The following is a 72,089-nucleotide window of genomic DNA, read 5'->3' on the forward strand; positions in this document are numbered from 1 at the left end:
TTTGTTTTTGTTTTTTTTTTTTCTGCTGAGTGAAGAAGAGAAGAGATTACCTGTACCTAGAGGCTACAAAGGCATTTTGTAAACAAGAAAGGCATAATGACATTTCAAACTACCCTTCTAGATTTGTGTGGGGGTCACACAAATAGAGGTTATTCTTAATTTGTGTGAGTACCTAGGTAAAGTCAGCCTAATTGATTCAGTCTGAAAAAAATATCTGAGGTTGTGTTAGCAGGCTCAGATATTTCTGCTTACAGCTCACACTGGGGAAATTTCATCACTGAGCATGAGGCAGGAAACCTTGTACTCTCTCTCCCTCTGTGCTCAGTATCCGTGCTCTTTAGTTTATGGTAATGGTGTATACTGAAATTCCTGTCATAAGTTGCCAAACAACAATTTATTCTCTGCCCTCCCACAAGGGGATTGCTAAAAATAACCAGAATCACACAGCAGATAATGGGTCAAGGGTGTCAGGATGCTCTCAGTCTGTGCCACTTCTCCATGGAGGGCCCAGCAGTACTGCTGCTTCTACCACTTCATTTGCAAATCCTCTGCTTTTCATTTGCATTGCTGAGATGGCAAAGCCAGTCTTTCTTAGAATTTTGTCATTCTGCAAAATCTGTCCTTTTCTTCTGACAAGAAAAGCTCCTACACTCACTCCAGCAAGAGACTTGAATAATAACGAGGCACAGTAAAGTCCTTCTCCACCTTGTTTTCTACTTGTAAAACTTAAAGCCTTTACACCAACTGTGTCAAGTGCCCTTGTAAAAGCTTAAAAGGGAAGAAGTCATACTCTATAAGAAACAACTAATTTTAACTGTCTAACTAGACATGACTAGGCAATGGGGAGGGCTATTGTTATGCTTGCCTATTCTGTGGTACAAAGGGATTTGCTTAATTCGTCAAGGCTGTGCCAGAAATCTGTGGAAGAGGTGGAAACTCAGCTTGGCTCATTTGAGATCTGTACTGTAATTATAAGGTCATGCTTCCAGGAGGATGAATACCAAAAATTTCCTCTGGTGCTATTTCCTCTCAAGTCTTTTCTCCAGGCAACTTTGCTCATTTCTTCTCACCCAAAACTCTCTTATTACAAAGTTTATTGGTCTTTTATTGGTTCTGGGTCCACTCTTCAGCTTAGGAAAGTTTGGTGGTTTTTTTTGGGTTTTTTTTGATACACAGGATTGCTTATTTTTAGATTACAGAATTACTTAGAGTTCACTGTCATTTTGTGTCACTGACTGAAGAGTTTGTAGCATACACCATATGGAATACATCAGATAAATATAAAAATCTAGTAGAATATTTGCTAGACAATATGGAAACAATTTTTCCTACTTTCTCCAAGAGAAGGATGAAAGCTAAATAACTTGCCCTAATTAATGTATAATTTACAGCATATATAATAACTAATTTACAGTTCCTGTGTTTCCAAACACCAGAAATGGTATTTAATTTATCTTCTTTGGAGGCCTCACTGGTATGTTAAAGGATTTGCACACGTGTGAGCATATTTGGATCTTTCCAGTAATAGATCCCTTGGCTTTATATGTAGAAACACTCTTTCCATCAGTGATGTTTGCCATGGTGATGTTCAGATGTGTCAAATCTGGAAGATTCTTTGCTTTCCAGAATAACTCATTCCTTTAGTGAAACAGTCCTAAAAAATTTCTAGTAGCTCCAGTGTGCTGGGTTCGTGCGGACAGGTTTTGGTTGTGGGGATGTTAGAGGAGTGGTTTCTCTGAGAAGCTATGAGAAGCTTCTTCCCTGTCCAGCAGTAACAAGTCCAGCTGGCTTCAGGATGGATGTGCCACTGTCCAAGGCTGAACACATCAGAAATGTTGTGATGCCTCTGGGGTAAAAGACTTAAGAAGGAAAAAAAGTCACTGCACAGTTGTAATTGGGATCAGAGAAGAGCAGGATGCGAATATGTGGGAGGAACAGCCCTATAGACACCAAGGTCAGTGCAGAAGGAGAGGCAGGAGGTGCTCCAAGTGCTCAAGTTTAGTTTCCCCTGCAGTGTGGGTTGCAGACCATGTCAGGCTGTGCCCCTGCAGCCCATGGAGTTCCACAGGGATGCAGGGATCCACCTGTAGCCCACGGAGGAGACCCACACTGGAGCAGGTGGATGCCTGAGAGGAGGCTGTGACCCCATGGGAGGCCTGTGCTGGAGCAGGCTCCTGACAGAGAACTGCAGACTCATGGAGAGAGGTGCTCACAGTGGAGCAGCTTTCCTGGCAGGACTTGTGATCCCGTGGGAGACCCACACTGAAGCAGCCTGTCCTGTAAGGACCATGGAAAAAAGTGCTCCATTTTGGACCAGTTTGTGGAGAACCACTGCTTGTGTGATGGACTCAGGTTGGAGCAGTTCATGGAGAACTATCTCCCTAGGAGGGACCACGCTGGAGTGGGAGAAGGACTCCTCTCCCTCGGCAGTGGCAGAAACAATGTGTCATGAACTGACCTTAATACCCATTCCCTGTCTCCCTGTGCTGCTGAGGGAAAAGAAGTAGAGCTGGGAAGGAGGGACAGGTGGGGGGAAAAGTGTTTTTAAGGTTTTTTTTTTTTTTTTACTTCTCATTATCCTGCTCTGTTTTTCTTCGTAATACAATCAATTAATATCTGTAATTCAAGTCTGTTTTGCCTGTGACAGTGAATGGTGAGTGATCTCTCCTGGTGCTTATCTCAACTCCTGAACCTTTAATTATATTTTCTTTTCCCTGTCCACTTGTGGAGGGAAGTGATAGAGCATCTTTAGTGGGTGCCTGGCATTCAGCCAGGGTCAGCCCACCACATCCACTTAGCCTGGTTCTTGCTTATGAAACATAACAGCTGTCTGCTCTGAAAGGAGAACTGTGACAGTAAGAAAGACAATACTGAAAAGGAAGAGCCAATTTTCAAATACCTTCTATATTTTCTCCTTCTACCTCTGAGAATACCCATCAAAAGCTCTCTTGGGGTTTCTCAGAAAGGACAACTGCCAGGGTAAATTGTGAGGGAATTGACTTAACTTACCCTGCTGCTGCTGAAATCCTGTCTGAGGCTGTTAATTTATTCAAAGATAAACAAAATGCTCTTATTGCCTCACATGCAGATTTGACAGATGGCTCTTAGCATTCAGCCCAGGTGTAAAGAGACAGAGATGAATGGATCTGTTCTTTTCAATTCACACACATACTTGTGACTTTCATCTCTACCTGAATAGCTCCTCAGGCTGTCTATCTATTTCTTGTTCCATGCAATAGATAGATCTTCTTCTCTCCCAATACTTACTTGATTGTACCTTTTAACAGAAGTCTTTCCCTCTGGAATATTCAATTTTCTGAGAATGAATCATATATATCATTAATATCTTATTTAAAAGTAAAATAATATTTAATTATGAATGTACATAAGTTCTTGGCTCAGTGGAAAGCTTTAAGAAGAGAAAAAAATACCTATCCTCCACATCACATATGTTAAAAGAGGTTTTCTCATTTCCCATTTCCAAAAATTAGATAAGTAACGTGAATTTGAACAGTGAAAGTAGAGAGCAGGATTGAAATGATGGTGTCTTTTTCAACACAGGACTTCCCCTATCCTATTAAGCATCTTGACTGACTTTCTTGCTAAAGTCTGCAGATAATGTGCAGTACAGAATACAGAACATAGGAGAAGTTTCATGTCAATGCTCATATTCTGCAAATATTTTTAATCTGTGCCATATTGTTGGAAATGGTAGATGACAAAAAGTGAAAAAGGAGGGAGAAGTAGCAGAGATATCTATTACTTTCCTCTTAAAATTATGTCTTAGAGTTTACAGAATCTGAAAGTTCAAAGTATCTGTTGCCATTAAGCAGGGCTGCAGAAATAGAAGAAAAAATAGGGCACACAGGATCTTTGAAATTAAGGTAATAATGAGGCACCTAAAAATACCAAAAAATCAACTCAGCTCCACTGCGGTCAAGGTCTTGTGGTGAATACACTAGTACTCCATACCTGTTAGCTTAAAATGTTATTTAATTTTGTGTTATAAGGCCAACAATAGTAAGTTAATATCAAGATGCCCTTGATCATTATCAGCATCAGAGAACATTTTAGTCAGGAGTTCTGGAGCTGAACTTCCCCAGTTTCCTACCAGAAAACATATTGGCTGAGTAGAAGCTATTTTGCTGCCTGACTGGTTTGAGCTATTTTCTATTATGTAACATTGTTATCTTTGCTGAAGAGATTAAAGTATTTCTTTTCTTCCTCAACTTCTAATACCATGGTTTTGCCAGTGGAAGCTGAAAACCTGTGTGTGTCTCAGACCTAGAGATGGTGGTGTATTTGAGACCAGTCCACTTGTCCCTCTTTACTAATTTAGTTTAAATGTGAATGTGTTGCAGAACTGAACTCAATCACCATCACTAGAGTGATGTGTGATACAATATAATTTCTCTCCTGTGCTTTTAGGAAGCTTGCTAATTCAACACAAATTGGAGGGTTTCATTCAGGATTTTGTACCACTGCCAAATGCACTGGCATGGGATTTGCTGGACTCTCATGCCTGCACAAGCTGCTGCCATTGTAACAACGTGTAGGACAACACAGCCCTTGTCCCAATAAACCACAGTAAGTTTGTTGAGATTATTTGAGGTCAGGTAACCCATGGGATACTAAGTGGAGATGCAGGCTGTGCTGCTTGGGATATTTTCTCCTCTCCCTATTTGCCCAGCATATCTGGCAGAAACCAATATTAATGCTGCTTCCAGTGATGGTGACAAACAAAAGAGTTCACTAGCTCTATCTGCTGCCTTTGGCAAAGGTCTGAGGCAGGAAAGAGGGTGAATTGGTTGTGAGTGAATGAAATCAGTTCATGCAGTAAGAAACCTCTGCATGCTTTTTAACCTCTCTGTCCCCAAATGATGTTTTTTTTAACCTCTCTGTCCCCAAATGATGAATTTACAAGGATTTATGATGACATTTTTAAATAATATATTATCACTAGAATTTGGAATAAGATGGACTTTTTTTTCTTTCAGGATAAAGTATTCAGTGAATATTTCTACTTGTTCTGCCAGAATGCCATCATTTGTTAATAAAAAGCACAGATAACAATTTGAAGTCTTCACACCTAAAGTGGAGTTTGCTTTTTTAGTTTAAGCTTCTCCAGAGTGAGAAGTTCAAAGGAACAGCTCCGGTAGGTGAAAAAAAAACCTTTGAAATAACCACTGATTCTGCTATCTGGAATGCAGAAAAGGTCTTACAGACTCTTGTCCAGATGTGCACCTTCATGTGCACTGCATTTCTCCCTGCAGGAAGATGGGAAGAGTCGGAGGCAAACAGAATCTGACAGAGGAGGATGAAAAAGCCGATCTCAAAAGTTTCTGCTTGGTGCGAGGCTGCTTTAATGCTGCAGTTGGCTTAAGAAATGCCAAGTTCTTTGAAATATAGAAGGCTTGGTGTTAAAGACAAAATACAGTAAGAGGCAGTGTTCTGTTTAAAATTCTGTCTATGGGGTTTTGATTCTCTGCCTTGTATGTTCTGTCTTCTAATCAGCCTATGTATAAGACTAGCGAGTTCATCTCTACTCTGGAGTAAATATAAAACTCAGAAGTGAGTGATCATTCTTTACTTTGATAAAACCTGTGAAAAAGTACTGAAATATTGCATGCTGCAAACAGAGAGAACACTTGAATGTGCTTTCTCAAATTAATATTTGGAAAAAGGCAACATTATCCTTGTAATATCCTGGAATTGCTCTTTTCTGGAAATTTGCAAACCTTTTCTCACAGGTTTTTCTCTCTGTTCCCCATACTTGACTATTGCATGGAGTCAGAGTTCAAGTGTGTATTCCCTGCTTTGAAATATTCTTCTGTGCTGAGATGCAAAGGCAAACAGAATAAGTTTTGATATTCTATGAACTGGTCCAGTTATGGCTGGAGTTATCTGATGCCTTCCTGAGGAGTCTGTATTATTAATGAAGTAGCTGGAAACCTTTCTGTGAAGGGGAGGAGGGTGACAGGAGAGACTCTGATTATGCTTCCACCCTCTCTTTTTCAAGGCATTTCCTGGAGATGACATTTCATAAGGTTCGCACTGCCTCAGAATAATATTTCAGCTAGATGGAGAGTGCAGCGAAACGTTTCCCTTCTCTGTGTTGCATATGTGCCCCAGAGGGACATGTTAGTTCAAACACAGGCCACCTTGCTATGCAAATCTGTCCATGCAATTTTCAGATGAGAGCTGGCTCCTATCCTTCCACCTCAGAGTGTGGGCAGAATAAGTTTTTGTCTGATTCCAAACCACAGTGTAGGCATACTCATTCTTCTGCATTTGCGCTTAGTCTTTGGCATGGGAAGGTGGTTTTTAGCTGTGAAAGGAAGGAGCTGAATATCCTGTAAGTGGCCTTTTCAAAGCTCTTCTACATCTCAATTGACTTCTTAACACTTGTCGTTTCAGCTTCTGGGCTGTGCGGTAGGGGTAGGGTGCCAGCTAGCAAAAATTATAGGATGGATATTGAAAAGGTTAAATCAGTCCTGTGTCTTCCTAACTATCTTTAATAAGTGTTGATAGGCAAAATAATTTTGATTTCTTGTACTGCTGCTGCAGACAGCTGGAAAAAGAAGAATCTTTTAATGGTTATGCACGATTGTAATAAGAACAGAAAATCGTACATATACTTAGAATTTTTTTCTTATAATTTGAAGGCTGTATTCTTGTGATACTCCTGACGTGATATACCTGAGCTGTAAAGCAGAATTTGCATAGCTTTTGATCTTACAAAAGGCTTCTATTTTACGAGTCTGGTATAATTTGATGCTTCAGTGGTTTTGACTTATAAATGGTATTTGCAAATCTTTTTCATTCTTTTGGAGCTGAATTTTATGGAGAAATATTAAGTAGATGACATTTTTGTAAGTGGGAAGAATTGGCCTAGCTCTGCTGGCTAGAGAACATTTTCCTCTGGAGTGGAAGGTAGTCCCTGGTATGTTCTTTCTCTGACCTAAGCTGTCTTGTTTTTTCAAACAGAAATGTAAATACACCTTTAGGCTGAAGAATAAAATATTGTGGCCTATCCAACCCAAAGTCGTTTCCCCCAGAAAAATTGGAATTTTCTTTCTATCATGTCGTAGTGAGTCATCACAGATTTAACCACTCTTGGCAAATATTTGAGGTGATTTAGTTACCTCAAAAGTTTTGATCATCTATAGAGAGAATGGTTTGATACAGGCTAGATTAAATACATAATGGTAATGTCTCCCCTAAGAAAACAACTTTCAGCATCAAAGCTATGCATAACATCACACAGTAGTGCTAGAGATGACAAACTCCTTCCAACACACTGACATTTAAAAAGCAGACATTATACCCAGTATGATTTTCAATTTCTGGGATGCAACAAACACTACAGTCTGGGAAGATTTATTTGCAAAGTGCTCTTAAGCAATTTGAAAGAAGATCTTCACAAGATTTAGTGAAGGTCTGCGGCAGCATAAGACACTCCTGCCCTGGTTACCTAAAGTGAGGGACAGCAGCTACAGTTACAATCACAGATATGCAAAGAGCAAGCAGAGAGGGCAGAAGGCTCACAGCGTGCAAACCAAGACAGCTGAAACAGCAGGGAGATTGAAACAATTACTAAAAATTACTGTTTTACTGTGAATTAATTTTGATAGTTTTGATAAAGATAAATTTAATCCTTCTGATTAAAGACCAAAAGAAGAGCTAAAAGGTGACTCCAGCTAATTTTACTGTTTAAGAGTGAACCTATATGATGTGAAGCTAGTAGGAGCTTTATGAGACCCTAGCTACAGATCTGGGACAAACATCAGATATCTAAGTTTTAAAAGCTGGCCTGTGTATTACAGAAAGGCTTGTCTTGGGTATAATAGAGCATTTGTTACAGCCCAGGTGGAGGCAATGATGAAATTGGCAGATGAAATGATAAACACACCCAAGAATTGAAATACAAACCTGGTTAACCAACATCTGCCAAAACTGGGGATTTCTGTATTGCAGCCCAATTCTAGTTTGAGAGTATGTTGTGGTTTTACCCCAGCCAGCAACCAAACCCCACACAGCTACTCACTCACTGGAGAACTCATGGGTTGAGATAAAGACAGTTTCTTAGCAAAAGCCATGCACACAAGTAAAGAAAAACAAGGAATTAATTCACTGCTTCCTATGGGAGAGCAGGTGTTCAGCCACCTTCAGAAGAGCAGGGCCCCATCAAATCCAATGGTTACTTTGGAGAACATCATCATTCCAAATGCTGCTGCCTTCCTACTTCTTCTCCTCACTTTATATACTGAGTATGATGTCATATGGTCTGGAATATTCCTGTGGTCAGTTTGGGTCATCTCTCCTGGCTGTGTTTCTTCCCAACCTCTCATGTACCTCCAGTTTCTCTTGCCAGTGTGGCAGTACAAAAAGCAGAAAAGGCCTTGGCTCTGTGCAAGCCCTGCTCAACAACAAAAACATCTTTGTGTTATCAATTCTATGTTCAGCACAAATCTAAGCACAGCCCCATACCAGACATGGAAAGAAAATCAACTCTCCATCAGCCAAAACCAGCAGAGAGTGGTTTCAGCAGCAAAACAATATTGATGGCAGAGTGCTTGAGAGCTTACAGTGGTGAGACCACTTTGCTTCTTCCTGTAACTGCAGCATCAGTGCTAACAGGAGGATGGATTTCAAGACATACCTGTCTTGTGTCAGTGACTGGGAAGCTGCAATTCAGCTTCAACTCACTGAAGATTTCTTCTTGCAATCCTATGTTAATGAAAGGGAAGTTGTGTCGGAATTTTCTAAGAATGTCAAAAAGGGTGTCATTAGAGAAGTGTAGAAATCAGGCAAGGGTGATGATTCTGCAGAAGAAAAACTCCATCATGTTTTATTTTATTATTCTGAATGAGTGATACTTGGTCTATAGCACCTGTTAACAATGACCCATTCTGGCTGAAAAGCCTGTGGTACTGCAGTCTGGATTTTGGTGCATGGACCCAGGCATTGAGAAACACAGCATCTTATAAGTTTGAAATATAAATGAAAATAAATACTATGTTTATGACAAAGAAATCAGGAAAAATATTTTCTTACTTTCTAAAGAGGCTGCACCTGGGCTGGGGGATGCTAAGTCCCTGAGGCTGGCTGGAGCTGTGTTTGACTGACTGCTCAAGACAGAGGACTTGCAGCTGATGGAATTTTAATGCAGAGAAAACTTGTGAGAAGCGGGGCTGGAAGAGCAGAAAGTCTTTCTTTCCCCTCTGCCCCTGTTCTAACCAAGAGTTCTTAGGAGCATCTGACAGACTCTGAAGGGTGACTCAGGAATCCTGGCTAAGTTGGTGCTTGCAGCAGAAAGCTATGAAGAGCCAGATAGTTTGAAATGCTACACACAGAGACTCTGGTGGAGTTTAAACTGCTGTTATTGAGCATGGACTAATGGGCAGCTTTTAAGTAACTCAGATAGTTGTAAGGGAGAAGCAGTACATTTAGTTGTGATAAGGGAGCAGGGGAAATGGGATGAAACCTGGTTTAGTTAAACGTTTTGAACTCTGCAGATATGAACAAGGCTTAAATGATATTTCAAAAATCTTTTCTGTGTTGTTGATTGTGTGAGATTCTCAGACCCGTGATAAGTACTGCAAGCGGGTCAATTCAAGTTGAGGATTGTTTGTTTCATTTACTGAAAATAAGAAAACAGCCCTGGCTCAATAACACATCTCATTTTTTTTCCAATTTGAAGCTGTGTATCTGAGCTGGGATTCACATAATATAGAAACAGAAATGGGGCAATGAGGAATAGAATATCCTTAGCCAAGTTTATTTTTCCTCATACCATATCTTGTATGTTTCTCCAATGCATACAGTTTAAATTGCTTATCTTCATGCAGTTGTAAATGGAGGATAAATTGTAAATAACCATTACAGAAGCAATTTCTAAGAGAACCTAGCCAGCCTATATGAGTGTATTTTACTTCTTATTACAAAGAAGATCCTTTTGTCAGAACTGTACTAATACTCACAACATCCAAAGGCCTGTAAATTACTTTCACTCATCAAAATGGGTTACACATGTATATCTAGAAATGGACTGTTCTGGCTCCTAATTATCTGGAAGCACAAAATGGGTATCAAGGTGTCACACACCTCTGCCTAGAGCAGCCATCAGTGTAGCCAGAGCTGTAGAATGGTTAATGTAAAGACCAAATGCATTAAATTGCAAGTGCTTCTTTTCCTAGATGGAATGCAAATGTTTTATGTAACATACAGCAGTGTTTATAAATGAATAGGAATTGAATATATGTGTAGTGTTGAAGAGATCTCTGAGGTTAACAGGGATGAGGGCAGGAATTTTAATCATTTAATGACTCTGTTGGTAGTGGCAGTTGCCTCCTTCATTTTAGATAAATAATTTAAAATGTGATAGTCTGATGCTAAAGCGAGTGCTCATTTTTAATTGCAATGTTGCTTTTAACAGAGATACAGAATATTCTGTGCCTAAAGTCATATTTCGGTTTTTGCTCCAGAAATTCTTCACTTGCACCTGCAACAGCTGCTTTCAGATATACAAAAATTCCATCTCCAAGCTTACTTGACATAAAAAGTTATGTATCTTCTTCTACAATATTCTACAGGTGTTCAAAAACACCAAAATAATATGCAAATGAAAGACACATTGTATCAAATCCCTAATGGATCCAACAGATGTCTCAATACACTAAAAAGATACTTTGAAAGAAATAAACCAAGGGTTGTCTAAAAAATTCACTGAGGTTTGGAAGCAATCTACAGCAGACCAAGAGAAATGCTCCAAAGAGAGTAACAGAACCCCAGATGGCAAAGGCAATCAAGTATAAAGGGAAAAAAAACCCAGCAAATTAAGAATACAGGAGAAATAAGCTGTATATTCTTTGAATCCTCAGGTAGAAGAGTTGGTGTCCAGCATATTGCATGTGCAACTATGGGGAAGAACAGTGGAGGAGCATTGCCTTCCACTTTTCCCCTAAATGTCATTCAGCTTTCAGGTTAAGAGTATTTGTCATGCTGTGATTTGTTTTGGATAGATGATGGACAAATATGTACTGAGCTGTATTGGTGTTCAAGGCTCATCACTCCAACATCCCCCTTTTCCCACAGTGCTGTGTCTTTTATTGCACCTTCCAGCCAGCTCCACTGGACCTACAGCTCTTTGTCATATGGGACTTCAATGGTATCATGGTAGAAGTGACCACCACAAAATTGTGTGTGTTTAGACCTGCCAGCTTGTCCTTGTTTACTGATGACAGGACCTGTTCATTCATCTCTTGTGAGATGTAAGCTGTCTGCTTGAAGGCATGGTTTATGAGTAAAATGTCTCATAGGTCTTTGAGGAGGTGGGAAATGAAGCTGAATTAAAACTTTTTATTGCTCTCTTCCTGCCTTTCTGTTAACTACAAACACTGTGCCCTCTTAAGAGTTAGGACACAGCTCTCTGGCCTTGGGAAGGGCAGCCACTAAGGCTGCCTTTCCAACTCCCTCCTCCCTAAGGAAGGGGGTATGAAAGCTACAGGAGTGCATGGTACAGTGGAAAGCACAGCAGCACTTCACATAATCAATGCTGAAAAATTCCTTAACATCCCAGTGGGCTCAGTGTTCCTTGTGCAGATAAGCCAGTTGTATTGAGATGTCTGAGTGGACCTGGGTGCAGATAAAGACCACAACCTCAATTAGCAAAGAAAGACTGAGACATTTACTGTCAGCAAGAAGATCATCCTGGCAATGTGACAGGGTGTGAACAGCAAATGGCACCCTGAGGTCCAATAAATAGATGTGCAGGTTCCAAATTTTGTTTCATTTGTTGATCAAAACAAGATACAGAGATCACACTAGATTGGATGTTGCCTTTTACCCTCACACTGAAAGTTGTAAACAAGATCCATCCCACTTCTACACTCATGTTATATCTGTGCAGCATCTGATCATCCTCTGCTTAAGAACCTTATCTGCCTTACTGTCATGGTTTGACACTGGCACAATGCCAGTGCCCCCATGAGAATACTCTCTCCCTGGTTTCTGCTGTGAGATGTGACCAGGAATAAGCAAAGCAGGCTCCCACTTAGGAAAAAAAAAATTATTCACTAAACTACAAGGGAAAGGAAAAAAAATAACACACAAGGAAAATGAATACTTCACAAATACATCTCCTCCTTATCCCCACCAAACTCCCAATACATCCCCCAAATCATCGACTCTCGGTCCGGCACCACCCTTCAGAATACTCAATCCTCAGCTCATCAAGAGGAGAAGGAGTCCTTCTTGTGCCAATGGTGACCTCTTCCTTTCATGTCCAGCGCTCTCACCACTGAACACGGACCAGAGCTGCTTCTAGGGTCGACTTTTAAAGATGCTTCGTCCCACTCCAAAAAGGCACAGTCTCAACTTTGGGACATCTGTCCCCCCATATTTTTCACCCCCTGGGGCCAAGGGGTACCCACACCGAACCCTCTTGGTCCTGAGGCATTGCCTCCCCCTAGAATGCAGTCCCTGTATCACAAGGAAACACGGCTCTGTCCATGGCTACACAAAAAGAGTCCAGCATAAGCTACTCCATCATCTCTTACACCTGAGTTCTCTATTTCTCTCGTGGCCCATTTCCTCTTATCTCATCTATATCTCTCTTCTCATTCAGCTCCAGGAGGATTAGCATTCGCAAGGTTTCCATCATCCAAGAAAAGGGTTAAAAATCTGAGGCTCTGTCTGTCCAGAACTCCCATGGCTGCTCAGCCGGGCACCTTCTCACACCCCCCCCTTCTCCTTCTCGGCTGGCCACTATTCAATTTCAAGGTGGCACAAGCACAGGCACCAGCTCTCTCTCTGTCTCTCCTGGGTGGGGGGGTGGCTGCCCGATGTCTCTCAGTGCTCCTCCTCCACCCTTCCATCCTGCAGGGGCCTTCCCCTCCCTTCTGTCCAGGGCCCGGCCTACCTCACCCGGCCGCATGGCTGCCCCTGGGCCTACCTCACCCGGCCCCATGGCTGCCCCTGGGCCTACCTCACCCGGCCGCATGGCTTCCCCTGGGCCTACCTCACCCAGCCCCATGGCTGCCCCTGGGCCTACCTCACCCGGCCCCATGGCTGCCCCTGGGCCTACCTCACCCGGCCCCATGGCTGCCCCTGGGCCTACCTCACCCGGCCCCATGGCTGCCCCTGCCCCACCCAGCCCGCAGCCGGGCAGGGCAGCTCTGAACCTTTCACTGACCAGAACCAAGAGAGCCTCCCAGGGCAGAGCCCTGCTTTAACCCCGTGTTCTCAGAGGCAGATCCAATGTCTCAGTGGCCACATTAGGTGCCAATATTAAAATCTGAGCACCAATTGGCCTGACCACAGCATCCCAGAAAACATATTTCCTGTCAAACCACCGCACTTACTGACCCTTGGACTGGGCTCTAAATATTTCACTATTCTCCTTTTACATTTTTGATTATTGAAGTTGATGGATATTTCATAGTAAATAGCTCCTTTCAGGCTCACATTGTTTAGCATTTCAGCAAAATCTTTACACAAGCTGAGAAACACTTCAGAAAGACTCAAATGAATACTAAATTATTTTTCCTCATGGATGTTGCTTCAATGGATAACATAGTAAATTTGGATAGCATAGTAAATTTTCCTTTATAATACATGCTTCAGTTACCCTTTCCCCTAAGAGACAGTCCAGATGAAATCACTTAATTTACAATAGGAAACAAAAAGGTTATGTTTGGTCCATTAGATGGAATTAATTTCTGTTGATTGAGTAATGTGCATGTAATGTTTAACTTATCTTTTGTGTGTGTTTCAGGTCTTGTTTGATGCCTGGGAAACTTTTTATTCTTCCTTGTCCTTCTGACCCAGCCTAATATCTGCATGGATACACAGCTAAAAATTCAGTGTGGTCACAGAAGATTTTAATACATATTATGCTAATGGCACATTTACAACAAGAGGTGGGTGCTTTCAGCCTTTTAGCAAATGAAACCTCTACAACCACACAGGAAATTATAGGCCAAATTTGCAAGGTGAGTGCATGCTTGTTTTTGAAAAACATTCTTAGCTTTCCTTTTTTTTAACAGGCTGGCACTTGCCATGTGTACAAAAGACTTGAATACTCCAGCCAGGAAGATCAAAACAATCTGTGGGACTGACTGTTTCTTGGCAACAGGATGAAATGTCCTACACATGTGGCATTCTGCTGGGAGGCATTCCACCCTGAGCAGAGTGGCCAGTGTAATTGTGACTGGCTGTGTGTCACAGATGTATTTTATGAAAAATCCTTTTGCTAGGATCTTTTTCTCCTGATAAGCTGAGAAGCTTCAGCTTCCCCATGTTTTGCTGCTTTGGAATGTGATTTAGAGAATTGTTTACCAGCATGTGAAATTGTTTTTACTTGATGACCAATGACAGACACCTGTGTCGAGGTTGTGAGCAGTCACAAGATTTTATTACCATCCCATTCTATTGCTTGCTAGCCTTCTGATGAAATTCTTTCTTCTATTCTTTTAGTATAGTTTTAATATATCATTTTCTTTTAATATAATATATATCATAAAATAATAAATCAGCCTTCTGAAACACGGAGTCAAGATTCTCATCCCTTCCCTCGTCCTGGGACCCCTGCGAACACCACTACAGTTGTGAAAAGACCTCCACAGTCAGGGTGGTGTTATCTTTCCTGCATGTAGTTTAGAGATTGGCCCCAGAGATAGGATCTACTGCAGGGAGGCAAGGCCTAAGCCTTTGATCTGGATTCAGAGGGAGTGATGCTTGAGCTCTAATCTCATACTCCCCAAGAGTTTTATAATGTGAGGTTTTTTGAATTTTCTACTTGAGACATCAAGGATATGATGTCAATCTTTTTGAAGGGAAAAAAAAGTTGTTTTCTTTTTCCCAGTGGCCATTAGTGTTGTATGTTTTTGTTATGGACTTGCCTCCTAGTTCTCTGCAAATATATCTTCCCATCATTGCTTCTTGGCTAGAGGGAACATGCAAGGTGGATCCCACAAGGTAGTCAAACTGACCCCAAATAAAGTTTTTTGCTTTATTTTTGTACTAGTTTTATTTGTGTGTTTTTTGGTTGTTTTGGTTTTTTTTTCTTTTCTCTCCTCTCTTCCCATATAGCCCTGATACATCCATAAATTGGCCCAAACTCTTTCAGCAGGGCTTTTTTCTGACTCTGTGGGTTCCTGTTTCATGCCAATGACACTTGGTGGAGCCTGGCTGCCAGACCAGGTGGTTTGTAGCTGCCCTGCTGCCAGTGCTGCCAGCATTGCTGCCCAAAGGAGTGCACTCCCAGCACAGCCCTCTCCATGCCCTGCTGTGCAAGGCAAATGTGTAGCTCTGCCTTTTGAGTAGCAGAATTAGAAACTGAGTGGACTGAAGTAGGAAATGTTTGCATACAGCTCTGACAATCAATGATTCTATTCAGTCAGTTTTATTGCCCTGACACCCTTATAAATAGAAGCTGAGTTTCCATTCTTCTGTTTCTGCTCTGTTAGCAAGCAACAGTTTGAGAAGGCTAGATCTGTGCTTGTAACATCAACTCAATAGTATTTTCTAGTATATGGGAAGAAATCACAAAAATTTGGTTTAATATACTGAAAATACAGATAAACTAATTGCTATGGTGCTCCTGGAACAGAAATTTAAGTTTTCCTCTATGATTATGAGTGGCTGTGGAAGAGCGTTTTGGCTCGCTGCTTCCATTGTCACGGCCTGGAGCATAGTGCAAAGGGAGCAAAGAACAAACCAATATAAACCTACTAATCTTGTGTCCAAATATCTGTGCCTTGTTCATGTCCCCAAGGGTGTATAGGGAATGTATGATTTAAAAAATGTATTAATATGGCAAGTGGTAAATACCAGTCCCAATGCTTAATTTGTCAGCCTTCTCCACCTGCTTAAACATTCCCTTGATGACAGCATTGGGTGCTCAGCATCTGAAGAGTGTACCAGATTAGAAAAGTCAGACTTCTAGTCTCCAGGAGTCTGAAACAGAAAAGAGTGCAGGATAACTTCTGTATCTACTCTACAGAGGTATTGAAGCTGTTTCGCTGTGTAGCTACATGCAAGATTTATTTTTATTTGCTGCATTCAGCGCTCTTCTTGGTAATATTCAGACACTTGAACTTCCACACACAGATCAGGTTATCCAGCTTCTCTAATGGTATTCATGTACTTGGGCATATACTTAACTTTAAATGAGGCAAAGATAGCAGCAGCAGGCATCACTCATAGTGTCCTGCTCTGACTTCCTTTTCCATCTTCTTACCTTTATCTCTTTCAAAAGCTTGTGAAAATGTCAGAGACAGCCAGGTCCTTCTCACAGCAGGAAACCTCTCAGACTTGGAACAGAATTCTTAACCCAGTTCTTGTTTTTCTAAATATGGCCTATTTCAGAGCTCATTTCACAGCAAGATGTTCTGAAAACAGAGCTCTTCCTTTTTTGTTCATTGGTGACCGCACTTGTTTTCATGTTTCTTCAGACCCTTTTTTGCCATCCTGATTACTCTGTTTTGCTCTCAGAAGTTCTTCTATATTTTTCCCCTCTTTAGTTCCAGGTGTTTTGACAAGATAGGATCAGCTAAGTGGATCATAGGACAAATATTGCAAAAAGAAGAGCTGCTCAGCCTGGGGTTTGACCTTGTGTCCTCTGCTCTGTCAAATGCCCCTCACCCTGCCTGTACCATTTTTAAGCCATGGAAACTGAATGTTTGGGAGTCACAATGAAGAATCTCTGATCTGTACTTACCAAGCTCTTCTGGCTGTTGTAAAGTCCAGCAGTGCTAAAAAGTAGGTGCTGGTTCAGGTGCAGGGAGCCCCTGAAGTTTGGAAATGATTGGCATCTGACTCCATGATTTAGAAGGCTGAACAATTGCTTTATTAAAACTATACTCTATTACATTATTACTATATTATAACTATACCAAAGAGATACTATACTATATTAAAGAATACTAAAGAAGAACCTGTGACTGTCTGAGACAGTCAGGACACAGCTTTGAGTGACTGACCAAGGAAACAAAACAATCCTTAGCAGAATCCAATTGACAAATCTCTTCAGGTAAAAAATCTTCCTAACACATTCCACATGTGCTAAAACAACAGGAGCAGCACGTAGAGATAAGAATTGTTTTCTCTTCTTCTCTCTGTGTTTCTCCAGGAAAAACCCTGGGAGAGAAAATTATGTCTCTCTCTGTTCAGAGAATGTGAATGCCACATTGGTTCTGGGGGCAGAACTCATGAGTTTGATTTGGGAATGAAATAGGAATATGCTCTTATGGAACAAGTAAATCACAGTATTAGGCACTCCAACATGCTGAATTCAGTGATACCTGCACTGAAATATTAAGGGGAGGAACATGTTTGCCACTTTTGCTGCTATGTAGCTTTACAAAAATGGAAGAATGAGTAACTAAAACAACTTCTTACCCTTAGAGTCTCCTATATAGCCCAGGTTCAATGCACTCACAGAAGAAGTAGGAAACTGGGGTTTCTGTGCTTTCCATGGAAAAAAACCCAAAACTATCTCGAGAAAGTCTCCACAGCCAAACTTAATTTTTAAAACATCTGTAATGTGATCTAGCTTCAGGGAGGTTTCTAAAATCATGAGTATCACTAAGTGCCCAGGCCAGACAGCAGGCTCAGAGCAAAAGGTCTTTGATTCTGCTCCCTCACATGCTGCAGCTCCTGTTGTAGGGAGTACCCAGTCCAAGGGTAGTAATTTCCATTTAAATAGTCCTTAACTCTTCTTCTCTACATCTAATTACATTTTGACTCTATTTAGAATTCTGGTCTCCACAGCCTCCTGCAACACATGGTTCTATAACTTAAGTAAACTCAGTTTTACACATGTAGTTATAGAATCACAAAATGGTTTGAGATGAAAAGGACCTCAGAGATCACCTTGTTCAGCCCCCTGCCATATGCAGTTTGATAATTTAATTTGATATCCCTTTGTTCTGACATTATAAGGATCTGACTAATATTTCTTCTTCATCTACTCATTATTTTATAGTATATCTACCATACTCCCACTTGTGATTCTTTTCTTTACCCCCTTAAAAATCCTAATTTAATCTCTCTTCATGCCATATCTTTGATCAAATTTTTAACATTTTTTTTCTATTTATGTTGCATCTCTTTTGAAACAGGAGACCAGAACCCCATATAGGAATCAAGACACAGAGATGTCCTTAATAAACACAGTAACATTTAATACTTAATTTGCCATCTCTTTCTGTCTAGTGATTTCGATAGTTCCATTTATTTTTTGCCATACAAACAGGATATTTTCAGAGAACTATCTTCAGTGGCTGCAAAATCTCTTCCTTAGTAATGACAGGTGATTTCAAGCCTACCATCATATTCAAGTAGTTAAGTCTGTTTACTCCTCATTCAGGTTCCTTTGTTTTCACCCACACTGAATGTGATTTTATCTATACTGTTTCAGATGGAATTTCATCAATGTTGTTAAATATCATGAAATACTCTGAAATCTGCCTTTTCCATAAGTCTGCTTTACTCCTTTGAACTATATGAATATATTTTCTAACTTACTGAATTACTGAAAATGCAAATCCTTTTAAGAGCTTAACTTGCCTTTTAAATTTTTAACCCACAAGAGGCAATGGATGGCTGGTGAGAAGCTAGTCTTGTAATTTCTTCTTTGCCTGTACCTACAGTGAATTGCTGCTCAAAAGCTGGTAAAACACCATCATACTTTCAAACCCATTATTTTAAAATTCTGTCTTTTCAACACATTAGGTGTCTTCTGAGCACATGTAAGGATAAAATCTGTTTGTTACTGTATAAAACCAATATTAATGCTGTTTTCTAAATTTTAAATACCCCTGGGGGTGAAATTGGTGCCCAGCTTGACAAACAGTATGTATCTAATGGTACATCCTTGGCTATCCTGCAAAGTTTTGTCCTGAAACCTGAAACATTTGGATCTTCATCAGGAGTGTAAGCAGCCTTGCTTGAACGGATAAACTACTGAATTTGTCAGAGCAGATATTTTTATTTTGAAAATGACAGTGGAGAAAGGTTGATGTGGCCAATGAGTAAAATGTGCTCTCATAACATCTGGTTTTGTTTTTCCTACCAGATATAGTACTGGATTTAGCCCTAATTTTGAGTTCAGCAGTTACTCTTTTATTTTTTTCACTCTAGAACTGAAAACATGCCACATCCAAAGAAAAATTTTGAAAGTATTTACTTTAATGTAAATGAACAATGAAATGCATTTTCATTGGCTTCCTTTTTTAAAAAAAATTAATTTTAAATTTTAATTTTTTTTAAAGAACATTTCTGTAATTCAGATTCTGTCACTGAATAATTGAGATTGTAAGGAACTTTAATATGAATGAAGGAGGATTGCTATGCCCATTCTCTACTTTCAATGAGTGGGGAAAAAAAAATCACTCATTGGAGGTTAATGCTCCTTGCTATTTGAACATATCCAAATGTAGAAAGACTGAGATAAAAACCAACCTGTGTTCCTTAGAGGGTGTGCCACACTCTGAATGCTGTTTTCCTGGCTACAAGAAGAGGAGACTAAATTTAGGTGCCACATCCACTCAAGAAATTTTGCTGAGTATCTAAAGCCATATTATCCTAGTGAGTTCAGATGGGGAAAGAAGTGTCAGTTTCTTATATGCTACATATCTGCTCCTATACTCCAGAAATTAAAAATTCAAAGGCTTCTTCCTATCCTATTCCTTCCTCCTTTTTGTTTAAGAGACAAGGGAAACACAAAGCTGGTGATCACCCATATTGCACTAACACAACGTGGAATTGCAAATATAATGTATCAATTGATAACTAAAGAATTTGCTGACACTCTATAGGGCATTAATCTTCAAAGAAAAATCTGTGAATCAACATGTTCATAAAAAATATTCCTAATTGTTTATTCAAGGGTTTTAGTTCCCTCACCATGTAAATGGAACTGAAAAGAGGAATCTAGAAATGTAATATGATTTTAGCATAAAGCAGAAGCAGCCTATTTGTCAGCAGGATAGTTAAAGACTGAAATATCTCTTCTGTTTTCAAATATATGAAAAATGTATTGAGAAGTGTCTTTGGAACATTTTGGCTTCTTCAGGAAAATCTTTCTGCATAAAGCTGGATTGATTTTCTTGAGTATTAAGAAAATAATTTTCTACTTTTTTTGTTGTTATGCATCATCTCTAATTACTGCTGCTACATTGTATATTAAAGGCCTTATTCGAAATGTAGTCAATGTGTGACATCTCGCTAAACTTTGAAACTAAACTGTTACGCCAACTCCAGAAAAACATTACGTTTTGTGTAATAATATCTCAAAGAAAATTCTTTTAGGAACAGTACTTGCAAATATACTCCTTCCTCTTACCTTTGTAAATAGCTTTGTCTGCAAGGGAATATTAATTAAAGGGAAAGTAAAGCAAACTTAGAGGGACCCTTCATAATTTCCTGATTTATTACACTGTCTCTCTTTCTTCTTCTCATCTCTTCTCAGTCTGGGATTTTTGGAAGAAAACAAGGCTATGTGCACATCTCCCATTTACAAGCATGACGTTAAGTGAGGATTAAACTTTAAACCTTCTGGCAACCCACTAAAATGACTATCCTTAGATGAAAAATCACCCAGAAGTTCTCATCAAACTATGATCCTAAACAATCTGATACCAGATACTGTTCTCATTAGGAAAAAAAAGCCAGGAGTGTTCCAAGTGGGCAAACATCATTTGCTCACTCCCAGTGCCAGCTGAGCAGTGATGGTCAGGATGTGCAGAGCATGGGGACATGGTTCTGCTGGCTGCTGCCTGGGAAGCTCCTTCATGAGTGCCACAGCAGCTGGATCGAGCAATGGGAGGCACAGCACGGTCACATTTTGAAGGGAATGTCACAGCCTTCTGCTACAAACAGTTCAGCCACATTCATGCCCCAGATACAAAGTTTTTATTTTTTGCAAAAATGATGTCTGGCTGCAGAGCTTGGCTTGGAAAAGAAAGGAACTGAACAGTTTTCAGCTTAACTTCTCTCCTGCATGTAGGGTGTATTCAAGCTCATCTGATTTTGTTATCTGCAGCCTAGAAATTTACCTCAGAGTTGGTGACCCCAGGATCTCTTTAGATACAATGAATGGCTATAGACACTTTTAAGCTGTCATTCATCCAGTCTATTTTAGCCACCACCTTTAGTGACAGATGAATTATGGCCCTGATCTGCCTATTTTTCTGAATTGGCAGTAAGAGAGCCTGGAGTAAAAAGCTCAGCTGTAAATTTCTTATGCATGTATCCCATTCTCTGCAGTGTCCTAATTGAACTCCCTAAGACCTTTTTTCTACAAAGACAACTGGCTAAAATCTTTTGTGACAGTGATGTCCATCTAATTTCAAAAATCAGTTTCTGTTAAAGGAAGTAATTTTTTATTATTTGAGACTGAAAGTGAGCCTCTTGAGGTATTTTTACACACTTAATTGCAGTCTAAAGGATGTGGTTGCATATATAAACAAAGAGCCTTTTCCAAGAAAAACCTTACAGTGAGCTCTCTTGTGCTTTTTTTTTTTTAAACAATTAAGGGAGAGTTTAAACACAGTCATTCAATCAAAATTCAGAGTTGTCACCAAAGTTTTCATGTTTAGCATTTGTATTCTGACTAACTCTGAGAACATATTTTAGGACTTAGTGAAATGTCCTAAAGCCTCTATTGGCTCTATTTTCTTATTTTCTATTTAAAGGTTAACTGGAATTGGAAGAACAATTTAGTCATCCTACAAAAGGAAAAAAAAAGTGACTGTGATTGGAATGGGTCCAGGATGTTTAAGAGATGATTTGATTAGAAGAGACATCTCTCCTGAGTCTTAATTGAGGCTTATAAGTTTCACGGACAAAGCAATAATCAAACATATGTCCAGAAAATACAACTAGCCCCTCTGCATCTGTCAGTGTGAGCTCTGTACAGTTTTGGGGTTTTTCCCATTGGATGTGTTCTAGGAGGAGCTTTGAGAACAGCAGTGTCAAGAGTATGAAGCCTGGAGACTCAGAGAGTACCACATCTGACTGACTCAAGCTTTCATGGATCCTCATGAGCCCATGCAGCCTGGGACCTGAGCAACCCTTCATACTTCCAATAAGAATTAAAATGGAAATCTATGCAAATCATTTTCCATTCAATACTTACCAGAGAAAATAATCCGTCTTCCCAGTTTTGTGAGCGTACTGCAGTACATGACATTTACAATAATGTAAATCTGCAATTTGTGTTACAAATTTTGTTTGCAATACAACAAAAATTATTTCAAGCCCTCAGTTTTAATTAAAGATCCTTGGGGGTGCTTTCCTCTGGCATGCAGGGTGTGAACCACTTCCTAAAACTATGTGGGGATTTCACTCAGCAAATCACCACTACTGGGACTCAGTGCCACTGATCTCAATATTTATACTCACCTCTTCCAGCACAATAGAGTTGAGGATTCTGCTTGTAATTTCTCCTACAGGTTCAGGTTAGTGGAAAGCACGTGTGACACTCAGTTCATTTAGGCTGTGAGATAAAAATATTCTGCAGACCTTTCTGTTTCCCTGTGATTGCTGGAGGTGCAATTTGACAATCCTGTTCACTTCTCCACAAGCTGTACCATTAAATTTGTCTAAGTAGGCAGAGCTGGAAGGAGGTGAACTTGTTCCATCAGGAGTTGCAACAGGATGAGGGGATTAAAGGTACTTTTTCTACCTCTCAGGTAACAACAGAAACAGTGGATCTGGTTTTCTTCAATCTCACCAAATGCTTTCTCTCTATGTCCCTCTGCTCTTCTTTTCCCCTATTCTCTTCTTTGCCTGTACCTACTTTGCCTAAATTGAGGAGTTATCCTTAGCTTAGTGATGATGAGTTGTTAAACAGTCACAACAGCAGCAGCTGGCTAACAGCTGTCACAGCATCCACCACCCATGACCACTTGGTCACCTCCAAATCCATGGTGTTGAGGATGGGCTGACCTTGGGCTCTTCAGACTGTGCTCAACTTTCTCTCAAGAGGCAAGTGGAGACTTTTACGCCATCAGTCTTTGGGAGAAAAATTATTCTTGGCTCCAAATCTGGTATGTAGTTTAGCACTTTGTGCAGGCAAGCCATGTGACTTCTTTAATCATCTGTCTCCACTCATCTTTGTAGCTGAATGCTTCATGCTGACAAATTTTATAGCATATGACTGGGTAGATGGAAAAGCCTGTCATTTGTCTGTTAACTTTTTTTTTTCTTTTTAATTGAATGACATTTGAGCAGGTTGATGAGCCCGAAAGAAAAGACCATGCAGGTATTTTATAACAGATATCTCTCATCTTCATGACAGGCAGATGTTAATTTATACTACTTTTTTGCATATGATATATCAACATTTTTTGTGAATGTCATAATCAATATCCAGTATTTCATTTTCTGCAACAGCTTTTTTGCTTGATATCCTTCAATGAGAGTCACTTAGACACAAGATGTATGGGATGTTCCCCTTCAGAAGTCAAGTCAGGACTGCATCATTTTTTTTTCCAGAAGGTTGAAATAAAATAGGAAAAGTCAAGACGGAAAAAGAAATAAACAGTGGAAAAATTAACAGATTAGAAGTAATTTAGAAGAGTCTGATGAATTTCATAAGTAATATGGTTAACTAAAACTGATTATTAGCTGTATGTTTTGTTCTTTGGTAGGTATAAATGAAAAAAATTATGAAACAATTACATGATTTGTTAAAGTCACTAAAATTATTGGGGGTTTTTTGTTGTTGTTGGTTGGTTGGTTGGTTTGTTGGTTGGTTGGGGCTTTTTTTTGGTAAAGAAGAGTCCACTTTCTCACAGAAGAAAGCTGAGATGCTCAGTGTTCCTGTAATATTATGCATAAATTTCAGATATTTTATTCCAGAAAACAGGGAGAGAGTTGATATTCTGGCCAACAGCTGAAGCTGTATTTCAAAACCTCTGAAACTATATCAGTTTAAAAAAAATTATTCTTTTAAAGAAGGGTGAAATGAAATTTTGTATTTTAAGGGACTTTTGAAGATTTCAAGAGGAATTTTTGATGTTTGGATTTAACTGTATCTGGGTTTAGATACACTTGTATCTTCTTTTGGTAGCTGTTACCTTTCCCTCTACTGATACAATGTGCCAGCATTAAACTTTTAGTTTGAGAGTGGGTTCATTTGTTAATGTCTTGAACAGGTATCTAACTCATGATTTCCACCAGTGAAAATCTCCAGGTTAGTTCTGAAATGAGCCCAGTCCCTTTCACTGTAAGAAATGGAGGCAGCGGCTCCATGTCTCATTGCTCTGTCTCCATGTCTCATGATCTGAGCATTTACAGAGGGGACTTGGAGATGCATTTGTGTCCACATAGATCATGTTGTGCATGTAAGGGAAAGAAGTTAAAGGAAAGAATAGGAGACCCCCTACAATTTAAGAAGAAAGATCCAAGGCTTGGTCCCAACAATCTGTCGTTTTACTACTGATAGCTGTCTTTGGTGAAGAAAGGCAAGGGGATAAAAAATTAAAAAAATAAAAGAGACAGGAAATTGAAAAAGATTATTGAGGTGCTCCCCTGAGACTAGAAATGCAAAGGGCCAAGTGCAGACTGAAACAACTGGCAGAGAGAAAAGTTGTAGCTGAAGCAGTCATTTGCAGTATCTTAAAGTAAAAACAGCAGATGTCAGTGGGAAAGCCTTGACTGCTGTTAATATTGGTAAAAAGGAGAGGAGACCTGGAATGTACCCTTAATGCAGAATCTGTTCCTTTAACAGGTAGCTGTTCTATGGCTCCTCAGGATACTGAACCCCCTTCCAGAAGTTTTTTGATGTGCTAATTCTATAACTGCATGAGTTGGAACCATGGCTAATGATGAGCTAGTGTGATATATCTTTCATTAGGCTCTTCTGAAGTGAGGTGGCTGGAAAGCAAGTACAGAAGATTTAGGGCATTATTTTCTAAAGCAACACTGACTTAGGAGCTAATAGAGATCTTTACTTGATGGCTATTTGGAGCTGGAGCAGCTGGAAGAAAAAATAGCAGTAAAAAGGGATTAAATTTATTTTGTCATTAAATTTTATGTTGTCAGATGATTTTGAAATGCTGAGGTAGACTTTGTGATTATGAAATGTGAATATGTATATTTTAGTCATAAACTAATCAGTAAGGGGTATTTTTTGTAATCTCTTTTCCAGAAATTTTCCTCATGGCTACCTCTAAATTTACCAGAATACATACAAGCAAAGTCCATTGTTCTTTAAGTGTTGAAAAATGCTGGGGTTTTCAGTTAAAATGCAGATTTGAATTTGTATATCTTTGTTAACCTGATATCCAAGTCACTGTTTAATGCAATTTCCAAGAGACTAAGAAACCTACTTTTTAGTAGGTACTTGTTTTGAATGGTTTTTCATATCGCATTTGCTGCTTTTCTTGGACACGTGTGCAACATTTTTATTGGCTCAAGCAGAGAACAGCTGGCTGATCCACAAAAAGTAAAGCCATGAATGAATTATTCTGCTTGTCCTAAACATATGAAATAAACTCATCTACTGCAGCAAACAACCCAGGATTTTTGTTTATTTTGCACATTTTAGAAAAGCTATTTTATAGAGTAAAAATAAAAGACTTTCAGAAAGTTTTATTGGTATTTCCTCTATCTGCTTCTTTCACCTGGCAGAGCCTTTGCTGGCTAAAAGCTATAGTCATTTAGGTGAAGCATATGCAACTATAAGTCTCTTTTACCTGGCTGAGCTTTTGCTCACTAAAAGCTACAGTAATTTAGATAAAGCAAATTTTGATACATTTGAAAAGGAAGCGCAACTTTGCAGCATATTTCCTGCTGTGGATCATGGTCCTGGGGAACATGCTCTCACTAGTCACTGAAAAGCAGGACCCTATCTCTACAACCCTTTTATATAGTAAGTAAGGTGGTTACACCAAAAATCATCTAATAATAATTAATTTTTTTTTTTTCATCAGGCATCACTTACTGCAAACTAACTCTCAGTATTATGTAGTCTATTGCTGTGGACAAAGAAGAAATCTACTTTGTGGATGATTTTTACCTCACAGACTGTGTTGTCCTGACAAATTTCTTTCCAGCGGTATCAAGTGATTTCCATCTCCTCTATAAGGCCATCATAGATTTACTGTAATTAGGCTAAGTTATTCCTTTGTTATTCCTTTCCTCATTCCTGTTAACACTGAGCTGCGATTTTGTTGGCATTCCATCTGCTTGAGAAACTGCTGGCAGAAGGGAATGTGGCCAAATATTTGCTGCTTTTTCTCCTCTTCCTGTCAGAACAGCTGCTGGTGATGACACACCTACCATGTGGCATTTGTTCATGGGAGATTTACCCCTGGGGAGTTCAGGTCTGTCTGGACATAGGGCAGGTGTGAGTTCTGCATGCACATGAGTAATCTCTCTCCTACCTAGCAAATAGTGTATATGCAAGGTAGTCTTTGGAAGAGCTGATGTTGTGCTTCACAGTTCTCGGGGGATTTATAGTCTGTGGAAATTCTAGACATACAAAGGTTAGAGTAAGGGGTCCCTAATGCAAACCTGGGAACCCAGCATTGCACAGCCTTACAAGTTGTTTTGGACTCCCAATGAGAATTGGATAGAAGACACTGGGTAGGCATTGTGATTCTTGATTTGCAAGGAAGGGTTTGTTTAAACTTGGGCATTCTGATACCACAGGCCTACTTTGTACATTTAATGTCCTTGAGGTACTAGCTTAGACAGGAGTTTACATCTTGGTGCTGGCGTGCATTTGGCTTGTTTTCTGCCTCTGTGCAGGAGCCAAAAGCCATCTCACCTAATTGTCACAGACTTTGTCTTGCTACATCCTGCCAAAACACAGTTTAAGGTCCAGCATGGCAAATCAGACGGCAATTGCCTCAGCATAAAATGTAATGAGTAAAGTAATGTGTAAAAATCCCGCAAAGTGAGAATTCAGTTTTGATGATCCACACAAAATTCAGTGCTGCTAAAAAATGGCCTTTTAAAAACTTTTCTGCCAGAATCAGGGCAAGGTCTAAGTGCTGGTTGAACTGAACTGTGCTTCCACAACATGACCACTACATGCTGCTCACTTTCTCCCTGGTAAGGCATAAAGGTATCTGTTCAGCGGGTTTGCTGTTCCTAAAGAGCCTTGTATCTCTGTGGGATAAGAAGATCAATTCCTCATAGCTGTTAGGAAAATCCCCAAGACCCGCCTATTCACCCTGTTCTTTAAATTGCCATAGCACTTTGAAAAGATCAGCTGAGACTGTGGAACTCATCCTTGCTTGCTCCCCTGTTTTCTCTGTCCAGTGTTACTGAGCTCTTCTGTCTTATTCTCCAGCTGCAGTGTGTTTACCCTACAGGAGCTAGTAAAAACAAGATTAAAAAATTCTCTTGGATTTACTGTGTTAATTGCCAAAGACAATAAATAAGCAAGAATTTTGTGTTACACCAGACTAATGAGAGCTTTGACATTTTTTTCCACATTACATGTTCTCAAAATATCTGAACTGTCAACCCTTCCCACAAAGGTGAAGCATTATAAATTTTACTTCTAATTTTGCTTATGTGCATAAGCTGTGGCTGCTGGCATGGGAACTGCTAATTTTTACTGATTTCCTAAAAGTAAATTCCAGTTGCTGTCCTGTTAGTCTGTAAATTGTTTGGATTTAAAATTAGTGTTGTTCAGAAGCTGGTGTGTAAGTTTTAACTGTTCCACCTTTACACAGTCTTTGAAAAGTTTCTCCATTATTATTAGAAGGGATGGTGTTGCAATGCATTGGAAGAGCCCTTGTTGCTGCTGGCGAGTACAACCCCAGGACCAGGACAACCTGACAACCACAGCCAGGAGCTGTGTGGCAAAATAAAAAGGGACAAGAATGACTGGAGTGCCCAGAAATCAAAGTTTAATAAAGGAAAATAAAAGGTATGCTAACAATCAATGCACAACAAAACAAACTGAACACTGTATAGAGCTGCTCCAGACGACCTCAAAATGGGGCAAACACAACCTTATACAGACATTATCTGAGGGCAGGGAACCAATGAACAGAGAGAATCTGAAACAATACCTTATATGGAACACAAGATTAACCAATCCTAGGGCAGGATTCAGACAGTAATCTTATACGGAATAACTTAATCTACATAACTCTTCCCATCATTCCTTTCTTCTCACCCCAACTTAACTAGATGTTTCCCATCTTAGCTTCTTGCCTCCCAGGGCCTAGCATTGTTATTTTCTGTGTGTTTGGTTTACAACGTGTTCTCTCTAGGATGGACCAGCATAGGATGAGACAAACTAAATTATAGTAACAGGAAACTGGGGGAGCACATGACAAATCAGTTTTTTTAATAAGTATTGCTCTATTTTCTGAAGGAGAGCCAAGCTACAATGAGTGTATGTTTAGTCAATTTGTCCTTGCAAGAATCTGAGATCAAGGTAGATTTTCTCCTACAGACAGTCATGTCCAACAGATCATTTTGTCCTTTGGCAGAAAGAAAAAGCACTATATTTTTTGAACATTAGCTTAGTATCTCAGGAAAAATCTCACTACTCTGTAAATTTTCCTGATTTAAGATGACAGCGTAATTTTCTCATCTGCAGTTCAATTTGATTAGTTTGGTTACCTGCTTTGAATATCCATTGTTTGATGACTTGGGCATATTCATCATGTCTTTAACTAACGACCTTGCGTTCTGCTATGGGGAAAAAAAAAAAAAAAGAAAAAAAAAAGACTGCTTCTAGAACTTATGTAGTGGCTTGATTTATGCAATTTTTGTATTTGGTCATCTTTTTAGTAAAATCCTCATTTATTCTAATCTGTTTGATATTACTTGGCAAATTACAAAGGTGCCAGCAATCTCCTGCAAACCGTTTGCATGATGCTTGTCTCTACTTCCTAAAATAGTACCACGCTTTTTGTAGGTTGTCTCAATGACACAGAGGCATCCTTCTAGTTTAATGTTTCAATTGTGTAGCAATCCTTTACCAAATTACAAGGAAACATGGCTTTTCTGATTTCCCTTATTTCCTGGGAAATCTTCTGTGTAAGATTTAGGGCTCCAGTTCTTCAGTATATTTTGCCGTTCAAGGTTGGGCCTACTGCAAGCCTCTCCAGAAGGACATCCTAGGAATATGGAGGATGTTGCCTTAATCTTTGTGTCTGCTCTTTTTTTCTGTAGTATAACAGCTTTAGCCACTTTCCTTTCTGAATCATCATTATTTATTCCATTCAGAGTCAAAGGAGCATTTGCCCTAACCTAGGTTTTCCTCTCCAAAAGGAATTGCTTCCTTCTCCCAACATAAGCTTTTTTTGTCTAAGCAATTTTCATATTCCTCAAATATAATTTTTCCAAACAAAAAAATCAACTGTAAGAAATAAAACAAGCATTTTTTTTGTAAAATGGTGGCATACAGATAGCTGTGGCAACTCATCTTTTGTTTGCAAAAACACTGTTGTAGGGTAGTAAATGATAGCAAAAGTACAACAAAACCTTCCAATGACCTCCACTTTCTTGTTTATTTTATTGTCAGAATTTGCAAGTTCATAAATATACTGCATGCATTTTGTCAGTGGAGAGAGGCATATTAGGCTTTCAGCTCTCTCTTTCCTCCCCCCTCTGAGGACTGTGAAAAGCCTAAAGCTGTCACAGTGAAGTAAACTCTTGTAAAGAAGGATTTAGCTCAGTAGTACTTAAAGGTTAATGAATTTTACCCAGAGACTGAGTAATCTATTGGACTTGCTAGTGTGCTTGGCTCAGTAACTTGTGGAATGGTTAGATTATCAGAATGCCTACATTACAGCTACCTAAATAATCTATTTATTCCTCCCAGCTTTCTCTCTTAAATTTCTATCCAAACAACCTAGTTATATGCAGAAAGTATGTATTAAAATAACCTTTTCCTTTTATATTTTGTTACTAAAGCACACTGAAGTTAATGTGAATCTTTCCATTTACTTCAGAGGACTTTGCATCTAGCACCAGAGATGTTTTTTTTCCAGTTGTCTTGTACCTTGTCATTTGTTCTGCTGAAATGATAGCCTGACTGGGAAATTTTAAGTCAGGAAGCTTTGCCAAAGGAAAAAAACAAATATACCCAAATTCTATCAAGGATCACATTGTCATAATGGGATTCATCAAAATAGTATTTCTACATAGCTCATCTTTTGAGAGCAGGATATTTCATGCAAAAGTCCTGATCCCTCTCGTAAATTTCACACTGTTATTAGAGCTTCCAGAAAACAGAAAATCTCTTCCATGAAAAATGATATCAAAAGAGTCATATAGTTTTCCAGAGTTTTCCAGGTATTTATTCTACAATTAACCAGTTCAGTCTTTCCTTTTCATGGTCATTCCCAGCTAATAAACTCAGTTTTTCTAGCAGAAGTTCTTGCCTTAAGTCCTGAAAGATAGACTTTTATTTTGAGTACTGCATTTTGGTATTTGCAATGCTACAGCCTGGATTCATCATTTCTTCCCATCCAACCAGCAAATCTTTTCCATCAATTGGACCTATTAACTTTCAGTCACCAGCAACACCTTCCTACTTTTTGTCCCAACCCATGAACACAGAAAATTAAATCAATTCCATCAGTGATACCTCTCTTTCATTTCTAAGGCCTTAATGACTAAGAAAAGCTTCGTCCCGTCCCTCAGTTTGCTACCCGCTTTACAACCCTTGTGCAAATCCCACTGCACTTAATTAAATAATTTCTCAAATATGCCCATGGCTAAATAACTTAATAAAATCCAATTTATGCACTCTTTCCAAATTTCATCTAGCCCCAAAAAGATTTTTATTACAGATGTCAGGCTGATCTGGAATTCATTTATGTGAACATATATGCATTATATGCTGAGAAAACCCCAGAGAATGGAGTGCTGGAGAGAGCCTGTCTCCTGCAAACCATGGTGTCCAAGGTAACTGCCCTCACTCTGGCTGTTACAGGATTCATGAAGGAATTGTTATCCATGGAAAGCAATCACAAAATTCATCTGGTATGGATCTTTTGAGGGATAAATCTTGTCTTTTTTCTCATGAATACAGTAGGATTTCTCTGTGACCATGTTCATGTTGACCAAAGCAGGAATCATGTTTATTTTGTTAAACAAAAAAAAGGGATAATAGATCAGACATGTTGAAGTTCAGCAGCTTCTGGAAGAAACCTGTGAAAAGAAACAGGAAGTGTGCCCTGGCATCTTAGCCACAATTACATCCTTTAACTTACTCCAGGGCTGCTTCTTCCATTCAATGTAATGTTTCCAGTATCCAGACTGACTTGGGTGAAAGTAAGAAGGATCTTCAAATTATTTTACATTCCTTTGCATCCCACAATTCATTCACTGCCATCAGTCTTTAATATCCACATACAGCAAAGATTCTTGACTGTTAAAATTATCTTTTTGTTCATTGCTATGTAACTGAAGCTAAACATTATGTTACTTTCCACATTAGCAATATGATACACCACATGAAAAAAAATTGTTAGTTATCACTTCTTTCTTAAGGAACAAAAGTACAAACTTATACAATTGTTTCAAAATTTCTAACAAAAGTATTTAAAAAGTATTAACTTCTATGCAGCACAGAAAAGGGACATTGAGTCACCTCTATATATAATCTCACAGTTCATCTGTTAAATTGGTCATCATTTCTCAGTAACAGATGGTAAAAATGTTATTTGACACCTTTAAATTTTTGACCTTTTACCATATCAATTGCCTCTGCAATCATTTTCAACAATTTACCTCACAAGCTAAAGATTTTGGTATTTTTAGTTGAACAAAGACATTTAAAAAACATATATTTTTAACATATTTTTAGACATTTAACTTGTGTTATATGCTTACTGGAAAGTTGGAAAAAGGGGAAATCTCTCTGTCAATCCCACCTTTAAAGCAAAGTATTTGTGTAAACTCTGATGAAAAATGCCAAATTATTTATAAAAGCATACAGAGATAAAATTTATCATTTTTGTTTCCAAAAAGGGAATATAAAGTTAGTTAAGTATTTTGGATAAGGAACAGTCAAATAAATCTCCTTTCAAATGACTGAGCAGAACTTTTTACATTGTGGCCAGTTACATGCGGTCAGCCTCCCAGCAAAAGGAATGATGGTTCACTTTTTGGTTCAAAATAGTGTACACCTGAGTCATTGCCAGATGCTCCTCTCCATTGTGCATGCCAGTTATGTGTTAACTCTTTCTGTATCTTCTCAGAAAGAAATCATCCAATTCAGGGTTGTCCTCTGTTTCCAACTTTACCGCTCATATAGGCATTTTTGTGGCATAGACAGATTTTTTGCTTTACATTGACAAAGAATTACTGAGCAAGGTCAATAAACACAGAAGCACTACACTAAAAAAAGTCCTGAAGCAGTAATGTCTTTGTGTATGTTGTGTATGTTTACTCTTGAGGTTCTAGCTGTCACAGCAAAAATACCTCTTTGTCAAGGACAAATGAGAACAGAAACAAATGAATTGAAATCCCTGATGTTTGTCCATTACCATCTGCTTATTGTTACATGATGAACAAGAAAAACATATAATTTAAAATGAAATTTTAATAGAACTCCTATACTTTTTAAAATTAAGCCAATTTTTTTCTCATCTTTTCATGCTTCCTTTGCATAATTTTTATTATTTTAGATCCCTTTTCCACATCTTCTCTCTCTCCAGCCTTTTTCATCTTCTCTAGCCACCTCCATTTCCTTTCAAGTGACAATGCTAAAGAGGTTCAACCTTTAGCAGTTCAAGAAAGACACTACCTCTGGAATCTTCCTTGTTTTGTGCTGTCAAAACATTTTGCTGAAGTCTCCAGCCAGTTTTAAAGGAATGGTACAGTCTTTCACACACCTTTAATTTGACATTTTTTCTAGTTTCCTTCCACTTCTCCTGGTGTCAGTACTTTAATTTCCTGTTTACTTTACTGGCCTCTTAATGAGAAATTATATAAATGCATATTTTTCCTGCATTCAGTCTAGATATGTCTCTCCCACATGATCCAATATAAGGTTTATCCTAGGAATCCATCTGGGAAGAAGTGTCTTGACTATGCCTGTCCTCCCATCTGTCACAAATAGTTTTACTGGATGGGCACACATCAATCACAGGGTGGGATATCAAGGAAGGAGGCTGTGGGATGAATATATTATTTTAGCAGGCCAGGTTCTCCCTCTGTTCAAGACAAATCATGTGGAAGAGAACACATGTAATCACTGCAACTGTGTTGAGGAGCTAAAGACATTGACTTGATCGTGGCATTTATCACAATGACAACTGAATCTAGTAAGGACTCCAAGGAATCAATTTTTTCTGATTAATGGAATATGTTTATATTTATGCTGTAAAAGAAAGGGTAAGCAGAGATGGAAAAGAAAGGGAGTGTGAGAGGTATAAAATGAGGGGATAATTCAGACAGATTAGAAGAGCTGAAAGGAGTTGTTCAAATCTGCATTGGTGGCAAAGGATAATGAACTAAAAGGTAGGGAATGAAAGGCAAGGGAAAGTGTTGGAATGAGATTATATCGGAGTTTTGATTGTCTTTTTTTGTGTTATACTTCATAAAAGAGCCAGTGAGATCCTGTGAAAAGGTGAGGAAAGCCTGATTGAAAGTCAAATCTTTAATTTAGTTTGGCAGTCAGGTTAGAACCAATTTCAAACAGAATGACTGAAAAGTATTTCTTTAAACCAGTGGAGGCCATGATTTGGGCTGTGATGTGATTCGATTACTAAAAGATGTTATGGGCAACTCATGGTTAGTGCTAATGGGATTAAGTAAAATTTTCTGCTTTTACATGGTTTTCTTAAGTGATGCTGAACATGATGTACAGAAAACTGGAACCTGTATTTCCCAAAGGCCATCATGCAGTGAGGTATTAGGTAACCACCATTTAAATGAAAGCATATACTAGAAATGGCCTCTTTCACTTAATGATCTTCTTAATAGAGGATATACCAATTTTGTAGGTGTCATAATTTCTTAGAATGTTTCTTCTTCATTAAACTCAGTTCACTTTCTCATTTTCTTAAGTGAAAGATGAATTTAATATTTCACTTTAATTAGGCACTGGAATGATGTCATGTTTAATTAGTTCAGCTTCCCATAGAGATGTGATTTCACACACAGTGTTTTAAACACTTACTAATATTCTATGACATGCTTGAAAATTTTTTGTTAAAATTTGGGTGCAGACATTCACACTTGACTGTAATATTTTCAGAAATGGGAGATTTAACTATGAGCTTTAGTTATTGCATATTATCTTACTAAGAAGAATAAAAGCTCTTTGTAAACAAGGTAAAAACTCCATCCATCTCAATTGTCCTTTTAACTAGGAATGTTTTAGGCTGTTTTATTGCTTTCATGGTACCCATTCCTTGAAATCAAATAGAGGATCTGAGGCCTATTTTTTACTTCTTTTTTTATTCTTTATCTAAAAAATATAAGTTGCTATTTTCAGGTGGGTGGTAACTGGTGAAAAAGCAGGCAAAAAGAGCAGTTTTTCATAGAATGAGGAATGTGAGAGTGATATCTGGACAAAACAAGAGTTTTGCATAGAAAGGACTATGCTCATATGAGTCAATGTGCTCATTGTTTTCCATACAAAACTCGTGTTAGAAACCTTTTGGTTTCAACTGGGATAGAGATAATTTTCTGCCTAACAGCTGATACAGTGTGCTGGTTTTGATTTAGGATGAGAATAATGCTGATAACACACCATTTCAGTTGCTGCTAAGTGGTACTTACCTTATGACAAGGACTTTTCAGCTTCCCAAGCTCTGCCAGTGAGCAGGTGCACAAGAAGCATGAAGGGAACACAGCCAGGACATCTGACCTGAACTGAGCAAAAGGATATTCCATACCACAGAACATAATACTCAGTATGTAAAATGGGCCATTTAGGTCAGCAGGGGCCTATTACTGCTAAGGGATGGGCTGGGCATTGAGTGGTGGGCAACTTGAATGTGCATCAATTACTTCTCTTAGGTTTTATTCCTCTCCTTTTTTCATTTTCATGGCTATACTTCTATTACTACTACTACCACCTCTATTACCACTGATGTTTTTTTTTGTTTGGTTTTTTTTGGGTTTTTTTTTTGTTTTTGTTTTTAATTTGGGTTTGTTTGTTTGTTTGTTTCTTTCTTTCTTTCTTTTTCTTATCTCAACATACAGGTTTTGCATTTTTCTAATTCCATTCCCTATGTCACTGTCTGGGGCTGAGAGGACTGTGTGAGCAAGTGTCTATATGAAACTTAGTTGTCATCCGGAGTTAAACCATGACAATTTTGTATTCAGACACTGACTTTTATGACCAGAAGTCCCATAAAACCAGCTGTCTCTTGTAGTCTAAGCTTGTACTTAAAAGTGAAAAATGCTTGGCACCTTTCACCTTGTTTATCCTCTACATCTGTAGATATTTTGAATCAAGCACACTGCTGAAAAACAAATAATACTTACTTTGCTTAAGCTTTTGAGGTTCTCTTTCCAAGGATATCAGCCCTCTTTTTGAAAAAATAAGCAGTGACAAGACAACACTGCCAAGATGAAAAGGGTTATGGAGGCCTAGTGTCAGGTCTGCTGTTCACCTCCAGGAAGTGTCTAGGGTGATACTGGTTTTCATGTTGGAAAAGTTCTAGAAAAGAGTTGCTGTCAGGCCTCCATGTACCTGCCCATAACTTCACCACCAGGGAAAAATATTGAACCTTCACATGCCTTGCTCCAAAAGATCCTTTTGTAGAGCTCCATTACCATTATGTCTGAGGGGCTGCAAATGAAAAAGTGTCCTTTGTTTTTTCACTTACAAAAGGAATCTACTCTGAAGTTACAGCTTTGGAAAATTAACTGGGCACATGACCTAGTTGCTACAGAAACCTCCCTGGAATAAAATAAAAAGCAAGCAGAGGGAGCACTGACAAGTGCTAACTTAAAGAATATTAAGTTTCATTGATTTGTGGCAATTGACACCACCTCCCACTTTTATTTATTAGCAAAATGTTTGAAAGGAGGTATCTCTTACTTTGCCCCCTGGACAAAAGTACATACACAATCACTGCTTTGCAGTTATGGTGCATTAGCCATATTAGCCTGGCTAATAAAAGAAGAGTTATTATTGTACTGAGCCCTATCTGCAACAGACATAAGTAGTGTGGTCGCTCTCTCCAATAATGTTACTCAGTATTGCAATCCCTCAGAAGCCACAAAACAATGTGCAGTGTTTTAACCTTGACTGACTGCCAGGTGTCCACCCAGCTGCTCTCTCACTCCCCCTCCTCAGCAGAACAGGTATAGAAAACAAGATGAAAGACTCATGGGTAAAGACAAGGACAGAAAGATTGCTCACCACAGACCATCACAGGCAAAAGAGACTTGGGATTATTAAGAGAAGGATAGTGAGAAACAAGAACAAAACTAAAAGCACCTCCCCCTTCTTCACAGGCACACGTCTCCTGATTCTCTTTCCATCTCCCCCCACCACCAGGTCAGGGGGATTGGGAATTATGTGGTCAGTCCACAACACTTTGCTGTTCCTTCCTTATCACATTGTTGTGCTAGTCCAATGAGGGGTTCCTCCCATGGGGTACAGCCCTTCACAAACTGATCCAGCATGGGCCCCTTCCTCTGGCTGAAGTTCTTCAAGACCTGCTCCAATGTGAGTTCTTCCCATAGGGTACTATCCCTTAGGAAAAAACTGCTCCAGCATGAGTGCCTTAGGGGCCATAGTTCCTGCCAGGATGGCAGGGCATGGGCTCTCCATGGTCTGAAGCTTCTTTCAGGGCACATCCACCTGTTCTATGCAGGGTCCTCCATGCACTACACTGTAGATATAGATCTCCTTCAGCTTGGTTCTCTAGGGGGTGCAGGACAACAAGGCAAGCCTTGTGGTCTTCTGCAAGAGCTGCAGGGGAATCTCTGCTCTGGCACTTCCTCTCTCTTCTTATTCAGACATTGATGTCCATGGAGCTTTTCCTCTCACATATTCTCAGCTGTTTCACACAGTCTCAGTGCAGTCTTCTTTTGCCCTTTCTTAACCACATTGTCACAGAGGTGCCACCAGCATCCCTGATGGGCTGATATTTGGCCCGTGGCAGGTCCAGTTTGAAGCCAGCTGGAACTGTCTCTGTCTATGGTGGGGGCAGCTCCTGATGTCTTCTCACAGAGGCCTCTCCTGCAGCAACACCCTCCCAGTCAACACCTTGATAAGTACACCACATACAAAATGTTGAGTTGTTAGCATCTCTCTGAAACATGATTTATCTAGTTTGGATGCTTTTTCTAAGGATGTCCTTATAATATGATGCATAGAATCCAGATTCAACTCCTTTATAAATGTGTTTCTGCTGAACCCTTAAAAGGCTGAAACAGAGAAAAAGTGGGATACTTACCCCACACACCTTGCTTTAGATCAGCATTTTTGACTGTGAAGCTGATGGGTACAGTCTGGTTGTCCAACGAAAAATAAAGTCTGTAAAATCTTTCTACAAAAGTTCTGTAGCAAGATAAATCCTGGGAGTTGAAAGCCTCTTTTTTCACTGTACAAGGCACTTAAGCCCAACTGAATAAAGCTTTCTCTCCAATCTATCTTTGTCATTATCACCAGTTCTTATAAAGACATATGATTTTCCCTCTTGTGTGGCGACACTTTCTGCTTCGTGTCTAACACAGCTCATCCACTTCTTGTCTGCTGTGGTTTCCATCTGTCAGTAGGTGGTGGAACATGAAAGTAGGCAGCGTGAGGATCAAAATGCTTTATCAAGTGGAAAGGACCAGAGCAGAAGAAGAGCAGTGAGTACACGTATCCTCTGTATTTTGATAAATCAAAAATTATGATCTATCTTCCCCTGATATAACAGTTACCTCTTTAAACCAGATTTAAAGATATATCTTCACAGACAGAGGTCTGTAGTTTTTTTCCTTAAGAGAAAGAACATCTTGCAATCTGATAGGCAGTCTGTCATTAGGAATGTGAGGGAGGACAGAATACAGAATCACAGAATCATTTGAGTTGGAGAAGACCTTTGAGGTCATCAGGTCCAACCTATGACTGAGCACAACCACGTCAACTAGACCATGGCACACACCCAGTCTTTCCTTAAATACCGTCAGGGATGGTGACACCACCACCTCCCTGATCAGCCCATTTCAACGTCTAGTCTGCTTTCTGCGAAGAAATTCCTCTTAATCAAACCTAAACCTTCCCTGGTACAGCTTGAGACTGTGTCCTATTGTCCTGTCCCTGGTTACCTGGGAGAAGAGGCTGACCCCTTCCTAGCTACAACCTACTTTCAGGCAGTTGTAGAGAGTAATAAGGTGCCCCCTAAGCTTCCTTTTCTTCAGGCTAGACAACCTCATCTTCCTCAGCTGCTCCCCATAATACTTGTGCTCCAGACCCTTCCCCAGCTCCACTGCCCTTCTCTGGGCATGCTCCAGCACATTAATGTCATTTCTGGATTGAGGGACCCAGAACTGGATACAGAACTTGAGGTGTGGCCTCACCAGTGCTGAGGGAAAAGTCCCTTCCTAATTCTTACTGGCCACACTATGGCTGATACAGGCCAGGATGACATTTGCCTCCTTGGCCACCTGAGCGCAATGCACCCCTCTGGCACATACTCATTGCTTTAAATGCTTGCTGAAAACAATATAACCCCAACACAAGGTAATAGTTCTCTGAACAACCTGGTCTAGTGAAAGGTTTTCCTGTCCATAGCAGGGGAGATTTGAACTAAATGATTTTTAAGGTCCCTTCCAACCCATCCATTCTTAAGATTCTATGGTTCCATTACTAGTGCAGTCTTTTATTGCACATGACATATTTGTCTGTCGAGTAGACTACATCCCACTGGTGATACCCAGTGGGTTTAGTTAATCACAGTTTAATTAACCACTAGATCATAGCATGTCCTTCTATCTAGGCACTGTCTAAAAAGATAACTGGAGCTACTGTTGACCTTGAAATTCCAGGTTGTTTTTGTTGTTGTTGTTGCAGTTTACCCTGTGTTGTTCTTGTATGGATGGAAAAAATATAGACTGTTTCGAAATCAGAAAGAAAAGAAAATTACTGTGAAGTCCAGTGCAAATCATTGTTACATCTGAAGGTGTTCAGTGAAGTGTTGAGTTTTGCTGTTTAACTCCTACTTGCAGAAACAATATACTTAGTAGGACACAGAAACCTGATGATGTCTATTTTCTTGAGCTGACTTTGCCATTTATTAGGAACTCCTGATCCAAAGTGAGTCAGGAGTTAGGCACTTTAGAAAGTAAAATCTTGTTATTGATGCTCCCCTCTTTGCTCTCTGTGCCTAGAAATCTCTTGATATTGTTCAATTCCTTTCAGTTGATGGGGCTTTTCTTCCCTAAATTTGCATTACACACGATGTGAGTATACTTCATGAGTATAGTATCTTTCATCTTCTGGAGATAGAAGGCCTGCATAATTGGGGGATTTTTAGATATATGTGCCAGAATGCAGTTTTTATTACTTAAGAACCTCATGAAAATGCAGCTAATTGACAATTAACTGCTTCTTTCCATATCAATTATTAAACTTCAGGAAATTATGAATAAGAGCATGGAGATTTGTTTCTCTGTAAGTAAGAGAGTGTGCGCACAACACCAAAAATCACAGTAAAATATTTCCCTAATAATGTCAAGAACTAGTCACAGACATTCTGCCTTCAGGAAGCAATTAAGATTTTTTTTTCCAGAGGGGATATCTGCTAAAACTGCTTTTCAAAACAAGTTAATCAGAGTGGGTAGGAATTAATTTTTTTACCTCACCTTCAGATGTTTAGGGACATTTTTCACCTAGTGTGAAAAAGGAAATGTGGAAAGGCTTCTCTAATATGAAAATTTTAAAAAATGTTGTGTCTGTGAGGGAAGGAATGACCTTCCCCAAGATTGTGTCCTGATATAAAACAAACAAAAATGATATTTTTTTATAAAGACCTCAGCATTAGAGAAGATATTTGAAAATGTTTGTGGGGAGGCAGAAGGTCAGAAGCAGTATATGTCTGGTGTCACCAGGGAACAAGGGTATCAGCAGGTCATACGTATAATAAGAGCTATATAATGCTACATGATATGCATTAACTGTGGGCCCTTGGGATTGGAGTTTAGAAAATATTAGACTTATTAGACCACAGTATTTGCTGTTTGGTGCATTCTTCTCTCCTTTCTTCTCTTGCTGTGAGGTATTGTTAGGTCCAAGGTTACCACTTCCTAGTCATGGAGTTGTATGTATGCACAGTAATTTGGGAGGTGAAGGGTAAACAGGGAAAGGATTTATTTATCTGGTAAGCTGAGTGCACTTTTGGACATTCAAGGAGAAAATTGTTATTTCTTCATGCCTGAACTATATGTATAAAAGGAAGTGAAATCATAGACCAATCAAAGAATAACTTCATTTTCCACAGAGGCATTGGAAGTGTTCTGTAGTTTTGTGATGGAGAGATTAGCATTAGATCAGTAGCTATTTCATATGACGGAGCATGGGGAGTGTGTTTCATACATTTTAAGACATTTATTTGTCTTTTACCTACTTGGAAAGGCAGAAAGGAAAAAAAGAAGTTTTATTGTCCCCTGTCCAGTAATAACATAAAATTGTAAGATTTGAGGATATCACTGTACAATTACAAATAAATCTGAGAGGAGTCTTATTATTGAAGGACTAAACTTCTAAGTTATTCTGCTTGGCTACTACTGCTCACTTAGAGATGTGTGAGTCCAACCCAGATAAATAAGTAAAGTTATGATAAATGTTTAATTGCTGTTGAAAACAAACATTAATTAAAAAAAAAAATCACAGTTTTTTTCAGCCAGCCTCTGCTCCGTTCTTTACTGGATAATGTATACACCTGCCTTTTCTCCATCATCTTTGACCCTTTTGAAGTACAGCTTCCTTAGATGAGCAGGCTCTAGAAAGCTGCTATTCAGTTCATGGTCTGAGGGCTGTAGTAAAATATGTCAAAGTAGAGCTCTGCACTATGCACCTAATCAGCTAACCATACCATCTACACAGTCTGCCCAAGAGACCTCAGATCTGAGCTTTGGAAGGCCATGATCTGAGCTTTGGAGGTAATTGAAGATGAAAGCAAGAATATATTTGATGCAGAAATGCATTATTAGGACAGGTCCTGAAAATTTGATCCTGTGTGTTGGCAGCTGTGGAGAACTTCAACAGAGGAGGAGAAGAGGAACCACCTTGTGTCAGAGAGGCAGCCTTCCTAAGATCCTGGCCTACAGCTTGCACATCACAGAATTTGTACCCAGAATTATCCTATCTACACAATAAAAGTTTCAGCTCCTTGGGGTGGATCTGTGGTGTCCAGTTGACATACATGGTTGATCATTCATCAGGTTTTACATTAACTCTAGTCAAGTCCTTGGCTATTTGTGGTGCTCCTGGAGTGTATTTCAGTTTAATTTCACCCAGAAGATATCTACTGCTTGCAGTCAAAGACTGCTCTGAGATGTGAGCCAAGTGAGTAAAATGGGAATGGTTGGGAATGTCACTTTAAAAACACATTTCTGGTTCAAAATAAACTGCTATTGTAAATGCACACAGTAGAGGTATTAAGTGCATGGATCATGGTCTTGCTGTACTAAAATCTTCTTCTGAGCTTATCTTTCCTTTTAATGCAGACATATCAGGAAAGATGGCCTGACAACTGACACCATCAGTCAGAATATTTAAATGTCAGTTAGCACAAAAATGAACTTTTCAACAGAAAGCAGAGAAATCTTTTTTTCTGAAGAACTGGAGTTTTAATCATTTGAGTTAAAACTCAGTGACTGTAAGGAGGGTCTCCAGTGTAACTTTCTGGAGTTTTGTACATTTTAAGGTCAGAGAGGCAACTTTACTTCCTCTGTAACATGGGCCTTAGATTTCAGAGGGATCCTTGCACAGAGCCCCTTAAATATAGTTCATGCTCCAGTGTTCTTTGCTTATTTTCAGAACTCCCAGTGAAAGGCAAGATATTACTCTCAAAGGGACTCTACATCTGCCATTGATTACTCTCGCTACCAAATGTACAACCTGCGTGCAACGTCCAAAGTTTTTATTCACAACAAGAACATTGAGATTAGTAAGATTCAAGTATTCCTGGCATTAATTTTTGAGGTAATAAATGGAGGGGCTTTAATGAAAGTGATTTTGTCCACATTTTTATATTCATTGCACATACTAGTATGGATACAAGCAACCGTTTGTTTTATTAAATGCTGTGTTGAGTTTTCTTGAATTTTGAAATGAGATTACAGGATAGAAGAGTGTTACTTCACTATATATTTTTCTCAAATATATGTGTAAGACAGGTAGCAGGAAAGTCACTTCAAGGACTATTTCTCCACCTGATGGATGGTGAAGATTCCAAACTGTTGATGTTGAATACACTGCTAAAGAGTTCAGAAGCAGAACTGCCTGGAAAATTTATTTTCTTTTATGGTGAAAGCCTAATGGCAATGTTAAGTTAGCTTCAATTCAAGGGTCTGATTCACCATTCTATGGGTTGCACAAGGACCTTTCTGAGTAGTTTCAGAAGGCACTGGAGTGGGTCCTGGGAAAAAAAGCCTTGCAGGTAAGTGTAGAGACACTCTATGGCCATTGTATCTTCCAGCAATTGTGGCAAAATAAAATTAAATATACATACCTGCTGATAGAGGCAGAGCACAGTCAGTATTTCTCCTGAAGTATCCATTTCAGGAAACCTACAGGGCCTTCAGATAATAGTTTGGTATAAAATAACATTGAATTCACCCTTTCAGCTATAGATCACATTGACTGTTCCTGGATAGGCATGAATAAGCTTCCTGAGCAAAGGAGTCTTTTTGATTATTGTCCAGAGATCTCAAGGATATTATTTTCTTTTTTGACCTATAGCTCTTCCATGTCTAAACACCTTGTGCAATCAGGCTGATTTGAATGCTGAAATTCCAGCAGTGAAATTTGTGCATTTGGATGCACAAATGGCCACATTATTGAAAGTGTTTGACCTGAATATCTATTTTAGGAAAATCTCCACAATATCTAATTGCTGGTTTTATCATCTTCCCTCTCATCTTCTAGTTGCAAATGCTTTGTTCAGTGGTGCTTTGCATATTTTATTTCATGCATGCAGTATCTCATATTTATGTTAATATATGTCTGCACAAACAATTTAGTGGTACAGGAAAAATATTCAGATACACAGCATAAAGATTTACTTCTAGTTAGACTTCCTAAAATATTTTGGTACAATATGTTCTGCATTGCTATCTGGACATAAGAAAAGGTTTAGCTGAAATATTGTTTGGTTGTCACTCAACTAACCATCCTTTCAGCTTGAAATCATTGACAGGGTGCTTTCTTACACCACCATTGCTGAGAACAGGTTTTTGCCTCAGATTTGATTTGTTAACTGTGGGTCTAAACTGGGTATCTTTAGGTCTGTAAAATTTCACCCGGAAAAGAGACGGATTGTGACCCTGCTAAGTGAGTTTCATGGCAGGCATGCCATAAAAAATAGAAATTAATAAAGTAAAAATTACCATAAATTTGATGCTTTATTTTTGCTTTTTGTGATTTTTTTCCTGATTGGATTGTTTTTTCCTGTATTTTTACTATTATCCTTATGGCTTTGGATTTATCAGATGGATAGATAGACTTTATGTAACTGCCAGAAATGGCAATTATATATGCATTTGCATTGGAGACTTCCCCTGTGGACCTGCTTTTATAGCAGCAGCTGATCTGAGCAGATGGAAATTAGAAGCCAGAGGGATACACTGAAAATCACACCGTGAGAAAACTCTGAAAAAGATGTAACCTGTCTGTTGGACTGTAAAATTGACTGGGGATGGCATGTGGCAGTCTGTCCTCAGCTGCCTAATTTATCCAGTCTGATTGACAATGCCATTAGATTGAGTGGATGTCCTTCCTAAGTGTGTACTATTATAATAATTTTGAAGTAGCATAGGAGAAGGAAACATTCCAGCATCAGCAAAAGCTTCTGTGCTTCTCCTAGTTCCAAGGTGATGAGATTATAAGGAAGAATATCCATGTATTTCTATCATTCAAAGAGTCCGTGTATGTGGTTACACTACTTTTGGGTGTGTGTATCATTATATATCCTGAAAGTCAAAGAGGTAACTTTTTTAGTTAATGCTTTTTTAATATTCCATCTGATGTGGTTGCTGCTGTCCTTCAGTCCTGTGTACAAATAGAGGAAGACCTGACTGGTGCTTATACAAAGAATGTGCTGTCACTGTGCTTCACCTTTCATAACATTGGAGAATTCACAAAGTTCTGCAAGTTTCATTTTTATGGTGCATGCAGCTTATATTATGCAAATGAAGCTGTGGTTTTCAAATACACTAATCAAAAAGTTTACCCAGATGAGCTCAGTGCAAAAAAAAAATAGCTAATCTCTTTCTTTGATGAACACTTCAAGATGCCCTTCAAAAGTAATTTGTAGGTGAAAGGGAAAGAAACTGTTGCTCACATAAGCAGGAGAATCATGGAGTTTTTCCTTGCTTATGAAAGATGAGAATAGTCAGTCATTGCCAGCAATGGTTCAGCTCTGTAGCTGTTTGTAGGAGCTGGGAAGAAGTATCAAATCACTATGCAATGTCTGCATACTGAAAAGTGCACTGTACACTTATACTTTTATGTCTCCTAGAACTTTTTGACAACTTTAGAAAGGTGTGAATTAAATAATCCAGTGTCAAAACCAGATTTCAAAAATAAATAAGCACCTTTCACTTGTATTGTGGTTTTATTTGATAAGAATATTTTGATTTGTCAGCAATTTGTTCTAAGATCTGATCTAAACCCTAAACCTACTCTTTCAATTTGATCCCATTCTCTTTTTTCCTGTCACTACATACTCTTGTAGGTAGTCTCGCCTCATCATTCTGGTTTCCTTCCTGTTCCTTTTCTGTATTGTGTATGATTTAGCTATTTTTATATTTCTTTTTTCTTTTCAGGTTCCTTTATTTCAAATTTCAGATACCAGAAAAATTATGTAACCAATGATATAATGTGATCTTCCCCCCTTAGATTTGTGTGAAGGATCATTCCAAATTAATAGGAGAGAATTTATAAGTGAACTTAATTTTAAGACTTTTCTACACTATGATCTGTCACATTTCCACATCTAAGGTCAAGTTGTTCCTTCACCTCTGACAAAGTCTGTGGCTCAAATATTTATTTATTACCCATATTTCTTGATTGCTGGAGGGAAAATGCTGTAGTCACATTTATTTTTGAGATTAATAACTCCATTTTTCTTTCTATATTAGAGATTGTGGTGTTTATTTAGTTTTATAATATGACAAGTGCCCATCTAAATGAGCAAGATACTTCTAATGAATACTTAAACAAAATCAATATATCAAAAAATCCCACAACCTGCAAAACCACATCACTTCAGGTCTGTTTGCTTCAAAAGGCATTTTGACTTTAACTCACATAATGTCTCCCATGAGGCTGAGAATGAAGTGGGTGACTCAGAGCATGTCAATGAGATAACTAAAATTTTAATCTAGACTTCATCTACTTGAATATTACCATTAACAGTTATGTCATTGTTACTTAGTGGTTGCCTTTTGCTAATGGGTTAAGATAGCTTTATAAATCAGATTTTAATATCTATAAATGTCTGTTCAAAACAGTTTTCTTCTTCAATCCTGACAGTGATGCCCATGCTGTGTTGGACAGGTTGGAGGGAACGTGGAAGCACAGTCAGGATGTTTCAGTTCAGTAATTGTTTATATCAAGAGCACTGAAGGCCACATGACAGCTAATTTTGTGATGAAGACTTACAGAGCTGTGGGAGACACCTGCAGGAACCCACCTACACAGAAACCTTACCATTGCAACAACTGTAGGAACTGGTACTAATCAAAATTCCATGATCTGGAATTATATGCCTGTTTTCAGTCTGAACAGAGCTGTAACATCCATGCTATTAGTATTCCCAATGCCTATGTAATAAATTAATTAATTTTTGATTCTAGAATCAAAATAGTCTCAGTTTATATACTGGCAGAACTGTACAATTGTCTTCATGGGAGCTTTCCCAGTGATGAAAATGTTTGAGGTAGCTGCTGAATTCCAGTGAGATGTTCCAGTTTTCTAGAAATTTAGAGTAAGAACTAAGAAAGACTTAGTTAGTCTTTGTTCCGATTATATCATAATCTGTTCAAATATAAATTAAAGTCTTGCAGAGAAGTAAAAATACTTATGACAAAAATTTTAAAAAGTATTTAAGACAAAAAGAACCGTGTTCAGGTATGAAAATCTCCCCTTTCCTCTTTTTTTTTTTTTTTAAAGGAATGCAATTAATGAGAAATATGAGTCACAAAGGCTCATGAAAAGTCCTCCAGGAAACTATCAATAAGTTCTGCAGTTTTTAAGGGGAGGGACTGTGGACTTGAACGGGCTGGAAGTTGAACTTGGTGTATGACTACTTTCTGCTCTAGGAACCTTTTATTGAACTGTGCCACTTGCTCTGCCAGGCAATTGCTCTTTTACTCCACTGATAGCAATCATGGCTAGTAAAAGATTAAAAGGCTGCCTAATCTTCACCCTCCTGCCAGAGGCAATCAACAGAGAAAGGTGATGCAGGGTGTATGAGCTGAATAGGGAATGGTGAGCACTTTCCTGTGCTAATAGTGGCAAGCAGAGGAAAAAGGCACTCCACTACGAGTGATATTAAACCAAGAGCTGCTGAAGAGTGCAGTGGTTTTGGGGTGCTGCTCCCACTGACTGCTGGTGGAATTGCTGAGGCTGCCCGAGCAGGAGCTGTCTCTGCCTTCAGGCAGCTGCGACTCTGCCAGGGGCTGTGGAGGGGCAGCCCTGAGCGCAGGGAGGGCAGAGGCAGCTGCGGCAGCCACAGAGGGGCAGTTTCTACCTGACCTGACTTGTGACCATGCTGGGCTCAAGGGATTTATTGCACCCTTTGCATTTGACTGAACGTGCTGCCAGTGAGCTCCTGAGCCCTGTGCAGCGATGCTCCGCCTGCAGAGCTGGCACATCTCCCTGTGTCAGTCCCCGTGTGTGCACTTCTGCCGTGACTCTGGTGCTCTGACAACTCTCCTACCTCACTGCCCAGCTATGGCTGGGTCCTTTGGCAGGGCTACCTCAGCCTGGGCAGATGCCTAGCTGGTTTTATTGCTGAAAGGGACAATGGAGTATCCTGGGTAGGACCACGAGATGGCTTTGTGTAAGTGCAGTCTAGGCTCTAGACTAATTCTGCAGGACCTAACAAAAAGTAAATGCTTCCATCTGATTTACCACCATATGATGGTAGTAAAACATTTTCTTGCAACCCCTGGCTCTATAAACTTTTATCAACCCTGAAGCCGTGTAGATCTTGCAATGTATTTGTCCAATTAGCAGCAGCAGTTGATATAGGTGTTTGCTTCCAGCATGGGAGCAAAGGTTGTTGATGATCTTTCTGTGACATTCTCATATTAATCCCTGCAGGAGACATGGTGAAAGTTGGCTTTAAAACAACAGTATAATTCAAAGTATATTTCCAGGGCAGAAGAAGTGCCAGTGCTTCCAAGCAAATGGTGGGGTGTATGCAGCAGAATATACCTTTTTTAGCAGGGAGCAAAAACCAGAAGGCTAAAATTAAATTATCAAATCCCCCAAACTTGTCTTGTCAGACAGAGTTTCTACTATTTGTTTTTCATGAAAGTGTTTTATCTTGTGTTCTTTATTGTGCAGAGTGCCTTTTGAAGTAAATTAGTTCAGTCACTCTCTGTCTCCCTACCCCATGAGAAACAGTATTTACTGATGTGCATGACCTTGTCAGAATTTATGGTGCTGGCACAAGCAGCTGGGCTGTAACCATAATTCTCTCCAGAGAAGGCAGAGGAGTTCAAGCATTTGGGGTGACAGATAGGGCCATGGTGACTTTTCCTTCAGGAATAAGGAACAGCAGCACTGTCTCCTTCACTCAGTGCAAACACTTTTGGCTTAGGTTAAAGATGATGTCATTTAGAGCTTTTTATTGCCAGTGACTTGTTCCCTGAATTATTGCTATGCTTACATGACTGTATCTTAACCCATTGCTAACATGTGATCTTATTCTTCCTCTGGACAGCTGCCTGTGTTAAGAGTAACAGAGGTTTGCTTCTGAGGATTAGAGCTTGCTGGAAGCCTTGCAACAATTTCTTTTTCTATGAAACATGTTGATTTGTCAGAAAGCAATATGTTCTGTAGCAATATACTTTTTTGTACCTAAGAGTTTCCTTATGGGTTCCCAGTTGATCTAAGAAAACATCGGAAGACTGTTCTTGAAGCCATTTTCTATTTATGGGGTATAGAGCTTCAAAGTCTTCTTCTGCCCTCTATTTTTCTACAAAGGACTCAGATCTTCAAAAGATGGGGTAGCCAAGTAATTCCTTTAAGTTTTATAAAACATTAAAGAAAAGAAATGAAGTTGTAATTCCTCAAAATGGTAATAAATTTTCTGTTATGTTACTGCAGGGATAAGCATTTCCACCAAAAAACTGATTTAGTAACCTCTGTGATGCCAAAGTTTATTACCAGTTGCACCATGGTAGCTGTTTCCTCTACCTTGCCAAGGAACACGTCTCTATGGAGATCTTCTTTCAGGACCCAGATTTTGAGACTGAGTTAAGACCTGTGTTCACCATTACTCTGCTTTTGAAGTAGTATGGAAGGCATATAGCCTGTTCCCTCAAGGACCATCTGTTTTATAGCAATGCATTTTCCTAGATGCTATGGTGGGCTGGAGTGTTCCTGGCAGTGCCAGTGAAGAAATGGAAGCACATGGTGAAGTCTAGGCAGATCCAAACCTTCTGTGATAATATCACGTTGCCTTCACTCCACATGCAGCCCATTTCTAGTCTTAAACACATTAGTCATCCCACCCCTTCCCAATCCAGCAGAGCAGTTAAGCATATGCTTAAGTCAAATTGCTGCCAGTCTGATTTAAGTAGCACTTAAACCAAGCACATTCTTAAATGCTTATATGGCTGTGGAGGGATTGAAACATGTGCTTAACGTTCAGTGCATGCTAGTACGCTTTGCTGGATGGCAACTCTAAAAATGGAAAGGACTAAAGCTATTTTATTTCATTGTACTACTGTTCCTTCAAATATGCTGATGGCTGTTAGAATGGGATAGCTTAGTTCAGACTGAGTTTAATAGGATTGCTCCGACGTACCAACTTTTTCAAGTTAATAAATATTTAAAGGTAGGAAATTCCATTGCTGGGGTGAATTTTGGAGGGTGTGGTAAACCACAGTCACTCTAGATGAAAGAATAGAATAAAACAATTCATTTCAAAACAGTATGATGTAAAAGAAAATTTTATCTTGGACAGTCAGCAAGGTCTGAATAATATGATATAAAGGGATAACACAAGAAATTCACTTGTACCTTCAGCAGTAAACAAAGACTATGGTTTTCCTCAAGAAAGTACGAAATAAAGAAACTTCAGTCCTGTTTTGACTGGAAAAGTTCAATAATACCCGAATCAGCCATTTCCATATAAATTTCCATAACATAGAATCATAGAACCAAAGAATGGTTTGGTTTGGAAGGGACCCTAAAGATCACCTAGTTCCAACCTCCCTGGTGTGAGCAGGGAGACCTTTCACCAGAACAAGTTCCTCAGAGTCCCATCCAACTTGGCCTTTAACACTTCCAGAGATGGAGCATCCACAATGTCTCTGAGCAACCTGTTCCTGTGCTTCACCACCCTCAAAGTAAAGAATTTCTTCCTGACATCTAATCTAAACTGACTCTTTCAGACCAGGGTACACACACAAAAATGTATTATTTGTATTGTATATTATAAAATATACATTATATATATTATAAATATAAAATATATATAATCTTTGTATTATCTAATAAAAACTATATTATTCACTTTAGACCCTCTGCTAATATCTTGAAATGTCTTCAAGCATTATAACCTAAAAAGTTAAGCTATAAATACTTTTCATCATTACCTAAAAAGTTGTATTTTAAATACTTTTTTTTCCCAAAAAGCTCTCTCTTCAGCTGTTGTGTTCCTCCTATAATTTCTTGTTTTTCCTTAAGGCTTTATCTCAGGATTAGAGTTAAGCTTAGTAAATAGGATAAAAAAAAATAATTCCCAAACCTTCACTTTTTAACAATGTATTTCTTGTAAAGGATAAAAAGACTACTGAATAAATTCAGCTTCCGAGAAGTGGGAGTCTGAGAGATTTAAGCAAACTTAGTGGGAGCAGTTGGCATGCTGAGTGCTAGAGACCTCATCCAGAGGAAAATAATTCTGAGCTAAGAGAAATGTCATGAATTTCAGCAGGGAGAAATGCAAAGTGAGAGAAACATTGCCATTTACTAGTGCTGCTTGGGAACCAGTTGAAGAGTTGAAGACCACTCTTGTTTGAAGGACCTGGATGGATAATGGGTGCCAAATTCAAAATGAAGCTACAGGGAGCATTTCTATGAGCAAAAGAAGCTTTGTGTCATTTATTACCTGGAAAATCACAGTTATGTACATGCAGTCATTTGTAGACTTTTTTCTTAAGCACCTGACTGAGTTCTATGCAACACTGAGTGTATGAAATTAGCACTACCATTCAGAATAATAATTCTTATTAAGTAGGGGTTAATAGAGCAGGTTGATATGTCACAAAAATTCACACAGCTTTTTCATGCAATGGAGATAGTTGATTACTGTATGTGGTACCAGACCTGATGCTAATCAACATTTTCATCTATGGTCTAGAAGAATCATTAAACCAAAATGAATTTTCAAGATGACACTGACATTACTACATTGGCAAATGAACAGTGTGGAAGGGTCATCTAGTCCTCCTGATCACTTGCTAGTTGAGCTCCTTTTTAATATTAGAATTCTTGCCGCAGTTTAAAGCAAATATATATACACCTAGAAAAAATATATTAATTCCACGACTTAAAAAATAGTGTTTTGTCTCAGTATCAGTGACTTTAAAAAGAAAAATTGCTTAAAAATACATAAAGAAAAAGCATGAACCTTGAATATGTTATTAAGGAAACACAAGTAAGATACAAATGACTGTACCAAAATGGAGGTGGGAGTCCGAGTTGATTTCATTCAGTATGAGACATTATGAAGTTATTAGAAATTTTTTTATAAAATGTTGGGGCCAGAGTTTTCAAAGGGAAAGTAAATACTACAGCTATGGAATTTATTAAAGAACTGGAGAACACTTCCATGAAATAATTAAATACATAAATAAACTTAAAACTTAAAGTTTAAACTTAAACACTTTCTTGAGATACTCCTCATCATTGCATTACTGTTATTAAGTACCAAAGGGAAGACAGATATGAGCACAATAAAAAAGGTGCTCGTTTTGAGCAGTGTCTTCACCCAGAAATTGCCCTGCTGATGTAAAAATGTTGTTGCTGTGGAGAGATAATAGAAGATCGACAATGCTCTTTGCAAACAGTCAAGTGGCATGAAGCTGAGGTATAGAAAACCCCATATATCATTTTAATTGTTCTTTAGCCTTGTGTGTTGGAAATGTAGAACATCTGTGATTAAATAGTGTAGACCTGATAGAGATAGAGACCCTCTGCAGAATATGCTTAAGATTCCTTCCCTGCTGTGGGGAAGATCAAAGCACAGCAGTAACCTGTGCTTGAGCAGATCCCTGATATACAGGCAAAACCAGCAGGTTCAGTGATCCTCCAGCAGGGACTGAGATTCAGTGTCAGCATTCCCTCTTGTGTGCCTCTGTCCAGATGCTGCTTTGGGGATCCCTCGATGACAAGGTAACAAAAACAAAATTACCCTTCATTTGTGGTTTTTGTGGCTGTTCCTGCTGCCTGCCCGTGCAAGCTCACACCATTTTCTCTCCAAAATGTGTTCTTTCTATGCTCTGAATATAATAGAGGAAGTGCTTTACAGTGTTCAGCTCTGCTAGATTCTCCTCTCTAGCTATTTTCTCATCAGGAGAGGGTTCTTTAGTCTAGGGGAGAAAAAAATTGGAAGAGATGAAGCTGGACCCAAAAAAATTCAAATGTTTGAAAAAACCTCCATTTTTAACAGTTAGATGGACTAGATCAATAGTAAAAGAAAAAAAAAGAAAAAAAAAAGAAAAATAAGAGACATCATTGTGTCCCATTTGTCATTTCCCCATTCGAGACTGGGTGTATGTTGAAATCTGTGCTTTAGTCAATGACATCTAATTCTTTATTAAGCACCAGTAAGTGAGTTACAGAAGGGTGACTTAGTGAAAATAATTTATGACATCCAGAGATTCAGAATAAATTATTTTATATAATAATATTTTATTTATAATATGGTCATTATTTTATAGTCAGAGCGAGCATTGAACAGTATAAATCTATTATTTCAGCTGCCATTTTCTGCCTGCTAATATCCCACCATGCCTCTGCAACTGAGATACTTTTCAATGTTTGACTGATCAATCACCAAAGTGGCATTCCTCAAGCATTCTTCTAAATAGTAGAAAGGCCTCCTAGTTATGTTTTTCAAAACAGGACTCAAAATTTCCACTGAACAGAAAATATCAACATTTGTGTACAGTAATAATAATCTAAAAACAAAATCCTCTTGTTATTAAGAAGCTGAAACATAATTTCCCAATAGTTATAATATCCTTTCAGTACAATGAATGAAAAATAAAGAAATAAAAATAAATATACTCGATAAAACTAAAGCAAACAAAAAACCCAAAACATATTATGCTGTAGTACTTAAAATTCATGTTGTAAGTACCTTTACCAGCTTTTGCATTTCCAATTGCACCAACCCTTTTATCTCATCATTTGTTTCCATAAAATCATTATTGGAAAGAAAGGTTTTTACTTTTAATGTTCAAAGAATAATTACAAAGGAGAATTCCACAAGACTAATACCTTGTGTGGTACCTCAGTATTTATACTGGCATCATACTCAACAGAGACTGAAACTGAAACGGCAGTCACATTTTGTGACTTAATATATGAGGAAATCTCTTCAGTAGTTTCTTTTGTAATGTCAAGTTTCACAAAGATATTTCAAAGCTAGATTTTGCTGATCCTAGCCTGGACTGTGGACATTTGTAATGGAAAGCATTTTGACTCTTTTTGTTTAGAAATATTGAAAATTCGTTTGGACTCAGATCATAAAAATACCTGAAACGGCAGTCACATTTTGTGACTTAATATATGAGGAAATCTCTTCAGTAGTTTCTTTTGTAATGTCAAGTTTCACAAAAATATTTCAAAGCTAGATTTTGCTGATCCTAGCCTGGGCTGTGGACATTTGTAATGGAAAGCATTTTGACTCTTTTTGTTTAGAAATATTGAAAATTTGTTTGGACTCAGATCATAAAAATACCATAAATGATGTAAATTCTTTTATTTTAGTTGCTATTTAAGACTGTGTGAAATATGTACTATGTGACATCAATGTGTTTTTTGGTATTTGGATGGGGGGCTCTGAGCAATTTGAAAAATTGGGGTTTGAAATCTCATATTTGGAGACATTCTAAATTTTCACTGTTTCACATCTGAGCCTATAATTCTTCCATGGGTAAAATTAAATTCCTGGATAGTGTTTTGGCAATATAATAAATCATTTATTTTTATCACGACTCAGGTACAATATCTCTTTGTTAATCAAATATTCATGTTGAAAGAATTATTTTTTTTTTACTCTACTGCTTCTCTAACTGTATTTCTAAGTCATCTGTGTTCTCTATATTTTCTCTCTCATATAACTGGAATTCTTCATCCTCCCTTCAGTTTATTTTTACTGAGCTAAGCTATTTGGTGTAGAAAAACTCAGATGTCAATGGATGAATGTGATTATATTCCTGTAGTCATGGAATAAGATTAGATATTATTTTCTTAGTGATGATCTGGAAGGGTCAAAATTTTAGATGTGAAGTAAAATACTTTCATTATAACTAGAGCTGAGTAAATGATTAATACAAAGCCTAGCAATGTGAAATGGAATACGAGATATAATTTGGCTTTGTTTATTTACTCCCACTGGGGCCTAAGAGTGCTTTTTGGTTTGAATGGTTTCATTACACCAATTGTGGCAGTAAATAGTGCTATCTTCTGCACCTTCAGAAATAAATTTATAGAACTATAGAATCATAGAATGATTTGAGTTGAAAAGGATCTTAAAGATCATCTAGTTCCAACCCCCTGCTATGGACAGGGACACCTTTTAGTAGATCAAATTGCTCAGAGCCCCATCCAAGCTCCCCCTGAACAACTCTGGGGGTGGGACACCCACAACTTGTCTGAGCAACCTATTCTAGTGCCTCACCACTCTCACAGGAGAGAAATATCTTCTTAATATCTAATCCAAACTTTTCAGTTTAAAGATATTCCCACTTATTCTATCACTCCATTGCCCTCAAATAAAGTCCCCCTACAGCTCTCTTGTAGGCCCCCTTTAGGTGCTCTAAGGTTCTTCTCCCTGTAACCTTCTCTTCTCCAGGCTGAATAAACCAAATTCTCTCAGCCTCTCTGCATAGGAGAGGTGATCCAGCCCTCTGATCTTCTTTGTGGCCTCCTATGGACTCTCTCCAACAGGTCCATGTCCCTGTACTGGGGACCCAGAGCTGGACACAGCAAGAGCAGAGTAGAGGAATCCCCTCCCTTGCCCTGCTGGCCACGCTGCTTTGATGCAGCCCAGGACACAATTGGCTTTCTGGGCTGTGAGTGCACACTGATTATCCTGTTGAGCTTCTCAACCACCAACAGCCCCACGTCCTTCTCCTCAGGGCTGCTCTCAGTCTTTTTTCTACCCAGCCTGCACTTGTGCAGCTACATCTCTCAATCAGCAACGTGCCTAACCTAAATTTTAGGCCTGCCTGAAACACTCATACATCACTGAAAATGAGCATTAACAAGCTTTTAACCCAGAAGGATATTTCTGCAGTTATCACACAGACTGGGTTTCCTTCAGTATTTGCCTCTAGCAGATCTACCTATTTGTTTCATAAATTTATATAAGGTTAACTGAGATTATTGTGTCGTCACACACTGCTTTGAAATCCATTTGAGCCTGGGCCTGTAATTGCTGATTTGTAGTGATTGCCTATTTAATAAAGATATAAGTGTGAAAAGCAGACATTCTTTTTCTATTTTTCTGTCTGGAAAACTGTTCTTTTGCTTACCAGGAAGCCTCTTCCTCACACTCCTGCAGCTTTGAAGCTTCAAAATCACTTAATGTCCAGCAGATTAGATTGTTTGCACATCCTGATACCTCCTACAGCCAGGAAATTTGGTTTTTCCAATAATGTGTTATATAATGTTTTTTCTGCACAAACTGCCATTCCATGAGTGGTTGTTGTCCCAGGGGAGACATGGCAGAAGGACTGTCATCTTCCTGTTGAATAACATATCATTTCTTGAATCTGGAGTTTAAAGAAAATTTCTAATAAGGGGCTTGAGATATTTAACATCCTTTAGTTTTTTGCAGTGTTTGCAGCTTGAGGCCTCTGTATGCTGCTGGGGGCTTGTGCATGTTTTGTTTTGAGCAGATGGAACTACTCAGAGTGCATCAAGTTAAAGACATGGACAATCCTTTTCAGGATCCAACCTCCTGACATCTTATAACCTAGATTGATTGCTCTCCACCCTGCAGAGCACCTGTGGGATTTACACACTCCTCTAAGCATTCCACACAGTCATTTCCTATTGATGCTTGTTCCTTGGCTTTCTGTAATGAAATATGCTGTTGAGGTCAGGCAGGGAGAGAGATTTCAGTGTTGACATGGTTGGGAAGTTTTGAGACTTGCCATCTGCTACTCTGGTAGTGATAGCTTTGAAATAATAATAGAAGTTTTTAGGAGTGGAAAGATTTTAATTTATAATGGCAAACTGATGTCAGAGGTGGTAGACTCTACCAGACACAGAAAAGCTGTAATGAAGGGATTATTTGACTCTATTACAAAGGCACAGTATTTTAATGCATTATCGGGGTCAAGGGTTCAAAATGTGTTCCGAGATCCAGAGGGCAAGGATCTGCTTTGCAAGGCAAGCTGAAATTTCATTAGGATGTAAAGCTGCTGTATCAAGTGAAACTAAAGACCACCTAACTCACTGATTCCAACAGTGGCCTGGTGTGCATGTCCATGTCAGAAGCTGAGCATCTCCTTTTGACTCTTGTTGATAGGGTTGGTGGTTTTCTCATAATCTAGCTAAAATTCTTTAACCTTTTCTGAGGCAATAGACAGCAGTTGCCAAAGACAGAAGTCATGTTGTAGGTATATGTTGTAGGTATAAGGGAACAGGCATTGACAGGATCAGAATAAGAGCAAAAGGAAAAGTTTGGGAACAGAAGGTAGGGGGAAAGGAAAGAAAAGTAAAAAATAGTGATTCTACTTATTAATTTTTCCCACTCACTCAAGATACTGTCTGTCCTTTTGTCTGGGCTCACCTTGGCAGAGTTCTTCCTCCAGTGTCGTAGAACTCAGGATCTCAGGACTTTGACTTCTCCTATTTTCAAAACTATTTTGTTTATAAGATAATTTCCATGGAAGATCACAAATTTATTTGTACACACACAGAGATACACAGAGAACCATTAGAAGTGGGGTAAAAGCAAAATCATCTAGCAGACGTGGACAGAATTGTTTAACTATGGCTCTGTAACCTTTTACAGACAAAACTGTGAATCTAGAGTCTCAACATTTTTATTTAAAAATTGTTAAAATTCTGATAAAGTATGTCTACCCTCTTTAGTGACAAATCCTCATAATTTAAAAATAGTTCAAAAGAAAAATGCTGTCAGCAATTGAATCCTTTTCCATTTTTTAATCATGTAGCTTTCAAATGACTAGAGGGTTGTGCTATAGATCTAAAGATCCCATTCCTGAAGATGACTCATATATGAGTAAATATAGTGTAAGATATTAGTTCTGAGATTTTTAATTTAAAAAAAAAAGAAGAAATTACTTCCAAAAGAAAGTGTTAGTCTCATTAAAGCACAATCTTAAAACTTAGGATATGCAAGCATTCTGACTATAGCCTCTGCACATCTAATTCATTTTCCTGACATTAATTATAGAATCATGGGATTTATTAACTTTTTTTTTTCTACACAGCAAAAAAACCATATTGCATAGGACAAATAAGTTTCAGGGATAGTTCTGGCTAGGCCAACAAGCATCTATTAAGAGAAACACAACTTACCTCATCCTCCGTAAGTGTTCTGAAGCTTCATTTTTTTTTTAATATGTGGAAAGTATATAAATGTTCTAAAGACATTACCTGAGGAAAAACCCTAAAGAAATTAATTATTTTGTCCCTGACACATGATTTAAATGATATGTACAAAGATGTACAAAGCTCCTCATTGAAAAATGTTGATAAAAAGAAATAATTAATCTCTGTTAACAAAGTGAATGTTGCATCACATATGTTAAATGATGAAGCAATTACAGATTGTTTAATGATGCAGAAATACAAGAGACTGTAGGCAATCCTGCTCAAGGAGCTTTAATTCTGTCATTTCTTAATATCTGAGCACTTGATTTTGCAACCTGAAAATTTGTTCCACTCCTCTGCCTTTTTTTTTTTTCACTTAATGTGAATGGAAAAAGGACCTTTACCATACAGACTTGTGCCATGATTCAAAATTAGTGACAATTTGTGATGAAGCTTATAACATTATTAGAAATATAAGCTGGTTAGTTTCAGAAGTAAAAGATGGCCTAGAAAAGTCATTATACAAAGCAGTTCAGAGTTTTAACAAATAATATACATACTGTTCATCAGATAAGATGTGTCTCCAGAGGCAAATTAGTAAATGCCCTGATGAACATACAGTGTCTTTCCCAGCCTTTCCCCATATTGCCTTCTAACATTTAGCAGTAGATAAGTAAGAACTGAGATTTAATTTGGTGTTTCAGCAGAGTCCCGCTACTTTTTGTGCACCACTGTTCCTTGTGGCAGCACTGACTTGATGGAACCCTCCTTTAAAAAAAGAAGCCTGCTCCAGAGTCTGTTTTCTCATTACCTCATTTTTGCATTTATTTCTTCACAGCTCTCAAAATCCTGGGTTTTTTTCTTCACAAAGGTGGAAATTTCAGGTACCAAACTGCAATAGCCCCTTGAGCACAGCATGATCCACCCACCAGTCAATCAATATAATGATGTGTCACTGTAACCCAGCAATTGATACAGCCTTGGTGGAGCATCCACAGCAAACAGCATGCATTCCTCTTAATGTGAAAGGTCTGAATGCAACACAGAGAAGCATTTGAAATTAGAGTATTTTCCACCAGGAGGAAAAGCTGGAAGGGCAGAGAGATGAGCTAGCCATCATTGAAGATGTCTGCTCTGTTCAGAGGCACCCTCCTCTTCTAGTCTTTGAGAACAATATATCTCAAATTAAAACAAGAGTGTGTTTCTCTGCTATAAGCAGGCTGTCCTTCATTTTAATTACAGACTCTAACAAGGCAAGTCTGTTGATGCAAAACAGAAGAAAAAAAATCTTGCTGCAGAAAAATTTCAATATCTTAATGGGGGGCCCTGCAGTTTTGATTCAAGACATTCGTTCAGCAGAACCTGAATCACGAGCTCAGGATCATGTCCTGGCACCTCTGTAAGGTTCAAATATAACTGATGGATCAGAAGAACTGTGTTTCCCTATTGCTGCTTCCTTTTCACTCTGTTTAACATAACTTTATCCCAGGGATATGGCCTGAATATATGTTCTTCACAATGTCTATGTGCAAAACTTGATTATGTAGGGTAGAATGGAGGTTCTTTGGGCCAAGAGAAGTGCATTTATCTGAATTTATCAAAGTTAGGTTACAGCATCAGCAACTGACTTAGGGAGGAGTAGAGAGGTCTGATTTGAGAGATAGGAAATAGATACAGAAGAAAATAATTCACTGATTCCTTAGGAATTGTTTGCTACAATTGTTAGACAAGATACATTTTCCCTGTGTATTATATACACATGCTAACATAAAATATTTAAAATTGGTACTTTTGCTGATTATTTGCCAAAATACATGTGCATAAGAGCCTGGTTTAAGTTACCCCACACGGATGATGGGTAGAATCTTCCATTAATTATAACAATATTTAATTTTCAGTTTTATGGAGGTGTGTAATATGCTCCACCTTCTCTCTGGTGAGACCCCATGAGAAGTCCAGCATCCAGCTCTGCAATTTACCATGCAAAAAAACCATGGATCTGCTGGAGAGGTCAGAGGGCAGGAACACGTCTCCTATGATGACAGGCTGAAAGAGTTGGGGGTTTGCAGCCTGGAGAAGAGAAAACCCTGGGGAGATTTTATGGCAGCTTTCAGTAGTTAAGGGGGCTTATTAAAATTATAGGGACAAACATCTTATCAGGATCTGTTGTGATTACACAAGGAGCCACAGTTTTAAACTATACTACAAGAGTGTAGACATAAGGGATATATTCATGTAAGGGATATTTTCAGCTGCTTACTACTGCACCTTCCCATCAGATTAACATGTCTGATAAATGGTTCTCTTGTTCACCTTACAGAGCTTTGGGTGTAATTTAAATGCCTACTTCCAGTCTATAGTCTGTGTTTGCCTGATAAGCCTACAGAAGGTGTACTTGAAGACAGAGAGGGAAAAATTATATTTATAATATACATAAATATATACACACATATCACATGGACAGTGCAATGGAATTGACAATTGCTCTTTTTGGACTGTGGAGATTCTAATTATGACCAAGATAAAGGACCAACTGGCTCAGAAAGTCTACCTCATGTCTCAGAGTCTACTTAGAAAGTTTTTTGAACAGTTATATCCCTGTGTGGAGAAAGCAAATTCTTTCATTGCAAAACTATATGTCAGGAAATGAGTGCCTTCATGAGGCTCCACAGTAAGAAATGCAGTACTGCCTGAAAAAGGCTACAGGATAGTACTTATATAGATAGGGAGACAAAAAATCAGCTTCGCAGGAAAATTAAAGGACCAGTTCTTGAGAAAGAGCTAAAGTGCTTTTGAAGAAGGTTGTAAAAATCATGCAACCTAATTCTTAGAAAGCACAGAGTTCTCTGAAGCAGTTTGAATGCCAAAGTTCTCCTTCTGTTCTGCATTGTAGTTGTTTGTAACAATTAAAACTGACAGTAATATATCACAAAAACTTGTGGAAAAATATTTATTGCTGTTCTACATAGTTATATTTCCACAAGGCAAATCCTGGTATGTCTTGCAGCTGTAAAAATGCAACTGTCATTTTATTATCCCCGTTAAAGAACATCCTTCATTATTTATAGAGATTGTGTTTGCAAAGACAAATGACTTCTGTTCTTTCCAGAAGCAATAACAAAGTGATAACACTTTTTGTTAACAACAACCAATTTCTTCCTTACCCCCTGAGCTTGCTGCATGCACATCTAATCGTGGGGTTTCATAGGTAGTTTGACAGACTGCACTGTTGTATTTATTACCTGTCATAGGTTAAGGATGGCTTTTTGTCCACTTCCATTTTCCACTCTAATTATGGTAGTAATAAAGCATTTCTTGACATTAATTCAGTTATGTGTTTTGAATGTAATTTTTAAGCAGATACATGAATACTTATGTTAGTATATGGACTGTTTTAGGAGAATATATCATCTTCTGAGAGATCACAGTGATCACACTTCTTCGAAAAATAGTGGTGCGGGCTTAATCCTTAAATCATTGTCTTTATCAGACAAACATTCAGAGGATTTCTTTGATGTATATTGCACAATGATTATTCATAATATCAATGACTATAATATTAATGACTTTGCATAACAGACATCAATGCTATGAAGCTATTTTTCAAGCTTTCAAGCTTTCATTCTCTGATAATGTTTCCTACTTGTGAGCCTCACGGAGGAGCTTCTGCACAGTATTCCAATAATCTCTATAAAAATGACAGAAAAATTTATCAGTCTAGTGAGGAAACAAGCAGAAAAATCATGCAAAGAATCCAAGGATATACTGAGCAGAATTAACCGTGAGAAACATAAGTCCTTTTTGGAGAAAGGCAAGTGGAAGCTGAAAGAAAGAATTTTAAACAAGCAGGGACCTGGATGATGTCTAAGGTTTACTTTGTCTTGTGTCTTTAAAAAAAAATGCACATTTTTAGATCAGGACCCTAGTTTATGCTTTGAGCCACTGCTAAGTGCATGAAAGATTACATTATTCAGTGATAACAAAGTAAATATTAATTTGCACAAGGGCTATATTTTAGGCAAGGCATCAACAGAGCAGAACAAGCGGAATTTTACAGTAATTAGAAAACATAGCAAGTCTACAGTGATGAAATGTGAATTTTTCAGTGGACTTCAGAAAAATGTTCATGCACAATGTACAAAAAAGCCGGTCTTGACAGCCGTGCTTGACAGTAAATCTAATGAATGGGAATTGGATCATGAGGCTGGATTTAGCTTTAGCTTTGTTATGACTTTGCTGTGTATATGATAGGGAAGAGAACAGGGATAATGAGATTTTATCCTGTTTTAATCTTTGCAGAACTCAGAAAAAATGACTACGTTTCTAGTTGTGTTTTGTTGTATCAGTATAAAAATATTGTCAGTTTAGACATGAAAATAATGACTGTAAGTCTAATAACTAATTTTTCCTTGTCAATGACTAGCTGTTGTGTTTGATAGCTCCCCTCTTTTCCTGTTTAGGTGTGATGGACACACCCAACCCTCATTTAAATGGTGTTCTAGCAATAGAAATGGACTCAACTTGTTCCATCTTTGAAATTTTCAAACCTTTCTGAATAATCCAAAGTAGAGTCCACATAACTGCTGAAGCATGAGCTGCAATTAAGCAACAGTGCTGCACTTCAGATGATCTGAGCTAAGGTCTGTAAAGAATCATCAAATTAGCAAGATTATTTTACAGAAGTCTAATGTAGAAGATAGCAATAATTAAAATTGATATGTTTATATCATTAAGTCATTAGTCTGATCCTAAAACCAGAAAAATATATTAATACTGTGAAGTCCTAAACATATAAGGCGAGACTTATCAAAGTGAGAAAAGAGTTTTGCTGTTGCTGTTCAGGTGGCACTGTCTGTCTGCAGCGTTTTTCCAGGGCCTGTGAGTGTATCAGATGGAGTCAGGAGTTGCACAGGGTCCCTGGAGCACATGGAACCGTAGATGTGTGTGCCTCACTGCATTTCCCCCCATCGTAGAGTGCTACTGCTACCTGTCAGAGATCAGAGCAAAGCCAAGTTGTAAGAGTACAGCAATCCTTACATTTCCCATTTTCAAGAGTCCAAGGGTATCCTTGTATTTTGCTTCAGGGCAAAAAACTGTCTTTGAGAAATCTTATTGTCCTTTTTTTCCCCTTGCTCATGTATTATGAGCTCCTGTAGGTGGACAGTATAAGTACTTGAGGTCCCACAATTGTGACAAGTAATAGCATATAAATAGTGTTAACCCAATAAATGTTAGAAGTGTTGAACCAGGACAGAGTGGTTTTTTAAGATATGGGAGCTTTTCAAAAAATATTGAATTATTTTCCCCATGGGACTTAAAATCAGGAGAAAAAGGGAAATTAAGATTCAGTGTAGAAGAAACATTATTTCTGCTAACAGAAAGCCTACAAGACATGCTGTGTGTTTGGTATAAGTTATGGTGAAAAGGAGTAATTTTATGATTCTGAGCCTTGAATTTAGCTTGTATTTTAAGCATCTAACCATCTACTTCTAAACAAATGGGAAACAAAACCAAACCAGATTAAAAACCAAAAACAAAACAACAGAAAAAAACCCAACTAACAAACAAACAAACAAAATATAACCAACCTTCCAACCAAGAACCCCAACTCAAAAAAACCCAACAAAACAAAGCAGCAAAAAACCCCAAAACAAACAAAAATTCCCACCAAAACTGCTAGGGATTTACAGTGAAGTAAGGCACAGTAGACTGTCAAGACTGTTCTTTTGCTAAATTTTCTAAACAAGAAAATACAAAGGATTTTTGAAATTAAGATGTTAGAATAATGGTTTGAGACTTTAAAAATGCCAAGGAGGCAATTCAATTACTGAAGCCTTGGAAAACCATTAAAAAATATGTCGATCTCATTCCAAGAGAAAATAGGGGATTCCTTTAAAATTTGAATAGAATCCTTTGGGGTTTAATTGCAAATCATCTCACCTAGAATACAATGAAGGTTTATTTTGGAAATATTCCTAGTATTGAGTCATTTGGACTATTCACTTAAGATGTCTGGAGCATTGCACAGTAATTTCCAACATTTAAAAGTTATAACCCGCGGCTATTTTAAAACCAGTCTTGTTAAGATCTTATTTTCCTTTTTATACTTGACATAACTGGAGGCAAAAATGTAATTGAATACTATGTATCTTTGTGGGGGAAGAGGGTGTCTGTGACTAGAGGGTTAAATAAAGGTTATGCTGTACCAGCTTCACTCCTGCAAGAAAATGTGAGTTTTTCTAATGAGTGCTCAGCATGGTCTAGTGAGAATTTTCAATTCCCAACCACTTACACTGCACTTTGTGGCCAAAACAAACCCTGCAGACTGGAGTGTAAAAAAAGATAATTTGCTGAAAAAAACAGAGGAGATATTTGAAACAAAAGCTGCTCCCTCTTCCCCAGCTGCTCATCTGTAGCATGATATAGCAAACCAAAGACCTGCCTTTCTCCAATATTTCAAAACAATTTGTGAATCTCAATTGAACAGAAATGTACAGGCTAAATTTTTACAAGTGCCTCTACTTTTTATCTTTTCAGTGCTCCCTATAACACTTCTATGTGTCACAACTATGGTACAGTTAGCATGATAACAGCTTTCATCCTGTAGAAATTTAACATCTCCATTTGGGGCTGATGAAGGTTTTTCTCATTACAAACTCAACTTTATTTTCTCATTTTATGCCCTATAATTTGTTGTTTAGACAGTTTGAAAATAGACACAGCATGGTGTTGACTGCAATTAGGACTACTAGGGTGAAACTTTGTTCTCTTCAAAGCTAACCACTAAGATTTACAGGAATTACAGTCATGATTTTTGACTGTATCTGCAAGATATGCTTTTGACCACAAAAAATTTAGTGCTGCTTTGGTATGAGCAGAGATCATGACTTACCATCAGATTTGTTTTCACTTGTCAAAATATCTCTTCTCAGACAAACTAATAAACTCTAATTTAAACACCCTGTGTCATTCCCTTTTTCGTCAAAACAAGTTTCTCACACAGTCAGTTGTGTCCTGATAAATTTCACTATGTCCATGGGAGAACACAGATGGGAGCTGTTCTTGTACTACCAAGGTGGTTTTTGTCTTCTGCATTTTCCCTGGAATACAAGAGCAAGTTTTACTTAATAGAGAGGACAAAAATGTCAAGAATGTCTTGCTTTGTGTTGGGAAACCTCTTGAATCTTTGATCTAGAAACAATCTTGGTTATTTGTGTCAGTTGCTACCTTCATCCTCCAATAATCTGCATTTAGGATTATTTGTGGAACAGAGGTGCTATCCTATGCAAAGGAGAGAAAATTTAACCTCTAATTTATAAAATTAATAATACTTGGTTATTAATCCAATATCTTAATAGAAATGATAAATCAGTGTTAGGAATACAGATAACTGAGTAAAACAAATATTTGCTGCTTAGTCTTTTAACAAATAGATATACTGAAAACAAAATAACCTTTTATCTAATATGTAATTTATGATGACACATTTAAAAGTGAAATATGTAGGATGCCAGCAAGAATTTGAGACAATTGGGTATTCTCCTCATGTTTCATGAACATGCTCTCTCTCACACCTTCTGCACAGAGACAGACTTAACTTCTTGAAGCCCTTCCAAACATTCCTTTCTATCCGCTGTTCTTTAGCATCTATCAAATCATAGGCCTAAACTACTGTCATTCTTGGGCACACCTCTACCACATATTACATGAAGCTCTAAATTTCTACTGTTCTTTTCTACAAGCAATGGATAGGGAAAATAAGAAATTCTATGTAACCATGTTTCCTGCTGATTGATGCTTTCGTCCATCTAACTTTCAGAGGCTGCTGAGCAGCAAGAGCTGATTCTGCAGTCTGTTTATATGTATTATTTTTTTGTATCTTTCTGTTATCCTTCTCATCCATAGCATAATTGCCTTAAAGGATCATTTCAGTACATATTCAGAAGTTACACTTCTGATTTACAGGGACAATAAATATGACCGTTTCTTTACAGAAGTTAATTAATCTACCATAAAAGAAGACAAATATATATATAAAAATCATATTTTGTGCAAAAAGATGTTACTTTACTTTGTAAAGTACATTTTCAGTGTGGAAAAGGCTGCTCTTTTTCCCTGCCCTTTATCTATATTGGATAGCTCATTAACTTGCAAAGCACAGATTCTTGGAATAAAAGGACATGTAACTGCTTACCATTTTGATATACCACATGAAAGAAAAATCAAATACAATCTAAGGATCCACTGTCACAGACTGAGCTGAAAAATGCCATGCCTCATTTAAACATTTTGATTTCTATGTTAAAAATTAAAAGATCTCATCTCTTTATTTTTAACAATAAGCCATGTTTTACTAAAATATAACATTAGCTGTCAATATAACAGCAGTCATAAGAATAGGGTTTAGTAATTCCTCTGCCAATTTAATCTATATTTTTCATTTAATATATAAACATATAAACTATTCTAATGTCTATATTCCAGACATGATCAAATAGTTAAGTGCAAAGAAAAATTCCTTCCCTTCCCTTCCCTTCCCTTCCCTTCCCTTCCCTTCCCTTCCCTTCCCTTCCCTTCCCTTCCCTTCCCTTCTTCTACCAAAAATCAAAGTTTTAGCTTAAAAATTAGTTTAATTTGAAACAAATATGTTAACAAGATATTCTTACGCCACTGGGAGAAATTAAATTTTCATATGAAATGAAGTAGGGAAAAAAATTCTCAAGCCAGAAAGACTTGGAGAGAAAAGCCATGGCATGTTGAAGAAGATAGCTGTAGAAGTTGTAAGAGGTGTAAAGAAAAAGGAGTGCTAATCACAGAATCATCTGGAAAAGGCCAAAACAAACAATAGACTTGCTTTGCTGATTGGTAAAGAGTGTAGCTTGTCTTCATGCTTCACCATGGTGTGATGGAGGAAACCAGTTTTATTGGCAGAAACAGCTGGGTATTGCTCCTCAAGCATTTGCAGAGATATTTAAACTGAGCTGTCACCAATTCAGTTAAAATGCCCTTTGGAAATGGTGATGGTTCAGGATGTAATTTGCCAGTTCAGATGCCTTTCCAGATGACTTTGTGTGCATTGGACAAGGAATAAACCCTGGCCAGCCCACTCCAAAGTTGTCTCTGCTCATCTCTGTGAGTCCTTAATTGCATTTTTTGTAAAACAAATATGACACTGGAAGACATGGATAACATCGAGTTTGAGTTGAGAAACACTTGTAGCCATGATATTTTCTAAAAAATCCCTTTGCCAGGATTTTTCTCTTGAGAAGCTGAGAAGCCTCAGAGGAAAAGAAAAACAATAATTACCTGCTGCTGTGGAATGCAACAGGTGCATCTTTGATTGTTCTCATGTGATTGTTTTTAATTAATGGCCAATCACAGTCCAGCTGTCTCGGACTATCTGGTCAGTCACAAGATTTTATTATCATTCCTTTCCTTTCCTTTCAAGCCTTCTGATGAAATTCTTTCTTCTATTCTTTTAGTATAATTTTAATATATAGTTTACTTTTAATATAATATATATATCATAAAATAATAAATCAGCCTTCTGAAACATGAAGTCAAGATTCTTGTCTCTTCCCATGTCGGGACTGCCTGCAAATTCCCACAAACCCTCTGTGTTCAGCTTACCCTACCAAAGAAGAGAAAATGCCCATATTCAGGTACTCTATAGGTTCAGCCCTCACATCCCTGCCCTCCTGGTCCAGGCTCCTTAGAAGAAATTGAACTGCCAGGCAGATAAGAGAGTCAGTGCTGCCTGTATGTCTGAATGGAGTGAATGTGAGAAGGGACCAGGCTGCACATCATCATCTCTACCAGTAAATAAAAGAAGCCCAGGACTTTTACTGACACTAGGCCCATACAGGAATGTTTGCTCTGCCTTGAAACAAACTCCTTATATATACTCAGTGATCAGCAAACTGCTTTCATTTTTATTTACAGTTATCAACTCTTAGACATATACTATCAGGTAAGAGTATAAAAATATGCAGTTATTTCACCATAGTCTACTGAACTGTGAAAATATGGTTTATAGCAAATTTTTTCACCAAAAAATATTGCTGTGAAATTAGAGCTGAACTAAAAAATAAAGTTAAATTCTTCTTTTCTTTAGTCTGTAAATACTAGATCTAGAGTTGGTTTGTTTCCCTTTTCACCTCCAGCTCTACTCTGTGTCCCATTATCTTGGAAGCAGTTGGGTATCTTACTGCAATCTTTGACCCTCCTACTAATATATTTTTGACCAAACTGAGAATTAGAATCAATTGCAGGTAATAGAAGTGATGAAGGGTATGTTTTTCCCAGCAGATATTTCTGAATTAACTTTGCTACAATAACTTTCTAATATTCTAATATCTAATGTCTGATTGCCAGATGCTAATTTGAGATTCTTAAAAGTGAGACCCATCTTTAAAAAAAACAAATTGGTCTGGTTTGCTAGAGAAAGCAGAGAATGGATAAATTTATGTGGTGCAGAGTGATTGTTTTTATGCAAATTTTAAAGAAGTGATTTATACCAGCCAAGTCTGTAATTCTTGCTTACATTTAATAGAATATTTAATGTATATTTAATGCAGAATTCACAAGTAAAAGGTAATGCAAAAAATTAGCTGTATAGGCTGATTTTTTAAAATGCTCTCAGGCAGAGAGTAGTATCCGTGGTGGCATTTTCATGCTTCAGAGACTCTTGGCATGAAGGAATTTTGGATATGCCAGTAATTCTGAATTTATGGCATAGTTATATTATTCACCGTGGGGAATTTTCAAAGAGCATTCAGTAGTGTCACAAAGCCCAAATAAGGGTCTGTTGTCTTCTGAGCTGTTGGAATATGTGCTTGAGCTGCAGTTTTCCCTGGGTTTTTTTTGTTTGGAGTTTGGTTTTTTTTTGGTTTTTTTTTTAATTTTAGTTTTTGGGTTTTTTTTCTGTATGCTTATACTGTAAAGGATGCAGTGGCAAAAATAATGACTGCAACCTTTCTAGACATAAAAAAGGAGAACATATATATATATCAGGCCTTTTGAGCTCTTCTCCCTATGAAACTATATACTGGAAATACTACAGTTTAGGTCTGGTTTGTTGGTTTGTTTTGTTGTAGGGAGTTTAGCTATTCTTTGTGTGAGGACCAGGGCTGAGGTGGGTCACAGCCAACACCCACCTAAATGTAGCACATGGCACATAAGCCAAAAGTCCTGACACTCAGCCATGATCTTCTGAATTCAGAAGGGAATATATTGTGATGCAGTGGTGATGATGATGTAGTGGTTAAATAATAATATATCTGAAAAGCACATGGTGAAGAATTAAAGTTACTTTTAAAAGTTTCCATAATTGACTGGAAACCAGAAATAAATGGTTTTGTTTTTAAAGGCTGGTTATAGGAGACACGTGTTTAGAAATCAGATCAGGCTGGTTTTCACAACTCTATTCTTCCAATCTTTTCTTCAAAATTAGTGCAAGATATGCGTTGCTCCTTCCTGGACTTTATCTTTAGACCTTTCACTTTCTTTGACAGCATCTCTGTTGAGAATTTATTTTTCATTAGCTCTTAGGTCTCCAGCCGTCATATACTGTCCTAGTCTTTTGGGGCATATTGATCTTTATTCCAGCATTGTCTGAATCACTTGAAGGCTTATCACCAGAATTTCTTTGAGGGACTGTATCTAGTTTAATATCTGAAGGTTAGACAACACACAATAGACCCTTTCATCTCATCAACCGAGTCCTAAACCAATACTATCACAGTTTTCCTTTTATATTTGTAGAATTTCATTAGCTTGGTTGTGTAGGAGACAAACTTTAAAACAGTCACTAAATGCAGTTTGTTCACCGTTCTTCAGCTTCTCATCTCTATTTTGATAAAAGGCATGAGTATTGCAAAAATTAATAAGGTCAAAATGGCATCTTCATTAACATAACACTACCCATCTGATCTGACACACAGACATCTTTTTCACTGGATTTTTGAGTGTTTTTTTTAAAGTACCAAATACAAAACGCCTCTTTCTCCATTAAGCATCAGCAGCAATGGAATATGTGTTTTGTTTTTTAAGTGATTCTGCTATAAAAACAAAGACCCGTGTGAGAAATCCTGATAGAGTCACCTTGCCTTAGATTGTATAATGCACTTAACTAACTTGGAATTAAAAATAAAAACAAGTGTGTGAGGCTTAGGCTTTAGTTGCTTGTTTTATCTGGAGGAAAGTACTGAATGGCTCTGTAATGCCTATGTCATTACTCACAGGACAAAATCTGCCCAATGAACTGATTAGCAAGAGAAAAGAGCAGAGGTGGAAAGGTGCAGAATGGCGATGAGCTATTTTTGCAGCTTAGCTCCTATATCACAAAAATATTTTAATGTTTGTTCCAGTTTAGTTCTCATGGAACAGAGAACAGTGTAAATCCTACTCACTCTATAGTATCTTGTGCTATTTGCCAGGTTTCTTTTTTTAAAGCACCTCAAATAAAATATGATTACTCATTATTATTTTAGAAGAATTAATGCACACTTCTGCTGACAGTGTGCTTTGATCCATGGATTCCCAGCTGATCTATCTTTCTCAAAACCAGATCTCCCAGATGGTCAGAGGATTGGTAGGAACTCATATACAACAATTTAACAAAACAATGCTTTTAGGTTCCTTGCCTGATACATACATAGATCAGTCTTGTTGATGTGAACTGCTCCCACTCTTTGAACATGTATTTATTAAGGCCAGAAATTAACATAAACTTACATAGTTCTTTTAAAGTCATTAATCAATAATTTATTCCTTGGTTCAATGTCATCTACACTCTGTCTCTGGATCTGTTTGGATTTTTCCAGGTGAAAGATATTTCAAAATTGACATGACATTTTGAGGCAAACAAAAAAAGATTTGCAGTTGTGAGCCTTGTCTCAATCCATATCCCCCTTTGCATCTTCCTCATTTGCTATCCCTTCCTCTTTTCCAAGTCTATTTCTGACTGGACAGTGCTTTTCTAATTTTGACTTTACACAAACTTTGTATTGGTTTATTAAGTTTTTTTAAATGTTACTATGAGAACTTATATAATTCTTCTTCCACCCTAGTGTTTCTACATAAATGCATACATTTCATGTCTGTGTCCACACTTGGTTTTTCTTTTGCTGGACTGAATAAGTCAATCTCTCCCACCATCCTTGGCAAAAAAAATCTCTGTTCCCTTAGACATATAATATTGCTTTCTGAATCTCTTGAGACTTGAGTTCAATTTTCTTGAGCATGAGTGACCATAAAATGCCTCAGAAATAATTTAAAATATTTTTCCTAGCTGTGCTAGTCTGTGAAGAATCAGAATCATGTTTATTCCTTTTTATATATGTATAAGAATATGTAGTATCGAAATAGAAACATGGACTGCATGTTTTATACTTCAATACCAGCACTTTGCATATACATAGGAGAAGAAGTGGGAACACATGACTATCAGGACAAAGCAGTACTGTCTAATTTTAGTAGTACTTGTCTGAAATAATAAAGATACTAATCTTTTCCTGCTGAGAGTAGCACTGTATGAGCTAATGAGCAATAGGAATAAGGAAAATTCTGATGCAGGCTCATCATTACCTGATGCAAAAGATCTGCTTTTATCCCCTAAAGACAGGCTTTGTAATGTCAGTTGCACTATAATCCCAAAAAGAGAGTCCATAAGAGATGTCTTTGAAATGAGATCCCTTGCTTCATTGTGAGCTACTGTGATACCTGCCCTGACTGTAAAATACTTTGCAAAGCTTTAGAACTCTAAAAACTTGCCTTCTTAATGTTGATAGAAACTGCTTTGACACAATGAAGAAATGCTCCCCCTAAGATTATGGAAAATATAAGAAATATTTCCAAGTGGGAAAACAATCCTTTAATGCTGGGAAAGTCCAGGCTCTGAAACTGCTTTGATGCATGTGACTGTCACACAGATGATTTTCCTGGGGCAGAGAGAGTGGGGGGGAAAGGGTAAATCTAGCATGCTCTCCATTTTTCCAGTAATCATTTGTTGCTGAGTTTGTCACAATCCTCTATTTCTAGTAATGCTTTTCTGCCTAAGGTTAGTATGTGCATAATGACTCACAGGTTGCTAAGAAATATAATACTTGAGACTGATATTTTGTAGAAAGATCCAACCAACCAATAAAATCCTTTCACTTGATTTATTAGATCAAGATGTAAATGTTTTAGTTATTCCCACTCTCAGAAAGGATGTGCCAACAGCTAGCACTTTCTCACTAAGGTGTGAGATAAACATTAAGTAGGAGTTGTTTGATCTTGCTTGTTCACCATCTTCCCCACATACTTAAAGGTAAGAGAAAAGACTATCCAGAATCTTGATGTGGTCAACTTTGAAATGGTTATAGTTGGACTAGATGATCATGTAGGGCCTTTCCAACTGAACTATTCTGTTCTATTCTGCTCTGTTGTTCTTTCTGCTATTGTATTCTAACTCGTATATTTAAGGCACATACCTTAGAAGGTATGACATGCCCTCCACAAAGTGCTACTATCTCATAATCCCAAGATTACAAAAGGGCAGGTAGACAACTATAGTAGGCTGGGTATTTCAGCTTTAAACACTTCACATCATGATAAATAGATTCCACGCTACATACTTGGACTGAGCAATGTATATTTTCAGTTCTTATTTTCAACTGCTTTTTTTTTTATTATTTTTGCAATAGCAAGAACAGGAAATGTAAAAATGAAGGAAGCGGAAAATTTGTTTGAAGGAATTCTGTATTAGATTCTTTGTATGGAATTTTAAATAAAAAACATTAGGAACTTCATGCCATTGTTATAGTAAGTTTAACCCTTTGTTCATGCTTTGGGCACTTAGGGAAAAAGGTTTGAAAAATTTCTGCCCAAAACATAAGCAAAACAATTGTGAATAATTATTTACTGCATAATTACTTATAATAAAATATTATAA

This window comes from Agelaius phoeniceus, chromosome 3, assembly GCF_051311805.1.
Source record: "Agelaius phoeniceus isolate bAgePho1 chromosome 3, bAgePho1.hap1, whole genome shotgun sequence".
Lineage (NCBI taxonomy): Eukaryota > Metazoa > Chordata > Aves > Passeriformes > Icteridae > Agelaius > Agelaius phoeniceus.